This window comes from Limanda limanda, chromosome 16 (genome assembly GCF_963576545.1).
Source record: "Limanda limanda chromosome 16, fLimLim1.1, whole genome shotgun sequence".
In the NCBI taxonomy this organism is placed as follows: Eukaryota; Metazoa; Chordata; class Actinopteri; order Pleuronectiformes; family Pleuronectidae; genus Limanda; species Limanda limanda.
Window position 1 is genome coordinate 12,886,217 of NC_083651.1, and position 58,389 is coordinate 12,944,605.

Sequence of the window (58,389 nt, forward strand, 5' to 3'; positions counted from 1 at the left end):
GCCTCAGTAGGACCAGGTTTTGGTTCACATGAAGCCACCTGGTCCTGACAAGGTCACTGATTACACTGGTAAGGGTTCTATAAAGGTAACACAAATTGACTTACATTCATTGTTTAAAGCGAACCTTATTGACAAAATCAATTCACTAGCCCCTCACCCAAAGCTAAACACTACACACGCACACACACACACACACACACACCACACATACACACACGCACACACACGCACACACACACACACACACACACACACACACACACACACACACACACACACACACACACACACACACACACACACACACACACACACACACACACACACACACACACACACCTCCCCCCTAGCCCCTGCCATCCCAGTGCCTCGTGACGTCACCGTGGTCTTTAAAACATGCTGGGTAGCGGAGCGGAGCGCACTTTACGCAGCGCAGTTCTTCTCGCAGGAGTCGCCATCGTGAGCGCGGATTTACAATTGATCCAAAACTAGCGACCTGGACACGACAGACACCACGAACACAAAGACACCCACAGGGAAAGAGTCGAGTCGTTTGGGATGAATAATGACAGTTTTGTGAGGAGAGGATCTGTTGCGCGCCCCTGAATTTGGGGAGGAGAAGAGACTCGCAGTGCGTAAAGGTAACAGGTGGCACAGTGCGATGTGTTTGTTCGTGTCAGCTTTATAGGAAGAAGTCTGCAGCCACATGCTCTCATCATCACTGGAGGAATGTGCTCATTGAGCGCAGCAGGTCGCGCGTTCCTGAGGGAAACCAGCATGGAGATGGACTTGAGAAAGAAGCTGCCATCCATTAACTTTGCAAGTGAGCGATGTGAGCGACTCTAAAGTGCCCCAGCGGCTCCAGGGTGAGGACAAGCTCCGATGAATGGACCGCAGAATGTTTTCTGGTCAGGCTGGTCTGAATTACAGCTTCAACCTGAGCGATGACCAGGAGCTGGTTGACCCGCCGGCTGCCAGAGGGACCCTCTCCCCGACGGGCTTCGTGGTGCTCTCCGTCGTGCTGGGCTTCATCATGACTTTTGGCTTCCTCAACAACTTCGTTGTGCTGCTCCTGTTCTGCAAATTCAAGAAGCTGCGGACACCGGTGAACATGCTGCTGCTCAACATCAGTATCAGTGACATGCTGGTGTGCTTATTCGGCACCACCCTCAGCTTCGCCTCCAGTATTCGAGGAAAGTGGCTGCTGGGGCGCAGCGGCTGCAGCTGGTACGGCTTCATCAACTCCTGCTTTGGTAGGTTCTTTATATTCCCCCCCACCTCAACCTAAACAAAAAAAACACAGTATCAGCTGATGTGTTCGAGGAGGTAACTGTGAGATGTGAAGTGTGCCACCATAATGTGCATTTTCTGCAAAAAGCACTTTATAGATCAATATGCACAGTGGGATTTTGCAGTTTCGCACAATTGCCCACCTGAGATAATGGAGACAAAGCTGTGGTTGCTCAGTTTAAATAGCATGCAAAGTGTCAACTGTAGTTAAATCTCTGTTGCGTTGTATTTTATCTGGTCCCAGATTCTTAATAGTAACAGTCCCCATCATCATTATCATAAACAAGTCATGAGTTTATCATTATATAAAAGCACTGGATGCTTGTATGTTGAGTCCAGCAGAGGATGGAGGTCTTTATTGCCATTTGTGAAATGACTGTAATCGACACATTTAAGATTCTTGATTGTTGGGCATACACACAACATACACATCATATCGAAAAAACATACACCCACAATACATATGCAACATACAGACATGACATATAGACGCAAAATATGTACATATGCACACTATATGGATACATAACATATACGCACAATATAGGTACACAACATATGCTCGAAGATAAAGACACACAAAATATACACAGAACATATACATGCCATAAAGACACACAACATATAGAAAAAAACACAAAATACACACACAATATACACACACAACATGGATACACTAGACACATACATCATATATATATATATATATATAACACACAACATATAAACACAACAGAAACAAACAGACGTGATATGGGTCCTCTACATGTTTTTGTTTAGATTTATTTTTTAAATAATTTTATGCTCTAAATACACACGAGCAGTATGGTACAGTTGAAAAGCTTGTCACTGCTCTCTGGTGGAGAAACTAAGAAATTGTTATCATTTCACCACCTGGCATATACACCAATGTATCTGAAATAACATTGACTGACATGTCAGCCCAGATGATTTATTGCTCTAGTTCTACTCTGCGCTCTTACCTTTTCCACCTAATGTAAAACAAAACAAAGAACAGGGACTAGGGTCTAGTTCAGTGTAGAATCATTACACTGTCTGTGAGCTCTGTTATTGAATGGTCTGGTCAAATGTACCTTTATATACCTTGTGTGAATGAATCGATATTTGCAAGGGCTGCCTGCACAACTGAAACTCCGAGTGATTTAGAATTTGTCACACAAAGATGCATGACTTCAGTCAGTCCAGAAAGAGGATTTTCAGTGGTTTTCCATGGTTTTCCCTTAAAAATGACTGTATAAGTATATGTGCAAGCAGTTTATTATGTCGTGTAGTAAGATTGAGTTGTCAAGTAGCCTCTAGTGGCTGTATTGATTACAAAATCTGCCCTTGGAGGAGGTTGGGGTGGATGGATTATTTGACAAATCGTTTTCATGGAGACCGGTTCTATCCCTGTGTCAGCTATAGTCCCACATGTTCCATTTAACGACCATTCCACAACTTCAACCATGTGTTTATTACTGTTACCATGACAGAGTTCCTCTAGTCGTACTGTAACAAAGTAACAACCAAAAACTTCTCCTAACCCTTAACTCAAGCAAACCAGGGCTGATCCATTAGCATTGACGTCAAGATGAAGACATGACAAACGATTTGTTAGACGTGCAGAGAGCTTATGCCTTCATCTAAAGGGTTTCCATTCATTGTTGCTGAGTTGGGTTGGCGTGGTCTTGAATGCCGGAGTTGATGCACATTAGGGCTGTACGATTGCGGGAAAACATGCGATATGCGTTAACGTTGTTTAATATCTCGATTACCATATGACTTGCAATAAATAAAGAGAGAGAGAGAGAGAGAGAGAGAGAGAGAGACAAACACTATGTATAAGCGCTGTTACTTTTCCCTCAGGTTCTATGATCATAAACAATCTTCTCAATTCTTTCATATAATCAACCACAAATCTTGATGTATCTCACATAGGGAATATGTGATCACTAGAAGTTTCCAATGTAGAGTTTCATTGGAGGATATCTATTTTAAAATTCTCTGTTTTCTTTCTATTCTCTTCATCTGACAATGAATCATTGACAGAAAAAACAGTCAATGATCTGAATGTCTTTAATCTATCATCTAGGGCAGCATGGCTCCTTCTGATTGGCCACATATACCGACATGCAGAGCGTTAATGTGTGGTGCACAAAACACCATTTATTACGCCTACAACATCCTGCTCGCCCTCCACGATAGTTCTGCCTGAAACACTCGCTACTAGCCTGGGTGTCAGACGAACTTAGCCCCGCCCACAACATTTGAGTTCGGGAAGTTCGGTCTGGCATTGCTCCGTTGGGGAGAAACTATGATCGAACCAAAGCGGTTCAGACCAATCAAATTGTCAGGGCGGACTTTATACGATGATGGACAGATGATCAACAGTGACGTAATCAACCACGTCACCAAAGAGCGCTGCCTGCCGCTGAAGAGCTGAGATGTGTCGATGCTGCCATTGAGTCTGTTTCAGCAGACATCGACAGCGCATTCATTTTGAAAGAGGAACAGAGGAACACGATCAAGGCATTTGTAGATCGAAAAGATGTTTTTGCCGTCCTCCTACGGGATTCGGAAAAAGTCCAATTTATCAGCTGGCCCCGATGCTGCAGCCACACAATCAGTCATATAAATAAAAAGAGAGTGTGGGGGGGGGGGCACTACGCTCCTCAGCACATATGAGACAAAAAAGACACATGTTGGGACGCTGTTGCGGTTAATGTTGGAGCAACAAGGAAGTGTATGCTTGAATAAAACGATTAACTGCCGTTTTGACTCCTCGCTGGCTCCTGCAGAGCCATGACAGCGGAGCTCTGGAAGCGCAGCGTGCGGATCAGCAGCTCCGTGGATTTCTGGTAGCGACAGATCTCTCTCAGAGCCTCGCTACCGGCCGGTAACAGTCCCGGGCCGGTAGCGGTTCCGGGCCGGTAACGGTCATGGGCCGGTAGCGATGAGGCTTCTTAACGCTGCCGGCGACAGGGGCTCTCACAAGCAGCCCTGCTCTCCAGCTGCTTCCTGGGGGCTTTGCTTCCGGTGGATTAAGGAGCGGCATTTGCAGCATTTCAATTGATTTATTTAGAGAGTGAATAAACTCGTAAAATAGACAACTGACAACAACTATGCGTCGCTTGACATACGTCACATACTACGTTGCTCTGATTGGTTGTAGGTCTATGCAATTGAGCAAAGAGGCATTTTGTTTCCTGGTTCGGTTGAAACACGCCCCATAATCACAGCCCAATGGAGCAGTATCAGACTCATATTCTGACTAGAATAATGAGTATGACAACATCAGGCTAACTCGCTACTACAGGGGACCCGGTTTCAACCTCATGATCAAGCTCCTGAGGGGAGCATTTGCCATTTAGTGTCCAGAGAAATCAAGCTTTCAGGCTCCTCTTGTTTGGCCCCTGTCTTGGCCACAGGCATACTGTTCAATCTCTGGAGAGCACATACTTGCTTGTGCCCCTTCCAGAGAGGTTCTGCCTTTGCCCCTGCTTGTGCTGATACTCTCCGGAGCCCCGCTGACACACTCTGTGGGCGGCTGTGGCTGAGGGGTAGAGTGGTCGTCCTCCAACCTGAAGGTCGGTGGTTCGATCCCCAGTCTGAACCATCTGCATGCCGAAGTGTAAGCTGCAAGTAGATGCACTGTATGAATGTGTGAGTGAATGGGTGAATGTGAAACTGTACTGTAAAGCGCTTTGAGTGGTCTTCATCAGACTAGAAAAGCGCTATATAAATACAAATCCATTTACCATTTCTGTAGCGTCCTTGCCTGTAATTCTTCCTTAGCCACTCTTCTAAGTAGAACTGAAACTCAATGCCCTGTGTTCGCTTACATGTTTTCACTTTCTTTGTTTTGCACTGCCTCACTGGTTAAATAAAGATACTTTTTATGTGGAGGGATTTCTATTGATTTAAAACACTTTAGTCAGTGGATTTTATTGACTTTTCCCCTCAGGCCTGTCATTCTGTTGGAGAAGTGCATACTTGGTAATGATCAGTCCTATAGCCAATAGCTTAAATACAATGAGTATACACCTGCAGACACCATACGCACACACACACACACACACACACATTCTCCATATTTGCACTTCTATTCCTTTTTCAATGTGATTTATATTGTTTAAGTCTGTGACATTTTACATGTTCACAGTCTGAATCCAGCACATTCACATTGTTCAGTACATCATGTCCTTCCCAGCTGTGACCTTGTTAATTGAACATAACAAATTTCACTTTCCATAATGCATGCTTGTGCTTTAATTTGTATGAAAATTACAAACTGCTTTGGTTAAATATGACTGATATGATTGATATGACTGTCGGACTTATCCACCGCTATTTGTTTCTTCTATAAATATTCCTGCTACCGTCTCCATCCCATTGATTCCTTCAAATGAGATGGCAGAGGGACAGCTTCTATACGTCCTTGCTGGAGCACAAACTCACACATCACATGTATGACCATGATTGATCACCAGTTGCTCTCGTGCTGCAGTACAGGGCCGAGTTTCCAACAAGGATCAATTTAGAAAAAAAACACTTGGAATGAATGACATTTACATTGGAGACTGCAGCAACATAAGACGTCCCACTGGGTCCTCTAAATGTCCAATTTACCACCTCAGTGTCATATTCTCTGCACACAACCTTTTCTGTCAATCCGCCTTTGGTTTTCTATAGAAAAGTGATGATCCAGGCGTTTTTTCTAAAATGAACCTGAAAGGTATTTGACATTCTCTTCAGTCCCTCCTCCAACCATTCAGAAATAATGCCAAAATATCCTGGATATGAACGGTGCCATCTGGCACATTTGGAGCCAGCGTCTGCAAAGTAGGGGGATTGAGATGTTGTAGCTAGGTCCTAGCAATACACAATGTTTCATCCTGTTTTTATACGCATCAAATAACTATGAAACTAATTGAAACCAAAATTACACCTTTGAGAAAAAATATGTATTTAACGATTTTTTTGACTTAAGTTTGGTCCATGTCCCATCCACCAACAATGGCGGAGGCAGGATTGATGAACCGTATTGCAGCCAGCCACCAGATGGCGATCATTTTCTGTGGCTTCACTTTAAGAGTGGTCATGCTGTCCATCTTTATTTAACAGTCCATGGGAGTGTTCTGAAAGTCAAAATAATGAGTAAGGAGTTAGGAAAGGAGAACCACAGTGCTTTTTTGGATGATCCGTCTGTATGGCCATCTGTCCCATTCTTGTGAACCCGATATCTTAGCAACACCTGAGGGGGGAAATTCTTCAAATTTATAAACATTCAGTTGGACTAAAGGATGAACGGATTATATTTTGGTCTGCAAAGGTCAAAGTCACGGTGGCCTGTGGACTTCTTGGGCACCTTGTTATTTCAAGTCTACCTATAGGGATATTTTTTCATACTTTGACTCAGAGATGAGCTGCTAGATTTCTGTGGCCAAAGGTCCTGTTGACTTCATACGAACTGCACTGGTTGGTGGAGGCATACAACTGCAGGATGGTAATAGTTTTCATCTCAAATTGGTTTATTTACCACAGGCATTATGGGGTTGAATTATAAGAATCCCTAGGAGTCTTAAACCAGGAGGGACATCAGAAATGATTTTAGCTTAGGAGTGTGTCAGAAAAATTCTCCCCGAATTAGATGATTAGTGGAGGAGAAAAATGTTAATCTTCATATTTCTCAAAGGTTAATAGGATGCTCACTAACATCTAGATTAATCGATATTAATTCCAGTTAGACAAACTAATATGATTCATGCTGCCTGCAAATGATGATGATTATCACCCTTGTGTATTATTATTGGCGTTCTGCCTCGTTTTTATCTGGTGGATGATGTGTTAAAGTAGGATTTGCCATTGGGAGCTTGAAACATCACGATAACGAAAATTCTGCATTGGCATTACAAGTGTAAAATCCTATAATCTTAATTTTCTAATGCGAGTCGTAGTGTTCAGTTCTTCACTATGGTAATCCTCAGAGAGTGGTCCACAGAGAGAGACATGGGACTGGGGCTTAAGATTTTTCCCCCGCTGTGGTTTATCTGATCTGTTTCCCTCCAACTCAATGAAACACCCCTTTTTCTTTTGCATCATAGTGTATTTTCTCGTTGCAGAAAGTCGAAACACTTGTTTGCTTTCATGGGAATAGTAGACCATGAAAAATATAGAATATTCAAAATGTATCCTTCTAGGTACTGTTTGGATGACAAAAGGCCCTGATTCCACTCTTCCTTATGGATTTACATGAACATGAAATTAATTGATTATGGCCTCTTCTACACTTTATGTGAGTTCACAATTCTAACTATTTGGATTATTATAATCATGGTTGTATTGATATACAATAAAACATCTATAACTGGACTCAACATATCTGGGTTTGATTTTATCACAGTGAACAAAGGTATTCCCCCCTTTGTTCAGTTTCAGGAACCTCTGTTACAAGGTAACAAGTTGGATCTACAGTATTTTTAAATGAGGAGAGAATGTGGGAAAGGCATGCAGCGAAAAAAAACAGCTGCTTCCTGAAAAGTCAGAGGATCAACAACGCAATTACAAATCTTCCTCTTGTATGTCAAAAGTCAACACTCAAAAAACATACTTAAAGCAACAGTACATTTCTACTTCGATAAACGAACATGAGTTCTTTTTAGAAAAACAAAGGCGGATTGACAGAAAAGATGGTCTGCAGTTTCCCAGAAATAAATACGATTTGGAAGTTGATGTAAATGCAACTAGGAGTTGAAAACCTTTAAGAACAGTAACTCCATGTCAGATATGACATGACAACTGGAAAAGAAGAGTCCACGGTCTCTCTGGCAGCTCGGTGAGGCTGTAATACTAATGAGACAGTGAAGTGTTTATTGGATAAATGTTGAGATCCAATGTCTGTTTTTGAGGCAAAGTAAAGATTGTCCAGCTGGTGGTGTCAGAGCCAAAGTCTTTAGATAGAGATTTTGTGTCGGAGAGTGTTAAAAGGAGGCGGGTCAAGACAAGATTGCATTTTGCATTATTAGTATTTGAATACATGTACTAGATTAAATGGCAATCCATCCAATAGTTATTTTTGTTTTGGTCTGGACCGAAGTGTTGAACCAGCACGGCTAACTGGTCAGATTCATACATGTCTCTTGAATACAAATCAAGTAATTAGTAGATCCATCCAAACCAAGCACAACACTATTTGCTCTGAGGTAGAAATGCTTGTTATTGTGATAAACACAGTGGACAGTCTTCGTAAAAAGGGCAGGGATGTCAGATATGATTTATCAGCCTCATCACATTAGGTTATTCTCCACAGGACCAGCTCTGTCCATGTATGATTACTTTCATCCTTGTTAAAAAAAAACTGAATATGACAGATACACAATGATTTTCATTGAGACCACAAACAGAAATAAAGGGAGATCTGAACTGATCTCATTACACTTCTGCGTGGGGAGAGGCCAAGTCGGCCAAGTCAGCCAACTCAACGCCTCGCTAACACTTTTTGATCTCATGCCAGTAATTCTGGGGGATTTTAAATTTATAATATATATTTGAATGTTTTACATTAAAATGCGAAGAGTTTGATTTCTGCAGGCTCATAGCAACAAGGTTTGAGCAGAAGTTGGAGATTTGACGTTTGGAATTTGCCTGCTTTCTTTGTGCCTTTGTTAGTTTCCTTCATGTGCTGTTCAACCTCAAGGCAGATGGGCTATGTGTTGGCCCACTGTAGGGAATGTATGTTTTATTCATTTCATTACATGAACATGCATTTCTCCATTAGGCATTATATATTAAAATGTGTTTCTGCTCTATAGGAGTTTAATTGTATCTTCCTTCTGTATTAGAAGTTCTGAGCAACAGTAAAAAGAGACTTTCATGCATTTCATTTGTCATGCTTCATGTGGTCTGCCTGCTTTCAAAGTGCCATTTTTTTTCCTCTGCAAGAGATCCAGGATTTTATGGCCCCTACCTCCCCATTCCTTAAATGTCATATGAGGTATTTTGAAGTTGAGGATCATATCACGATCCAAGATGACTGCTCCAGTACAAAGGTTTTGTCATTATTGGCAAACAGATAATGGCACATTTTCCTAGGATCATGGCACTGAAAGAGGAGAAAAAGAAAAATGTAGAGAGATCCAGGGAGGAAGATATATAAAGTGGCACGAGGGTCAGAGGGATGAATTTGACCGGGGCTATTTCAGGGAGCATAAGTCCTCTATGAAATTGATGGTAGCTGCTGTAAACAATCGGTTTGTTGTGTTGTAATAAAGCAGAAACACAATAAAGAGTCTGCATTCTCACATGAGAAGCACCAGTACTAAAACACTGTGGTGTCTGCAGCTTCATCAAAATGCATGTGCAATGTGTGCAACAACTAACATGCTGCATGGTGTAAGCCACACATAATTAGGGATGGGTATCGTTTGGTTTTTATCCGATACCGGTTCCTAACCGATACTTTTAAAACGATACCGGTGCCTAAACGGTGCCTGAACCGATACTTTTTTCAAAAAAGTGCACAAAACGATACTTGACTAAGAAAGGCTTTTTTATTGCCAAATATATTAACTGTATAAAGTAGATTATAAATATGAATAAATACAAAACCCTTTTGAACTTAAAACTATGAATAACATACGAACTGTTAACAAAAGTTTACACTATACTTAAATAAATAAAAATAAATACAAAACACACACACTCTGACTCGTGACTCTGACTTCGGTGCCTGAGCCAAATGAAGACTGAGGGTCGCTTTCCCTCCCTCAGAGACCCCCGTGTCTCCGCGGCTGGGGCTGTCGCAGGGGGGCTTCAGCCTTCGTCCCCCTAAAATGCGGTCGCTTTTATGAAAACATTTCTCGGCGTGGTCTTCGTTCCTCCCGCCCGGAGCCGGTCCCGGAGCCGGTCCCGGAGCCGGTCCCGGAGCCGGTCCCGGAGCACCGCCAAGACGAGCGGAGACCTCAGTCTTCCATTGGCTCAGGCACCGAAATGAGGCACCGAAATCTCCGTTGCATTTCGGTCCGGGTAGGTACCGGTTGTATTGGAACCGGTTCCATATTGGAACCGGTTCTCGGTACCCAACCCTACACATAATGATTGTAAATAAATAATTGAAAATAAGTCATAGATAAGAGGGGGTTAATTTGAATGCATCTTTATATATCTTATTAAAACTAGGATGAACAAAGCTCGAGGTATATTTTTGCCTGAGGAAAACCAGCGTGAGGCCAAACATCGCCTGAAGCCTGCTCTTAGGCAGCTCTAATTTCAATTTTTCAATCTACGTTTACAGTGTGGTGTGACAACTACGTCATCACAGGTTTGAAGTGCTTCCGTTTTTTTAGGATAAGCAGCGATTCTACTGCCTAGATTAGCACATATGTGCTACTGTACCGTGGCAACTTGTGTTTACTACATGTGGCAATGAGAAATCAAACACAGTGTGACATGTTCAGTATGTGCTGAACTGCATGTATTGATGAACAAGATTTTCAGCTTTGCTTTTCAATAGGTTTTATTTAGAATTGTGGCCAAGTGTAATGCTTACATAATTTACTTAATGACCTGAATGTGCATTTCTGGTGAACTCAAGGGTTTTTTCCTCAAGCTTGCAGAGTTGTGTAAGTGCTGAACACGAGTTTGTGGCAGAGACAGTTTAGCCATTTACCCAGTATATGCTTCTCTCTGTGGAGCTTCCAGCGAATGATAATTAAGGCTGCATATGTAGCAATGATGAAAAAAATTAAATAAATTACTCAATGATCAAATATTAAACAAAGAAGCAGTAATGTTTCATGTGAATTAATCAGCTTTGGGTTTAGTGCCGGTTGTTTGTGTAGTCAGCCAGTTTGATAATCCATCAACTTGGATCATTGATCGCAGGTTTTTACTGTAGATCAGACACATTAAGATTCTTTGATTGAAATTCAATGTCACAAACCTCGGTCTACTTCAGTGAGTTTGGGAAGTCTAACAGAAATGTAACATTTTGATCATGCACAATGTTATCATGTTAATTTCCCCTTTGATTGAATAGAATTGATTCTTATACAATGTAACCTTGATCATGCTCTATCTTGTACAACTGAATGAATCTTGGCCTAATTGCCTAAACTAAGGCATATTGTTGCCTTGATGTCCTCAGAAGATCCTCAACTTTGGCTTAGAAACAACCTCAACCAGAGGGGGAGGAAGAAGCCAAATGTATAAAGAGAAAGAACAGCTTCCCATCGGTGTGCATATAACAAACCAACCTTTATCTTGTGCACCATCCTCTGAGCATTAAAGTGTGACAATACTGTGTCACAGTAGAGATGAAATGAATGGCCCCCGAATGCCCTGACTTTGGTGATCCCTCTATTCTTTGTTAAGTACTATGAACCTCATGGTTCGCGATTCAGTCTCAGTCTCCTTTTGTTGAATTTCTCTGGCGTTATCAACAAGTAGAAATTTAATGGGTCAACATTATAACTTATGTATATACATATTTATCAGTATCTTAGCATGAGAGAACCAATTTACAGATTACAGGCATGGGCATTATAAAAAATGTACTTGTGACCCCAAAAATTTGATTCTACCTGACCAGAGTATGAATATCATTTGAAAGATTCTGTCGGAAACCAGCCCAACCGGTTAGTTATGGAGGGGCAGGGTATCCACAGTCTATTGTAAAGATGTTAGCATGCTAATGATAGCATTGATATCAAAGCTTACGAAACTGCTAGTGCTGCTGTTGACTCGATATATTGTACGTAAAGATGAAGGATGCGTCTCCACTTCCTCCCACTACCCAGAAATGAAGCCAACATCCCTGATACGAATGCTGCCATCTTGTGCAGAGTCTGTGCACTAGTGATCATGGTATGGAGCTGTGGTATCAAAGTCCTGCCATCACAAGTTACACGTTAATTAACTAAAACCAAATGTCAGAACTAGATAAGAACTAGTCTGCCTCGAATAACAGAAACCTTCCTTGAGATAAAATGTGTTCTATGGCTTTTTGGTTTGTCCTGTTCACTGACATGTAGGAGGCAGGTGGTGATCGAGACGCTTTGGCTTCTCTTTGGGGAACCTTCACGTCCTCCATCTTTGTGTACAGTCTTTTTTCGGTGCTGCAATTTGGTGTTCGGTGTCTTGTGAGCCAAATAACATTGCTGCCCACTCACACTCCTCCTTTCTGTCTTTCTCAGGTATCGTGTCGCTGATCTCTCTGGTGATACTCTCGTACGACCGCTATAGCACTCTGACAGTTTACAACAAGCGTGGGCCAAACTACCGCAAACCCCTGCTGGCTGTTGTGGGAACTTGGCTTTACTCCTTGTTCTGGACAGTGCCCCCTCTACTGGGCTGGAGCAGCTATGGCATTGAGGGGGCAGGGACAAGCTGCTCTGTGTCCTGGACGTCTCAGACAGTCCAGTCACACGCCTACATCATCTGTCTGTTCACCTTCTGCTTGGGTCTACCTATCCTGGTGATGATCTACTGCTATGGTAGGCTGCTCTGGGCAGTCAAACAGGTAGAGAGACAGTGACAGTGTGTGTACTTGTGTTTATGCCACTTTTCTGTAAATGTATCATGTGCAACATGCAGATGTGCAACAAGGCCAGATGCAATGAAGAGTCTGTAAAGTGTGATTTAACCTGTTATCTTAAACTGAAGTGTCTCTCTGTGAAAATTATAAAAATGCCTGTAGAACGCAGTTGCAGGCTAGTGGGGCTAGGACTACCAAAAACCTCCCGCCATCTCTCCCAAATGCACACACACACACATCGCAAACACACACAACCGTACCAATTAGCTTGCTAAAGCAAAGTTATCTCGGTTCTGCAGGACTCTAAAAGCACACAGCAACAGAAATGTCGCATGAAGTAGTGGCTTCTTGCCTCCGGAGTTTCCTGGTGCCAAATCCCAAATAAATGGCTTTACGCAAATATTGGCTCTGCAAGGTCCGGGATGGTTTCAAACACTGGGTGGCGTTACGAGCCATGTTGAACCGATATAATTTAGGTATTTATTTGATAAATTCAGAAATGAATTTGATTTGTAAACCAATATTAATGTATTTCATCAAAGAACAGCCATAATTTGACGTACCAGTATGGTGAACAAATTGGAAGTCAGTAAAGCAGAGGTATCTAATAGTCAAAGGCAAATGGGTAAAAAACTTGCAAGGAAACACCAAGAAACCACTGGAACACTGAAAAAGAAACTGACGAGGCAAACTGAACCTGAACCAAGAGAGTTAACAAGACACAGGGGGAACTAATGGAGGCGGGGCAGGCCATCGACAAAATAGGGTAACAAGACAAAGATGAGGGAAGTAAAGTTAGAGGGAGGAACTTTCAAAATAAAACAGGTAATAATGGGGAAAAGAAATAAATCCAATAACCAAGCAAGGAAAGCATTACGGTCAAAGACTATAAACACAATGAGTCAAAAATAAACACATCAGTCGTTCAAAAAAGTTTGTCCTGCCTATTTCTCCTGGACACAACTGAACTCAATATTGTGAGATAATAACACAATTTATGCCATTTTCTCATACTTTAATAATACTTCAAAATTCAACTTGTTTTCAAAATCTAAATGATCCATAAATAGGCGGCCTGCATAGATCACTGCAGTCTCTGAATTCCAGTGCCTTGTGAGGTACAGGGTAGTGGCCTTTTAGTGCTACACTTGTGTCCATAGAAGCAGAATTATGAAACGCAATCATCAATGTATTACACTTTCACAAAGGTCTATGAGTTGAGAAAAGGAAGCCTGATGCCTGAATGCCTCATTTGGGAGGAGAACTCTACACACCAGATGCTGGTCTGAGGGGTGATGTATACAGATCTCTACCAGTGTTAGCCTCCTCACAGAGTCTTTGCATGCCCTCAGGAAATTGCAAGAGCATGATCCAGGTTTTCGTGAATGTGGCAGCCCCTCCCATCTCGCCCTGCTTTTATAAAGTACAGGCTGAGGAGGAATTTCAAGAAAGCTTTGGTCTTCTTTGGGACTAGGAAATATCCAGAAAATAGGCACAGCATTCCTGTCCTCTGCCAGGCCCACAGAAATAGCTCCTTTCTTCACAAGCTCATGTGTCTTTGCCGGAGGGAGTGTCCGCCCACTCCTGGGAGGAAATGTATGTCTCTCACACGACACAGTGAAGGAAGCTGATGCAACTGCAGTGGTGCATGCAACTAGCTGAAATAGCTTCAAGCTAGAATATAGACACCTATACGCCATTTGGCCCATTATATGCCACATGGGAAAAGTTATTCGGAGCTTGTCGATCATAGTTAAATTTTGGGACACTTCAGACACCATCTCCCACACAGATGTGAGAGAAGCTGACAGGTGACATGATGTGATGACGCCACATCATTGATATTTTCAGCACAGTTATAATGAAGTGTGATTGCCAGGCCAAACACATCAGCAGCAAATGTCAGGTTTGGTTGACAGACTATGAATCAAGGAGCTATCCATCACAGAAAAGTTAGACCTGCCATTCATCCACTCAGTGATTAGACTTGAATGCAGAGCAGCCAAAATAAGTTCACAGACATATGATGTCTCTATAGCCATGATTAAAATCTTGGGAAAAGACAAATTTTCTGGAGCAATATCTTCAAATTCCTATAATATTTATGATAATGTGGTGCTGAAGAGCCAAATTACTTTTTTAACTATTAAGTTAAACAAAAGTAAAGCTTCACAATCCTTATTTTAATACATGCAATAGACTGATCCTTTGTTATCCCCCCTCTAAATGAAAAGCAGACTTTATTCCGGTAATATGAAGACTTTACTTTTTGAAATTTTCGATTTTTTGCCTACTCTGTTAGTAATATTTCTTGATGACGTCTCTACAGAAGCTGGATAAGGGATGTGTTATTCGACCTGTTAGATTGCCCGAGCCGTTGAGGCGTCCAGAGAAGAAAAAACACACGATACAGGTTCAGTTCAGGCTTAAAGCTATTTTATTCACCCTTGTGCACAGATGATACAGCATTGTGCCACATCCTCAGACTGGCTGCCTCATATACAGATGGCTGTCAATTAATTCAGCCAACACATACCATCTCCAAGAATCCCACACATAACCCCCAGTATAAATATACATTAATTCTTTACATAAAACCATTACCAAAATATACATTTACAGTGAAGAAATATTTATCCACCAAACCATCCCGAAATAAATACCAATAAATATCATAAAACAATAGTTTGGATCTACTTCCCCCTTGCCCACTCAATTGGTCTAACCCTCCCGGAATTATTGAAAAGGTATTCGTGCCCCCCTGGGGAAGTCTTTTGCCCGAACACCCTGGGAGAAAGGAGAGCAAACAGAGGTAAGTTAACAGCATACTACACATCTCAATTTTCCAATACTTGTCACTTTATAAAAAGTCTCCTTTACTGAGCAATTCCCCAACATTTCAAAGATTGAATACATAATCAATGTGCGCTCTGTGTATTTTACAGGCGAGCGACCCCGTGCCACGACCACCGCCCCCCCGCGACCTGCAGCACGCAACCAAATCATCAAACAAACTATAAATAAATATTGTTTCACCAAATTTCTGTGTGTGTTAAAGTACTGTTCACCAATGTATGTATGATATTGTGTCTGTCCCAAATATGCACATCAAAAGAAATGTCTTAATGAAGGTTAACAAATAAACAAGTATTTAGTAACGTCGAGCCCTTTGTTACATAATCCTTTTTGATATTTTTTGTTAGCTATATTACGAAATAGCATGAAAGAGTGTTGCAGCTGTGGCTGTTCCTGCACAGACTGCTCAGCTGCGGAGCATGTTGGTTGGTTGGATGTCGCTGCTCTTATTAGCTTAAGGGAGATTCCGGAGGCAGATGGACCATATGATGGTAACTGAGGCACAAAATATCTTAAAAACCCAAAATGAATGCAGAGGCATGCATCAGTTCCCCACATAATAACCCAAGACTGACCTGGACACAGCAGAATGATTTTTTTATAGGTGGATCCAGCTCAGTGGGCAGCAAGAGATTATAGAACTGGACTTTTAGACATCCTCTCGCCAAACTCTGTCACATACATTTAGAGTAGGCATGGTGATAGTGTTTTGAGTTTTAAGTAATGAAGTTGCTTGCGTTAAGAAAGCGAAATCCTCTGCACTCATGTGACTTAGGTTGTTTAATCCTTAAAGCCGAGAGGGTTAGCAGGGCAGGGGATTATCACAGCTTTCCATAAACAAGGCACATAAACCCCTCAAAGATCCTCTTGTTTCTTTGTCATTTTAATCCAGTGCTTCTTTTTTAAACCCCAGTTTTAAGGTGTTATACAAATTGAAGATTATTAGAACATGACACAAACACAGCGTAAAAAATAACGTTTGCAAATTATAAGAAAGAAGAGGAAATATTGCCGGACACTTGCAGCTTGTACCCACTGGAATTAGTAAGAAGCTTTTCTGAAAATGAACTAATTCACATTAGCTGAATTAGTTCATTTTCATTACCTGAGTAAAACAAATCCAACACTACCCCCCTCCTTTGTCAGAAGTATATTTTGGAATCTAATTAGATGATATCATGATAGATGAGACAATCAGTAACCTAAAATTGCATGATTATTCTCATAGAGCAAAGGAATAAATCAAAAGCTGAAAGGGGCCGGGTGAGAAATGAATGCGTGTCTCACATCATTGCTCTCAACAGACTGTGAATGAATCAGTTGTTTGAGAAAATGATTTCATTTTCTGATTGCTTTATGAAACAGCCACATTTAAAGTATCCGCCCATTCAAACTGGATAGACCTGATCAACAAACAAACAAGACAGAAAGCAATTTCTTTAGATGTTAAGATAAAGTATATCTCAATATGTCAAAGTCTCTTTAATCACCAGGCCCAGATGATTAAAGTGATTCAGTATATGCCCAAACAGCATGTTTAATACTACAAAGCATTCCCGTCACAGCCGCCATTTATTGCCCATTCATCCATCCATTATCTTTACTGCTTATCCTTTACGGGTCGCAGGGGGCTGTACTATACATTCCTGCAGAAATATCAAACGAATGTTATCGAGCCTTGGTCCCCAGCTATATTCATTTATGTACATTATATTTTTTATTTTTAAAGGTCAGATTCACATTATTTCAAGGATTACATTCACTTCCAAATGTATACTGACACTGGGTTTTTGTTTGGCCAGAACATTTTCAGGCCCTTTTTTGTACACAAAAACATGTTCACATTCTACCAACACTAATTTAAAAGGCTTCACTTGTTGGAGTTACACAAATCAAGTGTATTTCAAATTTGCCAATTGACTCATAACGACAGTGTGTGACAGATTCAAGAAGTAACACAATGGTGGAGAATATTGAAAAGGTGTGTCCATTTCTATATTGAGTGGTTGAAAAATGTTGTGTCAATGTCTCCATGTTAGTGAATGGAACATGGACCAAAATAGTCAAAGTGATCAATAAATACATTTTTCTCATGGATGGTTTCTGTCATTTCACGTAGTTCTTATCACACTCTTTGTTCAAGTGTGTATATTACCTGTAAGTTTGGATTCAATTAGTTAGTCGATGATGACGGTGTGAAATGTTATGTCATGATTTTTTATTCAGTGAAGTTCTTATCGAAACTTTAACTTCCCCATAGCATAGAAAAGTCATTTTTATGGGTGACATCACCCCGATGTAAAGCCTGTGAGCTGATGGGGCCAAAATTAGAAACACTAATGTTCAGCTGGCCAACGATGTGGAAGCAAACTCAGAAGATGGAGAAATATTTGGCTTATGTTCTGAGAAAGCAAATTTCATTCATGTCACCGAGGGCCATTTCGAAATCCAGTATCCAGGTCACATAATGTGATGCACATAGTAAATATCACACAACCATCTTTTTCAGTAGATCAGTATTCCTAAACAACAAATCCAGTCTCGCACCCTAACTGAAGATTTTTGGTTCAAACATTTACTTGTCTATGTGCATTTTAACATGAAATAATATGAATGTGAATAAGGTAGCAGTGTATGGATATGAATTTGCTGATAAAGAAAACTCTCACGCTCTCGTCCACAGGTGGGTAAGGTCCGTAAGACAGCGGCCCGGAGGCGAGAGTACCACATACTGTTTATGGTTCTGACCACTGCCGCCTGCTACATGCTGTGCTGGATGCCTTACGGTGTCGTGGCCATGATGGCGACGTTCGGCCCACCCAACATCATCAGTCCCGTGGCCAGCGTGGTGCCCTCGCTCCTGGCAAAGAGCAGCACGGTCATCAACCCTCTCATTTATATACTCATGAATAAACAGGTGAGTCGACAGCAGAGCTGTGATTTTAGAAAATCAAGGACAGTTTGACATGAACAGCTTTATTTACACTGTAAAAAAAGACAAATTACAACAGCTGAAATCATACAAATGGTCTATTTAAATATTAATTCAAGTGTAATTAGAAGAGAATTCACTGACAAATCAAAGTCAAGAAGAACACCCTAAGGCTTTTGGGAGTGAAACACAACCTTCACTCTTACCATGTTCGGATATGGATGCTTCTTTTTTTGTTTTTCTCTTCTTCATTTTAGGAATACCGCAGAAAGCCAAAGCAGGGAAATGTAGAAAATAAAAAAATTGAGATGTAGAACAATCCTGCAGAGGAAGTGTGTGGTGCAGCGGTTCCCACAATACTGAATAATAACAACACATGAAAAATAGGCCTCAAGGGTAAAGAGCGGCGAGACGGAGGCTGAGAAAGAGAAAAAGAGATAGAGAGAGAGAGAAATGTAATACAGTGTCTCCGAATGCGTTTTCTCATCTCGCCGCTTCCCCATTTGTCAAAGTTAATGTCATGTCCTGTATTAAATACTAGCAATAACATAGTTGCATTGACGAGGATCAAAATTCAATTACGCGCCATCTTAAGCGTCCCAGAGAAGCGGAAGCACCTCAGAGGGGCTGCGCTTTCCCCAACGCCTCATTCTGAGTTCAACTTGCTCAGCTGAAACATAATTAATAAAAGGAATTTGGCACCTTATCAGGATGTGATGAAGTTGCCAGGAGGCATCGCACTCACAACTGCTTCAAAGGAACTAGTTCTACCTACAGCTGGATGTGATTCCACCTCCACGTTGCCAGATTTACCATAATTTGACTGTGCAATGCATGATCAATACTTTCCATAATGAACACAATTCAATTTTTTTGTGACAGTGGTAGGAGTTATTATAATCCTTGTAGTAAAAAGGCTTTTGATCCTACGTCTGTATTTACACTTGTTGTGATTATGTCTGGGAATATGAATCATGCGTCTGATTTAACGTGTTGTCATCTCAAGTGACGTCTTTCCAGCTAATATTTGCTCATTCATGAAATGATCACTTATTTATAATCAACGTGGTTATTGTTTAGGTATCGTAATTGTTTTCTTGTACAATAATCTGATCCTTTTACGCCTCTGATGGGAAACGTTGAACTTCAACGTTTCCCATCTGGCAACGCCTTCCCCCCTTTTCCAAAAGCATGCACTGAAATATGTAAAACACCACTTAAGAGAAAAAAAATGTTATAGTACAACCTCCTCTCACGACATTAATGACAATGGTGTCTACTCGCAGCACAGTACAGCACAGACAGTTTAAGACTCTTAAGCCCTGATCTCGGCGTGCATGCTCTGTGCATCGGAAAGTGATCAAAGTTATTAAGAAAAACACATGTACAATATGTTCAGGGTTTATGCACCTTCAGTGTGTTACAATCACAAGCACTAAAACATCTGGATACTTATCTCAGAACCTACAGCCGAGCTGAGACTCTGCATGGTTGTGAATGAAGACTGAAATCTTTCATAAACCGTTTCTACTTTTTAGACCTCTGTTACAGTTGCTGACTTTACACTGGCCCCTTTTTTCTTCTGAGAACATGCCTATATAATTAACATGAAAATGGGGCTGGGTATCAAACCTTTGTACTTATTGCACTCTGAACACAATGAGCCAACGCATCAATCAGAAAAGTGGGCCAGGGTTATATAACCCTGAATGCGTTATAATGATATACACTTTATTTATACCCTCTATAGCGTATATACTCTGCCAACTGTATTTCTGCACGATTTCTACTGAGGCAGCTTCATCTTTGATCATTAACATTATTATCGAAGATGCTGCAAATCAATGAGAACAGCTTTCTTGGCAATATTTGATCGACAGAATTTTGCATCAATGTGATGAAGAACTTGAGCCATGTATGTAATTCACGGAATTATTCAATATTGTCCGATTGTTTCATATACACATAGTTTCTCAATTAAATTTCCAAAGAAAATTACTAGATCGCGACACACAGAATATCAGTGTTTCAATAGTCACCCTGAAAGTTACTTATTAAAAGTTAGCAACAAATATTTGGGCAACTTTCTGTTTCTTTTCTTTAATCAGGTTTGACTCGACTTGTAAAACAGTTTAAGTATCAGCACAATGCGTTTGTACTGATACTGTCAGATTTTGGATGATACCAACCCCAGAATCATCTACATGCTACAACACATACCTACCTTCTTCAACAGTCATAAAACTATTCAAAGCAACATTTCTGTGACAAGTTTTCACATCTTTCACCAAATCACAACCAATGGCACGAGCACATTTTGTAAGATAATACACTTAGTAGTAAAAATCTCTTGTATTAGGCAAGATTTTTGACCGATCGACTGCATATTTGCAGTCAAAAACACCACCAAGCCTCTTTTCCACACCGAACTAATATCTCTGGAGCTCGTCGCAGATGTGGCACTGCCTCACTGTAAAAAACAACTCCTCCTAGTCGGAGACAAAGCAAATCTGGTGATATTACTGGTTCAAATTCCTCTTTTATACTCATCTCCGCTATGAGCTGTGGATGGGTTCAGACCAATATTAGAGGATTAAGAAAATATGAGACATTTATAGTTGTAGGAAATGAGCTTCATGCTGTTACATGACAAAGAAATATCCCTGCAGCGAGCTGCACACAGAGACCGTACTGCAGTGGTGATCTCCACCCAGGGTTTGGCCACACAGTGGTAAAATTACATTCAATAAAAGAGTGAACCGACGATGAGAAAACAGGGGCTGGTGGTGATTGCTGAGGCAGAGCTGAGACCCCTGATACAGGTCAATTCAGCAATATCGACTGCTCCGCACATCTCATGGCAACCAGTCTCCACGGTACCGGTGTCCTGCCACGGTGTGTACTGTCTGTATACGATCCAGCCACGAGGCAACCCGAGGGAAGTGTTCAGTTAAGCACTAGGCACAAGTGTACGGCGGGTCTGAGCACCTGTTTGTTCCGCAGATCCATTTCAGCCCTGTATACATTGATTCAAATACGCCGTCAGAGAAAGGAAAATATGTAACGATAGGTAGAATGAATAGAAAAAGAAGAACAGCGCCTTCCAGTAAGCTTTTAACTGGCAGAAAGGCTATTGAAGAATCGTCCGAAACACTTGAGGTGAAGTGACAACCTGACGATTGTGAGTTAACATGCATGGGAAAGTGGTTTAGTTATTAAGCCTAACCATGTCAGTAGTGTGAAATTAACCCCTCAGGACGACGTACAACTTCTGATTGCACAAGACGATACCAGAGGAATGTCAAACAGGAACAGCTGCTACAGAGCAATGTACAGTACCATGACTGATGTGACAGCATGACTGTCTCTTCAGAGACGCGTTGTTCTGCATGTGCTGCTGCGGTGTGTGTTTGTGTGTTAAAAACAATGCTGCATTTGTGACATTCAGCGTGGATGACGTCCTTTGCTTATTCACAACCCTTTGGACCAGTAGAAGAAGAAGAATCACAAGTATCCACCATTATAAACAGTGGCATTACCTTTAAGTGGAGAACCACCCGAACTATTTAAAAAACACACATTTTACACCATTGAAACACACACAGTTATTGAAAACTCACGTGTCTATCTAAAAACACTGATCTGTTGCTACCCTAGTCAGCTCCACAGCTAACGTGGCTCAGCTAAAGCAGAGAGAAATTTTCATATCCACATCTTGGAGACTCTTCCTGGAAGTCTCTGGTCTAGTAAACCATCTTGATGAAGACAAGTTCTTTCTGAAGCCTCCGCATTGATCCCTCCCTGGAGTGGTATGGCTTATGTTCTTCGTGGGTCTAATTTGAATCTTGTAAGCTTCAGCCTCCATGTCTCCAGTGGTTTTATTGCACCTCTCCCTTAGTCAGCCAGAAAAGGCCAGAGTGTGTGTGTGTGTAGGACAAAGAGGTTCAGGTTTCATATTTCAGATGTCACAGTTGAAGGTGCTGAAGCCTGGGAGAGTGACCCGTCCCTTCCTGCGGAGGTCACTCTCGGGGCCCGTGTTGATCCGCTGGATCAGGTTCTTTTCATATAGAAGGGGATGGTAGGCACCCAGTGTACACGCAGCATCATAATATCGCTCGTGGTAGTGGCACAGGTCCGTCTGCCTCATGGAGGGAATGTACTCGTACAAATGCACCTGCTCGCAGAGTGACATCATCAGGAGGATTCCTGCAATGTGAAGACAGAAGTTCACATTTAATTACATAATTTCATGATTTACATTAAAACTCATTGATGGCTGAATCCATCAGCCTCTGAATTCCATTTCTTAACTTTCACTTTAATCCACCTGAGTTCATCAGAGCAGTATCCTGTTTTAAATCAACATTATGTAACTTTTACTGAGCAACAGCGCCCTCATTGATTCTGTTGGGCTCGGTGTCTGAACATCTTAGGGTTTTTTATGTAGAGAAAAAAAACTAGAGTCCAGCCCACTTAATTGAAACACAACTAAACAGTGGATATAACCCCATTATCCCCGGCTTCCTGAACCTGAAGAGCTGCTGATGTAACAAATCCACCAAACCCTGTTCATAAGTCCTCACATTTCCTCTCTGATTATTGGAGATAAAAGCTGTTTTTTAATGACTTCTAGGTATTTTTAACTGATCTACAGTGCAGCTACCCTCCTCAACTTGCTGGTCCTGATTCTGGCATTCATTCAGTTCCACTCTTCTCACAAATATTGAAGCTGCTATTATAAAAAGGTAAAAAAGTTAGAGTGTTACTTTAAGAGTAAACTGAAAGCTCACATTCACACCTGGATGCTTCCCAGAACAACCACAGTCTGATCTGCTGTGGCTCTACTGGAGTAGCTGGGAGTTACAGGAATTTTTCAACAATTTCGCAAATATTCTTATTGAGTTCTTGCCCAGGATTCACATTTAATAGTTTTTCTCAGCATCTGCTACAGGTAATCCTCTGAAAAAAGAATTCTCCACAAAATCTCCAGTGGATCAGTACAATGTCCAAGTCAAGGACGGCAGTAAGACCAGGATTTCGCAGGCACACATGCGAATAGAAGTGCTACTGTTCAACTGTGCTGAAAAACCACAGAGCTTGCATGTTGAGAAATACCTCTTTTAGATAAGGATAAAAACAGAAGTGAATACATAATGTATGAAGTCAGTGTGTTATGCTGCCTCAGCAGGTGCAGCCTGGTATCTTTCATGCCCGCTGATAGTATGCAGCCAGCACAAATAGATGTTAAGGCTCCAACATACATTTCCTATCCTTTGTTGTGCTTCATTCCTCCTTTATTTGTTCTTTGCAGAGGATTTCTGTTTATCTGTTTCTCTGGTGATTGTTATTCTGCTCACAACCCTCCTCCCCCTTCTTTGTTATAACATGCAGGGCAAAACACCAAGCAAAATGCTTCTTGCACAATGTGCACGTTAGTCACGTAAGCATGTGTTGTTAGTCGCTTCTCCATGTTCTGTTTCCTTGAAGATATTAATAATTTTGTCTTTTCTAAAACTCAACCAGAATGGCCATTGGAGAGTGTATGTAGCACAGAGTGGCCATTTAACATGTTGCATATACATGTAAATAGATACACCATGTAGACAGAATCTATTAACAGCTAACAATTTCCTCTTTTCACAACCTCTACACGTCATCGTTATAATTGTACAAATTTTTTCATATAAAGATCTCTGCATTATTTGTTGAGAAATTCCCCAAAATGTAAAAAAAAACCTTAACCCCCTCACAATACTGTAATCTGATCTGTAGTTGTTTGCATAATCCTGCTTAGTAACAAACGCAGATAACCTCATTAACTGAGGTAACAAATGATTGATTGTTAAAAAATAAATCAGCTAGTCTTTACAACACGGACACATTAAACCAGTGGAATTGAAAATGTGTTTTAAACATTTGTACTTTGGAATATTCTTTTTGAAGGGTTTGCATTACTCGGTCAAGGAGGTTGTTTTCATCTTCATTTGTTAGCTGGGTGATGCAAAACGATTGCCATGAATTTTTTTCGGGTGACTGGCACGATCCAAGGAAGAACCTTATCAATTTATGAGCTGATGTCAATAAACACGCGGCTCCAGGATTATTTTTTTTATTCCCTTTCCTGAAGATGGTATTAAGATAGGTGTTTGGCACATGTAGATAAGCCACCACAACAACACAGCAGCACTCAAGTAATGTAAGTGACTGCGAAACAGAGGCGCCCATACAAAACTCAACTCTAGTCGTCAGTGATGAAAAGGTCCCACCCGTTGTACGAATGACCTCTGATGCAACACAAATTAAAAATAAATGACATCGTGACTCATTCCCTTACATCCACACAAACACAAGAGCCGCCATCAGGCCTTTCCAGCTAATGTGTTCAATAATGAAACCGTAAAGGCCACTTTCTCAACTCAGCCAGTGCAACAGGCCATTAGGGGACGAACCTCTCTGCAAAATCCTCACTACCTGTTGACTGAGGACATGGGAGTGCACTAAGAGAGGATTTCTGCATGAAATAACTCTGCACAGACCTGTATCAGCACCAGTCTCTCTAGCACGGTGAAACATAGGCCAATACTTCCCTGAGGACGTTAACAAGAATGCTCAGTTTGGTTGGGCAGCACATTATGCTCACGTTATCCTTCTTTCCCTCTCTCTCTCAGTTCTACAGATGTTTCCTGATTCTATTTCACTGTAAACACTGGTCAACGGAGAACGGCAACATCTCTGTTCCCTCCAAGACCACGGTGATCCAGCTTAACCGCAGGGTCTACAGCAACACGGTGGCCTGCACGGTGCAGATCTCCACCGACGCCATCAACCAGGGCTGCAGCACGACTGCTACCAAGCAGACCACACCCCCCGGGGTTACGACCTGATCCCGGATATCCTCTGTACAACAGGACAACAAACACTGTCACCATGAAGCACGAAAAACTGCACTTACAGAGTGAAACAAAGTGAAATGTGAATGCATTTAGCCAGTAAATGTACTTTGTGTGAGCTTGTGTTGTACAGTACAGAATCTTTTTCCGTTTGAGTTTTTATACACATGAAGTTTTCATAATTTTTATGAAATTGCCTGTAAATTTTCTTTAGTATCCGCTGAGCACATTTACTGTATATAGTAGAAACAGGGTACAAAAAAGTGTTTCTACAAACATGTCAAAGTTTTTATGGTTCATACATTTTTTTTTTAGGATTAATCCTGTTGCACCACATTAGATGGAAGATTTCAAATAATTTGTTTTTATTTCTTTCAAACCTGAACGTTTTTATAATTTCTATGATTTCAAATATATATTTTACGGTAGCTAAATTCTTTTCTTATAATCCAGGCTGCGTTTTGTTTTCAATTCATTCTTTCCACAGAGCAAAAACCCTATGTTTATTCTCTGTAGCTGTTCAGTCAATTCGTCAATGTGATGCTGTAAATGCCAAGGCTAGTCAATCATAGATTTGTGCTGCAATCAGTGTTTAAGTGGATTGATGTATTTGTCGTGAAATGTCCGTCTTTTCTGCCTCTTCTTGAACCTCTGTACCGCTCTGACTGTAAATACCCAGAAGCTCTCCCATAAAGACCTGCGGTTGTCTTTAAGTCTGTGTATCTTACTGTGAAGGTAATCATTCTGCATGTAGCCAGTAATTTGTTTTATTTCTATTTGTGTGTTTGTTACCAGTCTTTTGCTAAGGTTACTTTGTGTTGCATGTTTGAAATGTTTTCGTAAATTCATTTTTAGGCTACATCAGATTTCGTGGCGAGAGAGAGACATTTACTTTAAAGAGCTCTACCCTCTGTAGCAGGGACTGGTCACATCTTCAGTGTCCCTGGGAAGAGGAAGAACTGTGGCCGACAGACTGGAGGCCATGGGCGGGCTTCCATTATGGAGCTTTAGTTCCATGAGACGACTCTGACCACGATGCCCATGACAGCTTAAGGGAAGAGTCTCACATGAAAGGGGGCGGTGCCAATTGACTCTGTTATCATCTGCTTTGAGTTTCTCTTATCACAGGAGAAGAGAGATCAGTTGGGTGAAACCTATGGGTGTCAATAGCTACAGCTCCAAATGGTTTATAGCCTCGTCATCTGTCATTCCTGTCATTCATTACAGCTCTTGTTGTTGATCAAAAACTATTTTTGGATCCTATGTGTGTCAAGATGCGGAGACTCTTGACAGATTAGTCGTTGCACACACGGCCAACTGTGAGAACGACACGCTGTCTTTCATGACGCACGACTCGTGCGGGAGATGCAGCTGCAAAAAAGGGCAAAGAAGAAGAGGAAACGCAAACAGAGCGGTTTTGGCACTAGCTTGTTTCCTCCAGGGGGCACCGCTTCAGACTTGTTCACCCTTTTTTTGTCCTCCTTGACAGGGTGGTCACAGATGTTTTTCCATTGTTTCCTGCGGTTTTTCCATGTCTTGTCTTTTCCTATAGTCTCTGCAAACACCCTCCAGGAGCCATCTGGGAATCTCTATGATCCCCCAATAATGACAGTTCATAGAGATGTCTGCAGAGATGGACCTTTTCACATGACACGCCACTAAACGAGAGCTGCATGCAGTTTTTCTGGCATGTGTCGCCTTGCCCAAGGACAGGAGCAGCGAACAGGAACTTGGCTTCATTCAAGCAGAAAATCCACTTCACAGTACAATGGCATTGTGGGTAGTAAAGAGAGAAAGAAAAGCACATGGTTATTTGTCTTTGTTGGCAATTGGTGGCAGCTATTAAGCCAATTCACTGAGGTAGTAGGTGGGAAAAAAGAGGCCCATTAAGGACGAAAAAGGATGAAGGCTGTGAGGCAGAGTCGAGGAGGAGTTTGAGGATGTTTGTAACATGGGAGAGTAGCAAAAATAAAAAAAAATAAAAAAAATGGATTCTCTCCGGATTAATAAGGTGCACTATATATGCAGAGGACAATGATGAAGTGATCGAGAGAGCCTGTGTGATCTCCGCAGTGGAATGAAAATGTTACATCCAGAACCGCCCGGCACCTGAATCCTCTGGAGGATTTGCTGCTTTGAATGCGAATGAGCGGAGAATCTCCCTCTGCGTTGTGCATGCGTGGAAGAACACCTCAGGAGAAAGTCCGGACCCTATTCTCCTGAGGTCCTCTAGAGCACATGTCACTATACAAGTATCCATCAGTAAGACGGATTCCAAGGTACAGCGGTGTGCAAAGGAGGAGTCAGACCAGCCACGTTATTGGACACAATTTAGAGAGCGGGAGAGAAATGGGGAGAACGTAGAAGAGAAATAAGAGCACAGCAGGAAAGGGGGGGAGGTTAGATGATGTTGTGGAAGATGGATGTCATCAGAGCACAGAAGCCACTGATTACGCTGCAGTAATTCACAAGCAACCATAGATTTGCATCTGCTGCTACAATGAATCCTGGCATGAAGCTGTCACTGTGTGACATTGGATGTAACTGTCAGACCAGACAGAATCTCCAACAGTGATGAACATTAAGGTTTACATTTGTAGAATTTGATATCACTTGTTCAGGTCGAGGTATAAATAAAATGTAAATGATCATCAGGTCATATTTTAATTCGAGATTTTGTTCGATTTTTAACGGCAGACTCGGATTACGCTTGTTTTATGACCAGGAATGGAGAGAGCAGAGGAGGTGAGGAGAGCAACAGACAGATGCAAGTGTAGAGCTTGAGAGGTGAAGAGGAGGAGAGTATCGTACACGACGGAGCAGTTTGTCATAGTTCATTGCGCGATATGCGCATCGCAAAAGGCTGCTTGAACTGCGATAAATGGTGCCATGCATTAACGCTCTGCATGTGAATATATTTGGCAAATCAGATGGAGCCCTGTTGCCCTAGATAATAAATTAAAGATATTCAGATCACTGACGGCCTTGTTGCCATGTCACCCTAACATAAGCAGTAATTGACGACCTGTGCTTCCCCATTCATTTCCTGTGGAAAACGGGTCTTGGCTCTTGTTCATACACTGTAAAAATCATTTATTTGGTTTTACTAAATTGTATTATGTCAAGTGGTTGCAAAAAATAAATGTATCCAAATCAAGACTTAGATATATTGATTGTGATTATTTTTTCAGTAACTTAAAATGAATGTAGAAAATACATTAAGGGTTCAATAACACATTCAAATAAACCAGATGAAACATGCAACATTTATAAGAGGTCAGAATCCATTTTTTAAGGAGGCTGGATGCACAACGCTGCTCTGAACCCAGGCATTTCCACATGAATGAGTACAGGAATGTGTGTTTGGCTTCTCTGCGAGCCTTTGTGCGACAACAATACGTCGCATTCCAAAGAAACTAATTATTTTTGAGAGTGTTTACAATTTCGCAAAAAGAGAAGCTCTCGAGAGATGGGGGGTTCCTGTCTAATTATAGCTTGAACCCCTGATACAGCAGACCCAAAATAATTTAGAGATACATTGTGTAATCGGAGTTGGGTTAGGGTTCTAATTTACAGTAAATTTAGCTTAACACGTAGGTAACATAACAAGATTATACACAAAAGGCTCAAGCTGGGAACATTATTAATGAGTATGTAGGCGGTGAAGCCTTACCACTCAATAGGATTTAAATTTAATTCAAACCCCTCACGCTTTTCATGCATGACATCTACTCAATGACATGTATATGCCTGTGAAGCAGAGAGTTGTCATCCAGGATCAGTTACAACGATCAGTAACAGAGAATCAGCCGCAAGGTTGGACAATGGACAAAAACCAACGGGCACTGCACTGGTTAACTAAAAGGAAAGACGTCTGCATGTAGGCTGCAACTCTCATTTGTTACACATCTTCAAATGTGTTGTCGTCTTGTAAACTAATTGCAACAGGCCGAGACATCAGCTGCCCCATTAATGCTCATCAGCAGCAGAGGAAGGAGGATGGAAGAGATGGCCGATGGAGACTGATGTTTGTGTTTTCACAGTTTTCATGTCAGGAATATAGTTTAATTGGACATTTTTTGATTTTAATGAGTTCACGTGCTGCAGAGACTTTGCTGCTTATTTCATTTTTTTATTTCTGTTGTGACCCTGTTCGTTGAAAAACAAATTATAATATGAGTAAGAACCAGTAAGATCATCAATAAATAACGTGATATGGCTGACTGCATTAATAAAATAAGATACACCCTGACCCTCTACACTGCGTTGCCTATCAACATAAGCTCTCCAGAGCCTGAGGGGAAAACCTGCATAGTTGAGGTATATCAGATGAATGAATGTACCATGTAGTCACATACTTTGACCAATCAGATAAACCCACTCGCTGTCACCTTCCCTCAGATGAATAGGGGTAAATGTGGTGGTGACTGTGATGGCTGAGGAGCACATTTATATGCTCACTTCAATATCTGCACATTTATTGCAAGTCATATCGTCATCTCAATACTGAACAATGTTATTGCACATTGCATTTTTTTCTCTTATCGTGCAGGTCTAGAACAAATTATCTGAACCTCAGAGACCATTAGTCAAAAAAATTATAAATCTAGTCTAATGTTAAGGTTTTGTTCTGCTATAAAACGGAAATGGCTGCTATAGAATTAGTAAGTTCTTGCTGAATTTCAGAGCCTTAAAATAAGCAGTTTCTGGGTAATTGTACAGCAATGTCGCTACAGCTTTTTATTTAAAAACAAATCACCTAGAAAACAAACAATTACACTTGAGACCATCTATTTTAAGTATAGTAGGTTGTTTGTTTTGTACAAAAAACACTGATAAGTTTGTTCAAAATTAGAAAATTCTCCAGAGGAACTGTATATGTGACACAAATGTCAGAGTCAGAGCTTCTCCTGCCAGCCTCCAAATGAAAACTATGATCGAGTAAGCATCGGGTCTGAAAATATAAATATGTCGATCAATTATGATATTAACTGTCCACTTGTTGGAGGCAAGACTGTTGCCATAATTGGATGCTTTCTGTTATGTGCCTGTTTCATGGGTAAAAGATATTGAAATGACTGAAAATCAAAGTCGATATTGATATGCTGTAGAGTTTCTAAGACTGGTGCTATTTCCACCACCCCCTGCATGGACGGTCTGCTTTGGAGTGCATTGCAAAGCCAGGCTGAATGCTAATAATGCCCCTATGCACACTGAAGATAAAAATGTCATCATGTCTTAGCATGTGTGTGTGTGTGTGTGTGTGTGTGTGTGTGTGTGTGTGTGTGTGTGTGTGTGTGTGTGTGTGTGTGTGTGTGTGTGTGTGTGTGTGTGTGTGTGTGTGTGTGTGTGTGTGTGTGTGTGTGTGTGTGTGTGTGTGTGTGTGTGTGTGTGTGTGTGTGTGTGTGTGTGTGTGTGTGTGCATCTATATCTGTTCCTGGAGCAGGCAAGAAAATGATAAGACTCCAGAGGCTGGAGAACAGAACAGTTGCACACAGCATGCATACAGACTGTATATTAATGCATGTACTGACCTATGAAGCCAGATGAGGGAGGATTGGGCTGGATGTTCTCCTGAGTGTTGCCCTGAATCACATCCCAGAGTTGCCACACGTAGCTTGGGTGAAGGATGTAGAAAGCCTTGCCAGGATGGAGCTTGCGGTGCTCCACGTACGGACCAAACAGGTTGTAGTCTGGACTGGTGTACCACTGACAAGGAGGAGACAGGGAATAAGATTTAAAATTAAATTGTAAGGTGAAATTGAAACACAGCCCTAGAGTCATTGGAAGAAGTTGGTCCCCTTTAACTCAAAAAAGTATTTTCCTCACTGATACTTGATTTGAAGGTTTGAGCATCACTGTTCAGAATGATGTACAGAACTGTGCAAAACCTTACAGGCTCTTATGTTTGCCCCTGCCTGTTGGTTTGTTTGTCAATCAGCAGGATTATGCAGGTAGGAACTTTGAGTGTGCAGCGGAACCAGGAAATTCTTAACATGATGAAAGTCGTATTTTGACATTTTGGCCAATTCCCAAGGGAATAATTAATGCATCTAGATGAGTAACAAAGCATATTAATGGAACTTATATATCTATGAGTCTGTGAAATTAGAGTCTGATACAAATAAAGATTCCAAATAAACATCTGGATTTACAAACTTTAGATATGGTTTCATAAGGGGATAGTTTTTTTTTCAACCGATGTATGGTAACAAAGTCTGTTTATACGCAGACACTGAGACATCCCGAGTCCACAGAGGAACTGAGGCAACTTGCCAAGGTGCTGAGATCAAACCAACCAACTACCTTGAAAAAAATGTGTGTAACAGCAAAAAATGTACTGAGGCAGCTGTAACGCAAAGTGAGTCATCCACTAATCCGTCGGTTGGCGGTTTGATTCTTGTCTCCCCCCTTTCTAATGTCCAAGTGTCCTTGGTAGTAACCCCAAATAGCCCCTGACAGCTGAACCGGTGGTGAATGATTGATGTTTGTTAGAGAAAGTGCTAAATTGGATGGCAAAACTCGAGACCAGAAAAAAACACGAAATAAACACACAACATATATATTCTTAGATAGGTGCTCTGTCAACCAGGCAATCAAATTGATTGTGGGGTGGCAAGGTGATGTGAAAATGCACTGCGAGAAGCGAGGAAGAAGTGAACACAACAAAAAGATAAAAACTGATCAGTCATATGTTTATCTATTCTTCTGGTTCTAAAAACATTTTATTCATCTTTCTGATGAACTTCAGATCTTTTATCAGACCTGAAGGAGAAAGTTTGCTTTGTCTAAAACAAAGCTCTTATACAGGTCTTATTTTTACCTAACATATCCACATTGTGTTTCATTTGTCAGCAGTTGGTCCTTTTCAGAACCTCAAGGATTTAAAACAAATAGAGACGCACAATGATGCTCCAGTATGAACAAATCCAGGAGAGGCAGTTTCATAACTCCTCTTCAAAGAGAACAATATTTCGTTGTGCTGAGTGGTTGCACAGTCGCTGTGGCTCTGCATTTCATTCGTATTCATGTTACACAGTTAAACCGTAGCCTGATGTTTTATTCACATATATTTTTAGTAGTAACTCTTATATGATAAAGATAAATAAATGATGTATGACGTACTGACCTGATGTAGCTGATCCTGTCACATTGTTTTAAATCTAATTCAATTCTACTTGGTTTATGGAAATCATCTCTCGCCCACATTTGGGAGCTGCTGCTTTATACCAACAGCAGAATAAAGTGATTTATGAGACACACCCATTACTGTTGAGGTCATTACAGAAGTGTACCATTTGGTAAAGCCCTGATGTAGAAGATATCTGGCTAGGCTATGTCGCTGCCCTCAGGGCTTTCAGATGTGAACACAGAAGCGTTTGAAGCCGGCTCCTCCTCCTCCTTTAGTCATACGCAGAGTTATCAGTGCAATCTTAAAAGAGCAGTAAACCCCAACAGATTTTAACAGATAGAGCCTCGGCTCAATTTGATGAAAAGGTGTTGTCAAAGCCTCTTCCCAACAGACTTAATAAAATAATCACCACACTGATCCAATCTGATAAGGTCGGCTTTTTCCCCAACAGATTCAAGAGAAATTCTTTTATTATCCTACCAGAACATCTTTGTGTTTAATGGCTCAGTTTGGTTTGATAAAAAGAAGCAGCTAAGATTTGTCAACAGTAACTAAACTGTCTTACAAAACTGTATAGATCCTCTTAACAACAATGTTGCACACAGAAAATCTCTGTTTATGCCTGACAACACTCAACACCTCTGTTCTATGAAGGGGCCTTCTGGTGGCCCCTTTTCTGTGTTTCTCTTTCATTTTCCCGTATGACCTCTTTGTGCATGTAAAAAAGAGACAAAGGCCATGGTCTGTGTCTCTTTTTCAGCCGAAAACATTTTTCCTAAACAGTCCAGCTGGAATTCCCGTCTTTTTTTCCACAAAGCATCGACATCACCAATCAAAATGTAACATAACTGCCTGCTGGCATATAGCAGAACAGATGCTTTTGCTTCCATGGCCACAGGGACATTTACAGCTAATCATCAGCTCAAAATCAGTAAATTGCCAAATTTCTTTTTGGGAAGAATTAGTTTTTACTTTGTTGAGTTTACTGGTTGAGCAAAGCTGACTTGATTGTATTCTATAAAACTCATTTTTGCTCAAAGTTAGATAGTCATATGGAAACGGACTGAACATTCTGTCCATATGTATTTGCGAACATCTTCTGAAAGGTTCAAGATAAGGATGTAACGGAGCAGTGCCACCAGAAATTGTAGGGGGCGGTGTAGCGAATAGCTCAAGAGAGATGACCAAATCACAAGAGGTAGAAATGTCAACAATTGTGGTAAGAAACTACAGACTTCTATATAATGTCACTTTTTATGAGGCACATTATCACAACCTCCCCCGGGTCGCCACGTTCTCTGTTGTCAAACTCCACTCTGCACTGCCCTCTATTGGATGTATTGCTTAACAACCACAACTTAACACACATCTTAATGTAAAACACAAATTAGAGTTATGTGGGCAGTGACGGTTATATCGTTTAAAACTGACGTTATCTCTTTTTGTAAACGCAGCATAAATTAGCCTTAATCCTGCTGTTTACCCTCCGACATGTTGTATAAACATATATGATCCTGCGCAATGAATCAAACCCTAATTGATGTAATTAGTGTGTTGTGTATTGATAAAAATGTTAGTTATTACAGTTCCAAGCCCATCTTGTATTTTATCTTTCTTATACAATAACACTGTTGTTAACTGTATTATATCACCTCTATTGCAACAGTAGAGATGGAGGAGATGCACAGATGCATACAATTATGTTTATGTTTCCATAGATACCATCAAATGAAGTTCCAATAACAGTATATACAAAAAAATGTATTGTATTTTAGTATGGTAATTATTTTACAAAATTAAACTAAATACACAAATTATATTTAATTGGAACTAGATTAGTGTGTGGTTAAAGGTTAACCCTATATTTATAATATACTTTGATTGTTCTCCATTTTGATAGCAATATGTTTCATTTGATTTTATTCTCATCTTGTTTTTTATAAGTATTAGGTATCACTTAATATGCAAACACGCCTACTAAATAAGATTAAATGAGAGCTTTTAGTCCTTAAGACAGACTGACCCCCAAAAAGAATATAAAACTAACCCATCACCCGGAAACAACATCCTATCCTGAGCTTTGTCATCGAAGCTTTGTTAAGCTTCAGGTTCCCTCCCATTAATTACCTTTACTGTTGCGACCCCCCACAGTCTAATTAGTCCCACCACAGTTTCACAATGAACCGTCAATACTCTAATTAGCCGTTTTGTCGAACTCTTTTCTTTAGTTGGCTGTACAATATGTGGCATATAAGGGCTTCACCTGCTTCTGACAAAGCTGTATTGTGCGATGATGCTGGAAATCTTTAGAAAAATGAGATAACAAGCTAAAGGCATCCGGATCTCAGGGAAACTCAAGGTTGCAGTCCTGCTGATTTAAAGGAACTATTCAGAAAATGGAGGTTATAAAGAAAAGACAGAGTTTTGTCAGTTTTAATATTCCAATACTTTTTCCAGATGATTCAAATCATTAAGAGAGCAGACCACCTGCACCATGCAAATCAATTTTAATTGCAACATGCAGTTTTTAATTAATTAACCTGATCACGTGGATCATGAATAGTGGCAGCAAATCATCCCCTGAATAACAATTGTAAGGAGGAAAAAATTTAAGCGGATGCAGCAGAGAGATAAAAAAAAAAAAGCTTTGTATATACAGTCTATGGTGGAGACACGTGCAATCATGTGTCACAGGCATTTGGAGGGCAGGAGGAGGAAGAGATAGATACGAGCAGACAGTGAGAATGACAAAGAGGGGGCAGCTGGAGGATAAGGGTCAACTCTAGTGGTGGTAAGTATTGATAGTATGTTTGTGTTGGAATGACCACTGTGCTCCTGTGGTGCAGCGGCAAACTAATGGAAACACTCCACACATTAAATAAACATTAATAGAACACTTCCCATCCTCTCACCATGACCTTGGTTTCACATCAACCTACCTTGTGTAAGTTGACAGTGTAAGGTGCAGGGTCCCAGGCCACCAGCGTCACGTTCTTGTAGATGGAGCTTGTGTTGAATCGATGCTTCGGATTGGCCAAGATCTGTAAAGGGATATATGACGTGAACAGTTTCAATTGAAACCAGCGTCACAGCCAGAATCTCCTCACAGCAAACAATCTGGGAGGAGTCACGGGAGCCAATTAGCACAGCTTAGCATAAGGACTAGTAACCAGAGGTTTCCATTTGTCAACAAGTCACTTTTTTTTTCATCATTCACCATCAGATCCATATTCAACCAGTGTTTCATTGGGCCGGCATTCATTAATGACTCATCATTATGCATCACACAAGGTTAGACTCCCACTCACCTGCGAGTTGATGATGCGGATGGTGGTTTTGTTCCCCACATCTCTCTCGTATCCGTCTGTAGGTGCAGCATTGAATCGTAACACTGCATCGTGACGGTCTGAAAGGCAAAACACAGACCACAGCTCTTGGAACAGGTAATGAACTGACCTTGAGTTAGACATGCTATTATAACAGCATACAGGAAATATGAATACATTTGTCACTCTTAACATGTCAGTATATGTTTAAGAGTTCTGAGGTTTGGCATCAGTCCTTGTGTTGTTTGGATATGTGCAGCCCAGTCAAACCTTGTATTTGTAAATCAAATGTTCCGCAGCAGCCAGAGTTCGTCAAGGTCCTGGTAACACCCTCTTTTATAGGTGCAGCTTAGTCTGATCCTTTACAAGGCAACGTCATATTCACAAAAGGTTCACTCTCAAATCTGCCCACGGTTTGTTTGCACACATGCACACACACACACACACACACACACGGTATCCACGCCCCAAAGCATACTTTATAATCTGGTACACAGATTTATAAAATTCCCTTCACGTTGTATCGAAGAAGAATTCAAACTGGAGATGGAGACCATAACCTCTGTATGAAAATGTTTAGTGACCGAACAAATCAAGTAGGAGTCATTTTCTCATCGTCTTCTTAGAAACTGACTTCATTTTGAAAACAATGGAGTCGACCTTTACTGGTCCTTCAAGAGAATACAAGTCCCTTCCGTATTGGCTTCACTATCCAGACCGTAGATCGTGTATCAAAGATGGACGACCTGTCAGCTCCCCAAATATAAAACCATAGCTTCTCGATAGTCTCCTGGTGGTTGGCTGCAATGAAGGTCATAAAGCCCACCTCCTCCAAATTAGTGGACGGGACATGGACCACACAAAAAAGTCAAAGTGACAGCTGAGACTGACTCGTGCAGCTCCATCCACTAATCGCCACTGCACATGAAGGAGGTGCTTAAATGCCGAAATTAAATATTCAAGTCTACGTTTTTACAAAGTAACCTTGTATTTTACATCCACGTGTTGTTTGTGTTGTTCTTACAAAGGTTCTTCACAGTTCGAACTTGTCGGCTTGACGGATGGTTGTAGTAATAATTAGGAACTTGTCATTTCTGCCAGTGTGTTGGTCAATCCTTCAGCTCCATTGACCCCACGTCCTCATTGATCTGATACCAGAATAGATGATGCTCCACCTCCTGATCTGATTCTCCTTCATCACTGACATCACTCGACTGTTACAGGATCATTTGACATTCACTACAACACTGTGGACTGACGACACTCAGGAAACATGCGCTCCTGAGCTTGTCATTGAGTTTGCCCTCCATGGTTCCAGGGTGAAGCAGTAAAAATGTCTGCTGCCCGACGACCACTTCAATGGATTTTCAAATTTCCTCAAAAGCAAAGCTTGTTTATGAACATGCAGCATGCATTATTCATTTGATGTTTACATTTGTGTGTTTTTTCTTTTTTTAGATGTTTCAGGTATTCTATTTTATTTCATCTTTGCATTTATTCATGATCATTATCTTTTCATTTAACTATTGTCACAATCTATTAATTTCTCTTTTGCATATATTTTTAATATTGTTTTTATTGATGTGTGCATTGATTAGTATGGATGGTCTGGAGATGAGTCTGTTTTGCACACATAACTACAATTGCTAAGACAAACACGCTGCTTAATAAAAGATCCTCACATGATTATTAATCAGCAAAGCCTGCAGACATGTTTAATATGAACTGCTTCATCTTGTAAAACAATATTTTGTGTTATTGAACGAGTTTATGTGGTGAATAAATAATTTGTCAGACTCCAGTTTAACTGCTTAGCTGTTAAAGCTTGTTTATGAACATGCGGCATGCATTATTCATTTGATGTTTACATTTGTGTGTTTTTTTTTTTAGATGTTTCAGGTATTCTATTTTATTTCATCTTTGCATTTATTCATGATCATTATCTTTTCATTTAACTATTGTCACAATCTATTAATTTCTCTTTTGCATATATTTTTAATATTGTTTTTATTTATGTGTGCATTGATTAGTATGGATGGTCTGGAGACGAGTCTGTTTTGCACACATAACTACAATTGCTAAGACAAACACGCTGCTTAGTAAAAGATCCTCACATGATTATTAATCAGCGGAGCCTGCAGACATGTTTAATATGAACTGCTTCATCTTGTAAAACAATATTTTGTGTTATTGAACGAGTTTATGTGGTGAATAAATAATTTGTCAGACTCCAGTTTAACTGCTTAGTTCACATCAGGCAATAACATCCAGCCTTTCAGACGTGTTCATGCCAAAATATTTCTATGAATATTTGTTAGTTATTTGAAGACACGTCTGCCTTTAACCCTGAAAAATAAAGTGATGCTTCACTTTAGATAACATTTTTCAGGTAGTGGGCTAGCAAACAAATTTGTTGTATTTTCTTTTTATTTCGTCTAAGATGAGCCCTCCAGGTTTGAACCTGCCAAGTGCTGCAGCTCAAAGAGAAATGTTAAAAATACAACCCAGGTATAAATAGTGAAAAGTGAGATATAAACTCATCATAACAGAATAAAATTGTCTGACTCAAAGCCTTGAAACTGGTCTGAAGTCTTTAATTTTTCAGAAAATTGGGTTACAAATAAAACGGTAAAAAGGTTTTATTTCATTATTTTATCATTTCAAAGCTTTTATTTTCTATCGCCAGTTGAATCCTGCAAAAAAGTGAAGAACGTTGAACGCTCAAAAATGAGGAAATAAAAATTGCCTATAAAAAAGTTTTTACAAAAAACTATTAGTTTTCTTGCATCTAGTGGTAATTTCACATTATGATTTATTGATTTATTGTGCTGGCTGTGGCTCAGGAGGTAGAGAGGGTCATCCACTGACAAGAAGGTCAGTGGTTCGATCTCTGGTCTGCATTTTGTAGTATCCTTTGGCAACTGATTGAACCGTGAATTGCCTCTGGCTATGCTGACAGTGTATGAATGGTTAATGTGAGTAGAAGAGCTCTGTGAACGCTGTATGAATGTGTGAATGTGATTTGCGACATCTCTATATAAATCCAGTCCACTTACTGCTCACAAAGTTTAACTGAACAATCCATTAAAATCAAACTGCAGAAAAACACATTTCAGAAGCTTAATAAGACAGTCACAGTTTCTGACATTAAAGTATTCACAAAGCTCATATCAGCATCATCCAATCAAGAATTGAGCTGATCTCCGGTCAGGAGCTCACTTCTCTCATCTTTAGTATTTATGACGGGCACCGGTTCGGATTTTCTGCTGACTTTGCATTTACATCAGCGTGTTTGAAAAGCCGCAAGTAAACAGCGGCTTTCTCCAGCTGTAAGTGGCCCATGTGAGGGAACTCATTAACACAAGCATTATTCATACTCTGACAGGATGATGTATTAAGGGGATGCAAAGGGTCCGTCTATCAGGGTCACTCAGATTAAACCTGCATGAGCCCACTGCTGCTCTGCTGATGTTGAGGTACATGTACAAACATTATAAATTCATTTTACAGTTATCGTGACTGAGATACAGAACGCTCTGGGACTCGAAAAAGACGTGAAAAATCAAATAAGGCAATGTTGATTGTTTGATCTCTTATACAGTTGCTAGTTTTGCTTTCAACTCAATAAAACTGTCACGGATTAGATGTTGCTAGTTTCACTTACTCCCAAGCAGTGGTAGAGGAAGCGCTTAAACATTTTACTTAAAAAAATGTAGTGATGGAAAAGTACCTAAACAAAATATCACATTCACTTTGCTAGATTAAAAGTAAAAGTACTTGCAGAGTGTAGCCGGTTCCCTTCTACTACATCAACTGTGCTGACTGTATATTTGGTTTTATACAATAATAGTCGAAAACTGTCTTATTAATAAAGAACCCTGCAGATGAAGCTACTGAAATCTTGTTGCCATAATTATTAATGGCTTGAAGAATCCATTGTCTCAGAAGTGCTGTGCTCTCGTTGAGTATTAACTACTTTTAGAAATGTAAAACATAACGTGAACATGTAATGCAATGTAATGTAGTGCAGTAGAAAGTACATATAATTGCGGATACATGAAAATGTACTTAAGTACAGTATTTATGTGAAAGTACTTCGTCATGTCCCAGCATTGCTTCAAAGTTAGGGAACTTTTTATGTCTAAAAACCGTCAGAGGACAACAAAGTGCAGTCGATGTCTGTCGTGATGAATGTTGTCCGGTCATGTTTCGTCTAAGTCAGAAAGATCTTTCTAAAATTAAAATCCTTTTGTCACCTGCTAATAAATTTGGTTTGACCTTGACTATAATATAATTCACTGCACTGGTATCAATCATGACTCCCGTTATTACTGTATCAGATCTCTTACACGTCCTCCTTTCACCGGCTTCATGTTGGGTTATAAATTCCCATGATGTTAGGTTATAAATTCCCATGATGCACTCACACTGAAGGTTTTAAATGGCCTTGGTCCCATAACATTGCTGACCCGTTAACCTGTTCTGTGCCGGAGAGTCACCACCATCCACAGATGAAGCCTCGATGGGAATATAACTTGTAAATGCTGAAGAGATTTGAGAGTTTCAGCTTTACATATGGAATTAGGCACACGGCAAGTTTTATATATAACTTGTGTTGAAAATTTGTGCATAAGTCCTGGTTTTATACTTTTATCTTTTCCATTGTATCTTATTTTTCTAATATTTCATTTTTGTTTTATATTTTAATTGTCTACAGCATCTAAATGTTCCCTTTAACCTCGTTAAAGTACTGCTCTGTAAACAGATTATCATCCCTGAGAAATCAAATCAATTAAAAACTAATAAATTAAACTCATAACGGAACGTTGATAGCGGAGTAATTATTATGAGGTCATTCCTATGTAGCTAATTCAAACCCTCAGGTTTCATTCTCTCAAATGTTGGATTTCTACAGACATTATATAACTGTAAATTAAATGTCATATATTGGATTTTATTTCTTTGCAGACTTTATATCATCATACAAATAAAAATCTCTAGTTTTTTAGATTATGGTTTGAACGTTGAAAACAATTTCAATTTACTGCACTTTCAGGTTTTGGCCTATTACACATTAAAATAAGTCAAAACTAGTTTGTTTATTAAATTAAGTAGTTAGTAGAAGTTCTAGCAGAAAGTTCTGTGAGGAGACGACCATACCTGAGAAAGACTTGTATGCTTTTGTTTATACATTACTTTTTTTCTCTGCCTGAAGGTTGAACAATTGGATGCCACAGTGACAAACTAATACAAAATTAGAAAAAAATAATGAAAGACTATTTATGTGATTATAGTTTTGCTCAAATTAATTAATTGGTGCAGTAAAGTTTAACTTATTAATTTCTGTGTCCCAGTCAAATCCACACTGTCATTTTTAATATTTCCACTGGAGGGCACTATATCAACAGACACAATATGGTTGTATTCAGTTCTACCATCGGCCATAATGAGCATAACGTTTACAGAAAACACAAACTAAGACAAGAGTCAGGGGCTTCACTCAGGGATTCTAACTCATCACAAACCAGGATTTCACACTCCCAGAAATAATAATCAAAGATTAAATATTTACTTTAGCATTAATACCATCACTAATATTTGTTGGAGAACATTCAACACAATCATATATCATATTTCTCCATCGCCTGTTGTGTTGAGTATGCTGATCAGTCTCCTCACCACATGATGGCAGCCACACGCCATCACACATCCAGAAATCAAACCGTTTGCTCGGTTCCACACGGTAAACCCGGAGCTGCAGCTGCTGAGAAACCCTGTAATCTAAATGTCAGCCAACCTGCGACTGGCAGGGAAAAGAGGGGGTATGAATCTCTCCCTGGCACATGGAGGTGAATTTGTGGCCTCTACACAGCTGCATCACGTGGGTCTGGGTTGTGTTGCAGTATGAGGGGAAGGACAGCGGTGTGTAGACAGATCAATGCACTTTGATTTCCTGTTTAAGCCGAGACTGAGAATTAATGTGACAAAGTCGAGCTTCCCCCCCCCCTCGACGCCCTGAGGCTCCATAATGATTAAATCCACTTTGTTAAATTTGTCTCATTCATCAAGCTGCTAAGTTTCTAAAGTGTCCTCAAGAAAAATCTTTGTTAAGGACCGAACAGCACGAGGACACTGACCCAACAACACCCTGCTTCTGTTTGACTTACAGACATACGTGACCCAGGAGAGGGTAGTAATTAAATAATATTTCTTTGTTCTCATATGGACTCTGAAGCCTCTTTCTTGTCTGTGGTTTACGGAATATGTGTGTCAGAAAATGTATGAAAATGTGACGCAGACATTCACTTCCTGTGTTTATGAGCCCGCTGGTCATACAAATGGACAGAAACCAAAAACAGAGATGGAGGAAGATGATACACCAGCACAGTTTAAACACAAGGTCTGGTTTCCAAAACCGAAGCCTCTTCCCTCCTTTGGAGGAGTTTATGTTGTGTGCATTTCTTCTTCGACATATCCATTGATTTCTCATTAATAATTCATGGTTCTTGATGAAAAAAGTCAGGCATGTTTGGGAGACTAATATTTATGAGTGTGGGCAATTTGGTGCAGATCCAAACAAAGATCTGTGGTTTCATAAGGGGACTGTTGGGCCTTGCATAGGTTTACACCTACTGTGCATACCTATGTGCCACTCTGGTTTCTTTCTGTGATTCTGAGACAAATGTCCTTTTTACTCCGGTGCTAAAAATATAACTACAAATACCCAAATGATAAACTGAGTAAGTCAAACAACACAGTCTCCTGGTGGGCATGTATGTGACTTTGCAGAAAACTGAGCATTATACAGTCAGATTTACATTTGTCTTCACGAAAGCAGAACATTTCTTGCAGCGAGGGCACGCATCAGTTGTTTGCTGATGTTTTCATTGACACGGCACCAGGTGTTTTTTCCACTGTGACCAGGTGTGGACATTATTCAGTTACTCTTGTCACTATTACTGTTTCTTTAGCACTTTCTGGCGTATTTTTGAAATCAAGTAGTTTCACTCCTTAATATTTCTAGCTCAAGTGTATTAATTCACTACATTTAAAGTTTAAATGGTGACGAAGTAAAAATATATAAAAAAATATATATAAAAAGAGAAACAATGCTGCAGGTTAGTCCCAAATCCAACACCCGCCGTGTTAGGTGACGAACAGGTGCATGCTGGGTATGGCTAAAAACTAAATATTTAATATAAATTAATACTCAAATACAGAGGAGGATTCCTTCAGCTGGAAAATCTAAGTTCACTTCCATCATCAGTGAAATGTGCAACAGCTTTCTGCTGTTTTTAATAACCCCTGATCTACCCAAGAGTCCATTAATAGTGAAGATGCATATTTGCAAGGATCTGCATTTAATTCAGTAGTTTCATCAGGTATCATTTATTAACCTTTCTCATCTTAAACGTAGCACAGCAAAGGTTACTCATTTTAACTGTCCACTATACTACTTCTAATAGTCTACAGTTATCTTATTTCTACTTAAGAAGGAGTACCTTGACTTAAATACAATTTCCCAGGACTGACTGTGACAAAGGATCAAGTGATGGTTTACCCGATTTTCTGTGTCAGGCCTCTCTTTCTAGGGAAATACAAAATGTCGCTATTTAGACATTTTAAAAAGGAATAAACCGTCCTAATTAGTTCTAATGTATGTTCAGAGCATCTGAATTCATAAGCAAATCCAAGGCAGCTATATGAGATGTGAAGACGCTTGATCGCCTACCAGAGGGGTTTCTGCTTTCTTCTAGTGAGCCATCTGTCACCGAGTTCACACTCTCACTGCTAACCGGAGAGCTGCCAAAGTCTCGAAACCAAGCACAAGCACACATCTGAACGCAAAGACATACAGCCCACTAGGCACACACTCAACCCAGCTTACACTCTGCGTGACAAGTTAATCAGCAAACGCCATGACAAAAAAAAGAAAAGCAAAAGCAGTGGAATACAAATCACTTCAGGTGCAGGGAGAAATTTGTTCAACTTTAAAATCCACTGTGCTCGAAGCTTTATAGACCAAGACTACATTTTTAAAGCTGGAGCAAAATGAACTAGCTGATCCATATTTACGGCTGACTTTGATATTCCTCCTAAAATAACATGCATTTTTATCTTTATTCTCAAACATTGTCTCGTTAATTTTGCCTTTTTTGTAAATATACTTTTTCCTCATAATACTATGATGTTAGTATGACAAACCTTATTGCACCTTAGTACCGCAGTGCCCAAATAACTTATTGTTCTATTTCGTAAAAAAAAAAACATTGGGGACTTCCGGTGGCCCGGCAACTAGAATGGCAGCATAGAAAGGAGCTCCTGCATCGACATAAATAATACCCCGTAATTCAAATTCTTAACACGGCTAAAGTGAGTTAAACTCAAAGAATGATGGATGGGGGTAAAAAGAAAAAGGAGGGAGCCAGGTATCAGAATCGAACTGACCGAGAAACCCGAAACAACGGCAATGCTAGCAGTAGCGAAACTCGCAGTGAAAATGGCGACGACACGGAGGATGGGACTGCACCTGCCACACTCAGCTCCCTGAGGAGAGTGGTGAGTGAGGTGGTAGCCGCCGGAATGCAGGATCTTAAATCAGAAATGAAAAAAGAACTGTCGCAAGTAAGAACAAGTCTTAAAGAAGACATGAAAATGCAACTGGACGAGCTGACCACCGAAATCAACCAACAAGTGAGTGCCGCTACTGGCAAAATAGAGGAGGTGGCGGAACGACTGGGAGAAATTGAGAAGAACTTGACAGGGAAGGAGAAATGGGACATTGGCGTTAAAGACACTCTTATCCAACTGCTTGACAATCAAAAGTCTCTCCAGGAGAAGATAACGGACTTGGAAGGGCGCTCACGGCGTAACAACATAAGGATTTATGGCATCCCCGAAAACGCAGAGGGCTCTTCTATGCTACGGTATGTGGAACATATGATTCTGACTGAACTGGGGGACAACGTGGGCCTCCGCGGAGAGGGGAGTCTGGGAATCGAGAGAGCGCACAGGTCGCTCGGCCCACAGCCACCTGCGGGCGCGCCCCCGCGCTCTACAGTGCTACGGTTCCTACAGTTTAATATTAAGGAGAAAATCCTCCATGCTGCGTGGAAGAAACCCATCTGTGTTCAAGAAAAGCGAGTGTACTTTGACCACGATTACGCCGAGAATGTACAGCAGAGGAGGAAAGAGTACACTCCCATCAAAAAAGCGCTCAAAGAAAAAAGGATCCGCTTCCAAACTCCGCTGACGAGGATGCGCGTGCACTTCGATTCAGGCACGGTGACGTACAGCAACGCCGAGGATGCCGCGGAGGATTTAAAGAGACGTGGATTCACAGTGGGTCCGCTATCGTTAAGAAGATCCAAAGACATCACCGTGGAGTCCATCAACAAACTTCTACCGTGGAGTACAGCAGGGACTCAGCGAGCAGGGGACGCGCATAACCGTCAGGAGAGCGCACGCGAGAAGTTGAAGGTGTTTCGGAGGCCAGCCAGCCAGGATGCCATAATAATGGATGAGTAACTTTCTCCGCCCCTCCCTCATAGAGATATGTTAATCTATCTCCACCTGTAAGTTAATGGTTCTTAAGCAATCGATACCTTCATTTAATGTTACAATAAGCTAAAGAAGCTATAAACATAAAGCCACAGTAAAGACTCATGTGGAACCTGTGACCTCCCTTAAATATAAGTTAGTATAGCAATGGTTCGATGCAGCTGACCTTCATAATAGGCCACCACTTTTTTTTCAGTGTTTCTATTTTCTCATATTTTATTTCCTAAGTACTGCTGAGGGGCCCCACTTAGTGGCATTCCCCCCTCAGGTTTCAAGAGAACCTCCGAACTGGAAGACCTGTTCTGTAAGTTTATCACATGTTCAGTGAATGTTATATCTTGTGTTGTTTGTGTTGTGAGGGCTTTGACTGAATTCCTAAAGGTACAAGAAAATATATTTATGGTGACTAATGTGAATGCAGTATTATAATATACAGTCTTGGAATGTGAATGGCATAAACAATCCCATCAAAAGGAGCAAAATAGTTGCAAAGTTGAAACGAGAAAAAATTAATATAGTTTTTCTGCAGGAAACGCATCTCTCTGCTATAGAACATGAGAAATTTAAGAAAATTGGATATAGAAATACCTTTTTCTCCTCACACAGGACAGGAAAGAAAAGGGGAGTAGCAATTCTTATTCCAAATTCTGTTTGTTTTGAATTGATCGCAGAACATAAAGACAAAGAGGGTAGATTTGTCCTAGTCAAGGGAAAAATAGAGCAGGAAGAAGTTACTTTGTGTAACGTGTATGCACCCCCTGGTAGCAACATCTCTTTCTTCAGGGAGGTATTTAACCTCATTGCTGCAGAAACATGTGGCACATGTATATGTGCAGGGGACTTTAATTTACTTCTTAATCCTAAATTGGACACAACAAATCGAGTGAGAAGAAAGAATCTCTTAGAAAAACAAATAAATAAAATTCTTCAAGATCTTGGACTAATCGATATTTGGAGACATTTACACAAACACGATAGTGATTTTACCTTTTACTCTGCAAGGCATAATATATACTCTAGAATCAATTATATCTTCATGTTTAGCAGAGATTTCCATAAGGTGAAATATTGCACAATTGGACAGAGAGATATTTCTGATCACTCAGGCTTAACTTTGAAACTTACTTTAGATAGAAATCCTAAAACTACTTTATGGAGGCTGAATTCTGGTTTATTAAATAGTAATTCATTTAAAACCGAAATGGCCAAGGAAGTAGAAACTTATTTAGAATATAATGATAATGGAGAAGTCAGTCCTGCAATTCTATGGGATGCAGCAAAAGCATTTCTTAGAGGAAAAATCATAGCTAAGTGTGCTAGGCTAAAAAAGATCAGAGATAAAAAGCTGTCAGACTTGCAGAAGAAATTAAAAAATCTTGAGCTACTTCATACTACTAACAACGACCCCTCTTTACGTGAGCAAATGAGGCCTGTTAAGCAGGAGATAGACAAAATTCTTAGTGAGGAAATTGAAAAAAAAATGAAATTCCTAAGACAGCGATATTATGAGGCAGGGCCTAAAGCGTCTAAAATACTTGCATGGAGAATTAGAAAACAGCAAGCAGAAAACTCAATTCACAAAATTAGGGATCCTATCACAAGTAAGGTAGCTACTAAATTAGAGGAAATTCAGAGTGCATTCGAAAAATATTACAGATTACTATATACACAGCCAGACAAATCAGACAGACCTACAATTCAAACATTTCTCTCTTCTTTAGATCTCCCCTCAATAGGTAAAAATCAAAACGAGGAGTTAATTCGTGAAATCTCAACCGAGGAAATAGATAATGGAATCTCAAATCTTAGAGCCAATAAATCACCAGGCTGTGACGGATTTCCTCCGGAATGGTATAAGTGCATGAAAGAATTCTTGGTTCCTTTATTGAAGGCTTCCTTCAACTACACTCTCAGGGGTGGGGCTCTCCCGCCATCATGGAGCGAGGCATTTATTTCAGTAATACCAAAGGAGGGAAAAGACAAAATGGACTGCAAAGGGTATAGACCAATAAGTGTCTTAAACATAGACTATAAATTGTATGCAGCTATATTGGCTAAAAGATTAAACACAATAATGCCTTCCTTGATAGATGAGGACCAAACAGGTTTTATAAGTAATAGGCAAACACACGATAATATTAGAAGAGCCATAAACATTATTAATCAAATTTCAAAAGGAACATCAAGCGCAGTCCTTCTCAGCCTAGACGCCGAGAAGGCATTTGATTCGGTAGGATGGGATTTCTTATTTCAAGTTATGGAAAGATTTGGTTTTAGTGATTCATTTATACAATGCATAAGAATGCTGTACTCCTCCCCAACAGCGAGGATAAAAATTAATGGGAGCCTTTCGAATCAAATAATGCTACAACGAGGATGTAGGCAAGGTTGCCCATTAAGTCCACTACTTTTTAATTTTTTTATCGAGCCCCTTGCCCAGGTTATCAGAGAGGAGACCGCTCTGGTGGGTATAGATGTGGGAAGTGTAGAGAACAAAATTTTTCTATATGCGGACGACGTCCTTGTCACAATTAAAAATCCTGAATCTGGTATCCCATTGCTTATGAACATCCTGGGAACGTATGGGCAATACTCTGGTTATACACTGAACGTACAAAAAACCCAAGTCTTGACCTTCCGTTTTACGCCCTCAAAGCAATTGATGGGCAGGCACCAATTTAATTGGCACCAATCACAACTTAAATATCTTGGTGTCTCATTGACAAAAGACCTTTCACAACTATATGATGTTAATTATAGACAGATAAATAAGAAAATATATGATGATCTGGGCAGGTGGAGCTTGCTCCCCCTCGACCTCGGCAGTAGGATTCGGACAATCAAAATGAATATTCTCCCAAGACTATTATACTTATTTTCAGCACTTCCAATAGAGGTTCCTGCAAAACAATTCAGAGAGTGGGATAAACATTTTTCAAGATTTATTTGGAACAACAAATGACCAAGGGTGAGATACTCAACTTTACAACAGCCGGGGGAGAGGGGTGGCATGGCCCTCCCTTGTCTTAAAGATTACTATCTGTCAGCTCAGCTGAGGTATCTTGTATGTTGGTGTAACCCATCTTATGAGGCTAGGTGGAAAGATATTGAGCTATCTTTAATTGAAATACCTATCCAGTCAGTTCTGGGTTGCCCTGGCAGGTTTAAGGATGTTCACCAGCTACATAATCATTGTACTAGTTTCTCTCTGAAGATGTGGTCAGATGTAGTAAAGAGATATCAGCTCTGTAGAGAGATTGGAGTGTTGAGCTGGCCTGCGTTCCATCCACACTTCCCTCCAGATTTACAGGACCATAGGTACAAACAATGGACTAAGCGAGGAATCACCTCCTTCTGTAGGATAATAAAGAACGGAAACCTAAAATCTTTTGAGGATTTGCGTAAATCTTATGAGTTGGGTGGAGAAGATTTTTATCGTTACTTACAGATCCGCCACTTTTTTCTGGAAACAATAAAGACCCCTAATTTAACTGAACCCTCGAAAATAATTCAAATTTTTATAGATGCTTATGATTCCAAAAGTATTAAAGGTATCACTGGAAAACTATACAAAAGCTTTACTTTATTGAATAAAAACTCAACAGATTATATTAGACAACGCTGGGAAAAAGAAGCTAATATAGTAATTCCAGAAGAAATGTGGCTTCAAATTTGGAAAAATCAATCCACTTCCACAAACTCTTATTTCTGGCGAGATTTCTGTTGGAAGAATTTGATGAGATTTTTTATTACCCCTAACCAGACATCAAAATTTAGCGGTACGCAGGTCTCTTGCTGGAGGGAGTGTGGTGGGATTTCTGCAGATTGTGTTCATGTCTTTTGGTCTTGTCCTTGTATTCTGCCTTTTTGGAGGGGAGTGAGAGAGTTAATTGTGGAAACTCTGGACATAATATTTGACTTTTCTTTTAGCTGTTTATATCTTGGAGAACTCCCTGAAGGTCTCAGTAAAGGAGACACATACCTAATGAAGATTTTCATGGTTGCAAGTAAAAAAGCAATTACTAAATGCTGGCTCCAGAAGAATCCTCCTACCATGAGACTCTTAACAAACATTATAAACTCCATCCAGGCGATGGAGAATTTGACTTTTGTGCTGCGGCTTCAAAAGGATAAAGGAGAGGAATACTGGAAAAAATGGGATCGCTACAAACATAAAGACTCCTGATTCTATCTCACTCCATTCCAATCAAAAGCGAGAAATATCTGTATTTTGTACTGCACCTATGCTTAACTTCTTTATACCTGCTTCCAAATGTGTGTACTGTCGTGTCCTAGCCCTCTTTTGTTTACTTGTTTGTTTTTTTATGCTCATATGTAAAACGAAAAATAAAGTATAAAAAAAAAAAAAACATTGATCTCTTATTTTAAATTTTCGCCATTTGTTAATATTTGCTCTTTTGCAAATTTTCTGTTAATGCTTTGTTTATACTTATATATGTTGTTGTTTTATGTCCTATGCACCAACCACACCATTATATAACAAATATTTTATCCAAAATTTACGGATAATTCTTTAATTTATTTTTCCTTTTAGTGGTCCTAACATTCCGTCTGTTGGTGGCCTTATCACTGTCTATAGGGAGCTTTGTAAATGTAATGCTTTCTGTAATCTACCACCCCCATAGACCAGCTGGCTCTTTTTTGAGTTGAATTGTTATCCCCTTCAGAAAATACACTGCAATATTTCTGATGTGAAATCCATAGTTGGCCTGAGGAACACGTCTAATCTGAGGAAACAGCAGCCGCATGTTAACTTCAGCAACCCTGCACCCAGTGCTGGAGGAGTTAAACCCTTTGCCCTACACAGTGTTGGATGACATTAGCTTTGCATTTTTACTATCATCAGCCAGCACTCAGCCACTCCCTGCATCCTTAATTTCTTATCAAATGCCATTCTACATCCCTGTAAAGTCAACAGACCTTCGTAAGCTCGCTCTCCACACGATTGCCTGGCTGTTTCAAAAAGTAGGAAGTTTGCACATTATCATCTGCTCATCTCTAATAGAACGGAAATCTTTTTTGTATTATTGGTTTCCTGCTTATCAGCACAAGTGGAACATTTCACAATATATTTAGCAAAGAAACCACTTGACAGTTTTAAATTCAAGTGTCACTTATAGACCAAACAGTCCAATTCTAAACAAGAAATATCTACATCTAACCAACAGCAATTGCTTTATAATTATTTTTTTCTCATAAGACAAATATTCAGATATCAACCCGATTAAGACAATAATCAGAATAAGACGAACTTAACCCAATAAGATCATTTGTTGCATTATGTAGACATGTTTACATCTTTATCTTATTACAACGTCCAATTGGAGTTTTCACAGCATTTTGCGACATCGACATACAACAATTACCAACTGCTCGACGACACATGGGTTAGAGTGTAAACGAGTAACATGACCTAATTTTGACACGAGTCATGATCTGAAATGTAAAAGTTTTATTTTAATTTTATCTCTGGTGTAGTATCTTCCTTGTTAAGCAATTTGTAACATTTTTAAGAAAGGTGCTGTATAAATAAAGTTGTAATTTCTATTATTTAATGTTCTTGAGAAAAATGTCATGTGTAAAATCTTTGTTTTTCAGACACCAAGTTTTCTACTTATCTACATAACAGCTGTACATGGCTGATATATCATCATTAAACAGGCAGATTGTCAAGAAATCTGCTAATTCATGCTCCTCTATTAAAATCATAGACCACATGGTCTTTTTTTTTTTAGAAGAACATTCAGGACATTCAGCAAAAATTATATTTTAAAGTCGGTATAACGTGAGAGAACATTTCCACCTCAAGGGGAAGAGTAACTTCTGTAGAAGGGCTTTTAATTTTTAATGAAGTCCAAGGTCTGTGTGCAGCCTTTCAACTTCTATCTTTTTTTAAGTCTTCCGTCTTGTCTGTCATTACACATCTCTTCATCTGTCGACTGTAGGGCTGTGTAGTCTGGATGATGCTTGAGTCTCAGTCAGGTTACAAAAAACATATCTTTCTTACTTTGAAGAATATAAAACGTGTTCTACTTCAAACCCCCTTTTATGGATTTCACCAGAGAGGCCAGACTTCTCAATTGTTAAATTCTGCCGATACACAAGTGGAATTTTGCATAGATAAAATAAAAATAATAAATGACGAAAGAAAAAGAAAATGATGAAATGCATGAATGAAATCAGAAATGCTTTCTCTCTACAGAGCCTTAAATGTTGGGCTGACTCAGTCTTAGGGTTGCAAAATTCCAGGAATATTCAAAGTTGGAAACTTTCCATGGGAATAAACGGGAATATACGGGAATTAACAGGAATAAACTGGAAATGTTGTGGGTAATTTATACTAACTTTATTTACCTTGTCATATACAGACATAAATATAAACATTTTGTTGTGTCATAGGCTGATTTGAGCCCTGAAGAAACTTCGGGCACTTGACTATATGCTTCTGCATCTTTGTGTCATTCTTAACATAGGTCTTTGCACAGTATTTGCAAATGTACACAGCCTTTCCTTCTACATTGGATGGGGTGAAATGTCTCCACACATGAGATAGTGCAAGTGGCATTGTTCTGTAGAATAAGACGAGAAAAAAGCTTGTAAAAAAACACTAACGCAATGCCAGAGATATAAATAATTAGCCAAACAATTGGATTCGTCTGTAAAAATATTTTACAATTGATGGATAAATTAATAGAAATAGGCTAGATGAACAATCCTCAATCAGCATGCTAATATATTTTCCCCAGTTATATCAAAAAAATGCACAGTGGAGGATTGAAATTCATCGTGCAGCGTGTCCTGCATTCCATACATCTTTAAAATAGAGTTTTGAAAGATGTTTTAATTGTTCAGCGTTTAATTTGCGTAATTGTTATTTTTTTTAAAAATTCCCCAAATTCCCGAGCTTAACTTTCCATGATAAGTTTCCGTAAATGTTACGCCCCTTTGCAACCCTTACTCAGACTCTTTGAGTTGTCCACTCACCGATCTCTTTGCCCAGGCCAGAGCGCAGGATGGCACCAGCCGATGTGACCACGGCGCAGGTCTTGAAGCTGCTCTGCTCCTGCTGCTTGTAGAGTTGTTCCAGCGGAAGGGACGGCACCAGACGAGCCCAGCCGAGCGAGGAGAAGGGCTGCTCCGACCCGTCCACCGTCCTCAGCCGGGCCTGGGCTTTCATTTGACACAGCAGCTCCTTGGCACTCTGGGCAGCCATGCGCTGGCCCTGGTAGGAAACGTGGTGTTTGTTGGCGCTCACGTAGTCTTTCATGGCTCGCTGTAGCCGAGGACTCAGCATGCCGGAGGAGACACGGCCTTGCCACAGCCGCTGCACCACAGATGCCGATTTGGAGAAATAATATTCTTCCAAATCCGTTGAGTCGCCACCGGCCCGTCTGTGTGGTCTCTCGCTAATTCTGTTTCCCATCTCTTCATCTTCATTTTCCCTCGCATCTTCCTCCTCTTCCTCCTCCTCACCACCATCACGGTGGCGTTTGGCTCTTATATGGTTCTGATACTCTTTGAGCTGAGATGTTCTCTCACGACTCGGTACTGCAGGGTCTGAGTGAGAGCCCACATTCTCCGTACCAAAGGAGGACCAGGCAGCCAGGCTCTGTGGGTCCAGGTAATCCTGGCGGCTGGCTTCCTGGCTGCCATAGACGGCATAGGGAGCACTGTTGGGGCTGCGGCTCGCCTCCAGGCTGGACTCTGGGGTCATGGAGCTGGCCGACGGCTCTGGCTCGTCTCCGGGATAGGTTGTAGTTAACGGCAAAGCCTGCTCAGGTCGGGAGCCCATGATGGCGTGATGGTGATGGGAGGCTTGTATGGAGGCCAGGCGACGTGTGTCGGGGTGCTGGGAGAGTAAGGAGCCAGCAGAGGTCAGGGGCTCATCCACACGAGCATCCAGGAAGTAAGAGAGGAGGGCGAGGAAGAGGAGAACCCAGGCCAGCATCCCAACCAGCACTAGCCTCCGCCACTGCCTCATACTGGACTTCATTGCCTCTCACTCACATACACGCCTGTTCAGCTGGCCAACCACCAACCAAGCCCCACAGCCAGGGCTTAACCCAGAAGTCAGCCGGAGGGCCTGGAATACAAAAAAAGGAATGTGACAGCTCAAGGGATGAAGAAGAAAATGTGGATTCTTGTAGCAGAGGTTTGAAACACTCACCTGAACTGATGCTTTTATTACTTCATGTCCATCTGTCCACCAGGATATAACAGGACCCTGAGAAGTGGAGTGTTACAAATTAGTGAGGTCAAGAGTGCAGACGGACGAATTAAGCTGTGCGAGCATGAAAACACACTTCCCACATAGACACACAACAGGAAAACACATCTGCAGGGTAGAATTTGGCTGCTTTCAACTGCATAACAGAATAGGAGAGGGGTTTTAATAACTCCTACAGTATTAATTTTTCAGTTTTTTTAATCTTTGCATGAAGATAAGTGACATGTAAAAGTATTATTGTAACAATAACTTTTTTTTTCGTCCGGTCATGTTACATGTGTGTACCGAATTTCGTAAAGCTCTGTTAAACCAGACGGAATTGCTGCGTTTTAGGGAGGACTTTTGAGCCATTTTGCAACGCCCTATGCGAATGCACTCCAGAATAAGTACATTTTTATCAGGCCTGAAGCGCCTGCAAAGTTTGGAGAGTTTTGGAGTTTGTTCAAGCTGTCAAAAATGTGATTTATTTGCCTGAATAATCAAACTAAAAGCAATTGGGCCCCAATAAATAAAAAAATAAGAAGTACATAAATAGTCTTTCATTTAATCAGGTATTCAAGTATGTATTTCGTTATTTGTTTCAAATTTTCTAATCTCCAGTTCTACATATCCGTCACCACAACAACAACCACTGCTCCACTGAGACGCACCGAGTAGCTTAGTCGAGCTATTGCTGTGCCACAATAATTAAGGACAACACTTAAACACCATCAAATCATTATCAGCCCGACTTGTTTTTTTCCTGCAGCTTTGATAATAATCCAGTGCTCAACAAGTCAGGTTCACTGACATCTTCCAGTGAGAAATGCACAGCAATCGAGGTGAATAAATGAAGCATTAAATAGCCTCACATTAGAGGAATAAAACCCTCTCATCCACGTGTAATTATGAATTTTTGGCTCTTAATGTGGAGGATTTTCTCTTGAGAGAAAAAAAATCGATGCAGAGTGTTAAGCCTCTTCTAGTCCTTATTACAGCTTCCTGTGTGTGTAGCTGCCGAGTCCTGCAGGGAACAGCCGAGATGATCTCAGACGCCCTCCACTTTCCCCCCTGTCTCCATGAAAACTTAAAAAAACACCCAGGCCTCTCGATCCCCCAGGCCACACAGGAGGCCAAAGCTCATCCACTGACCCTGGTCAAGCAGGAGGAGAACAGCAGGGGGCAACTGGGCCAGAGGGAGAAGAGACAGTGTGGGAAAAAAACACGCTCACACATCTGCACAAACACACATCTGATTACTTTCGGTAAACTTGTGGCTGTTCTTGCCTCCGGGCTGAGAGGTGGGATGGGTGATGGACAGTAATCCCCAGGAAGCAGTTTCGACATGTCTACAACACTGAGGTTGAACGTTACTTTGTGGAAAATATGCCATTTACCACCTGGAAATAACAACAACATGTCTGACACACACACACACACACACACACAAGCACAAGCACACACACCATCCAAGAAAATGAGCAGGAAAACACAGCGTTTTTAAAAAGCAAATGTCATCTATATGCACCACTACTCCACAGAAGCCCACTGCAGTGTCACACACACACCCCACAGCATGTGTGTGTGTGCCCTGAGGGGTGGCGTGCGTGCGTGCATGTGCATGCGTGTGTGTGTGTGTGTGTGTGTGCGCGCGTGTGCGTGTGTGTGTGTGTGTTAGCTTGCCTCACCTGGCAGCAATCAGGATGTGTGCTTCAGTAACTGCAATGAAACAACATAAATGTGTGGCACAGATGGAGAGGCGGGGGTGGAGGACAGAGCCAGGCTTGTGAGGTTCTACACACACAATGAAAACGGTATAAAAAAGGAAACATAGAAACGTTGCGCCTGCCAGACAGCGAAGGACGACTAAACGACTTAGTGGGAGAGAGCAGGAGGCGGTGATGAACAAAAAGGAGCCTGACTGAATGAAAAGCACCTGTCTTTTTAAAGACCAAAGAAAGAATAACTAAATCCAAGTCAATATTGGATAGTGAAACAATGTTTATGTTCCATTATTTAAAAACTTAGAAAATAAATGTTGCTAGAGGGAATATTTGAAATTTTTGCTGTAAAAATACGTTGATGAGCCATACTGATCAATCAACATTTAATTCTGGTGACCATAAAAAACAACATTTGTAGTGTTTACAACTTCGGTTTACATTGATTGATCGGTTTCTGAGTAGCAGCAGCAAAATCCCCTGCAGCTCACAGCAAGATCAGTGAGAGGATGTGAAAGTAATGATTTTAATCACAATAATGCACAGTTTAGTTTTAGTTAAGACAAAGATCTACACTTTTCTGTTCCTAAAGCGACGTCTACACTGGAGGAGTAGGGATGGGAGTGGCGTTTTGTTCCAGGCTACATGCGGTCGTGCCAAATACCTGGTACAAGGCATGATGCCTGTAATTTCACTCTAAACTTGACTCAACTCTTGTGATTTGGCAAGTACAATAAGTGTAGACCAATTCAGGCAAAGGGTTCAGAGCTTGATTATCTTTGACAGATTATACACCAGGAAACAGATACATAAAACTGACTTGGGTTGAGATTATGAGATTTGGGCTCGTTCTCTGGTCCACTTACAGTCTAGCAAAATTGAATCTGTGTTCTCCAGACTCCCTGACTGAACATGTTTATATAGACATCAATAATCCATATCAACCCAAATGAAACAATAGTCCAAATAAGACACTGCCCTGTTTATATGTAGGAAATGGTGAGTTTCTCAGCAGGAGGTGCATGTTTGAACACAAATGTCCAAGCGAAAGCCTCCGGATTATCTGCAGACTTTCTACGCCTGCCCCCTAGTATAAAGTCCGTAAAAAGGCAGGAGAATCCGATGTGTGAACACCGCAGAAGTTCCCCCGCTGGAATCGCATCAAGCGAGTGGGGGGGTTGATGCGTCTAACATTGGACAGAAAAAACTTCTTCAAAAAACTTAAAGAATACATGTCTCCAGGTGAAAAACTGATACACCTAACCCTAACTCTAATTACATCTATTGTTCCTTTTCTACATCTACATTTAGACTACCTGTGCCAATATAAAGTAGGTGGACAACGATAGAATACCCCAGTGTATTGCACTAGGGAGTATTTGCGATACTTAGTGAAAGAAATCTGAGATTTCGCGAACTAAGTCACACGTTTACAATAAAAGAGTAATCATTTTAAGAGAATATAGTGGAACATTTATTAAGCAGCCTGTCGTTGGCTATCAATGTTTTATCATTAAGTCTATTAATCTTAAGTATAGAGTCCAGGAAATTACAACAACCTCTGATTCAGTTTTTTCAGTGAACATATACCGAGTGCAGATAAAGATGTATTTCCTTCAAGATTTCTTTCTTGAAACAAAAGGAACTTGATGATAACAACACTGGATCTAAGCCAACCCAAACCAGAAAAGAGGAAGGGTGCAACAGCAACAGAAGCAACCTGCAGATATTTGTCTGTGTACGAAAGTACATGTGATCACAAACAATGACTTTGGGGGATTTCCACTTTGAACACCCGTCCTTACTGTGTAACCTCTGCAGAGCTTACTATTAAAAACTCAAAAAGGCAACTCCGGTCTGAGATGCTCTTTATTTCACATCTCGAGATAAATTTCCACCACAGTATATTTATAGATATTTTCCTTTTTGAAAAACCACATTCTTTGAGACCCAGCATGCCCTGCTGCTCCCTGCTGTAAGATTCTCATTGTGTCTATAGTACAGGCATTGCCGGAGGTGACTCTACTGAACTCTCACTATTTTACTGCCAGGTAAATACTGCCAGCCGTCACGAGAGTACAGCTGCAAAGCATCACACTGAAAATGGTTTATTCCACTTTACCTGAGAGTGCTGAGGAACCAGGGTTAAAAAATATTCAAAAATATTCTCAAATAAGCAAACAGAAGGATTCTGTCGGAAATAAAGATTCTGGCTTTGGTATTGGAAAGTGATAGCAAGAGTTATGCAGAACTTAAATGTAGAAGTTCGCTCACTGGAACATGTTCGCCATACTTGCCTCTATTTAAGCAGAAAATAGACATCAATTACAATAAGTGGGCAGAGTCTGGTTATGCTAATAGAGATTAAAGGGAACCGTTTGTGACGATTTCCAGCTCTTTAATTTGATTCTGGGGCTCCACTCGAGTCACTTTGCATGATTAACAGCTTCTATTTGTCTCACACTGCCTGTTAAACAACCTCGCCGTTGAGCTTCGGACTGAAACAGGTCACGTAAGAACCCATGTCCTTCAGTCTGCACATAACAATGGTACAGTGGCAACCAAATTAACCAAATCAAGCAGTTTGTTCATTTTCTTCATTCAAAGATTGGTACCAATCGAATTGCCAACAAGGCGACATCAGACACACGCCTGTCTTCAACCAATCCACATCAAGCATATGTTAACACAGACTTTCAGGTTTGAAAATGCACTCAGTAACTAAACATATACTTCATGACAAAGGGCAACTACTCAAATCATAGATGTCTGGGGGTCAATATGAGAATTGACAGGAAAAACATCTACAAACAAAGAATACAACAAATATTGCCTTCATTACTGGCTTATTGTGTGCAGAATTGTATCGTAAACATGCCTGGTCAACATGTATAAGAAAACGCAGATGTCTTTGCTGATGT

At 40.5% G+C, this 58,389-nt stretch overlaps 2 protein-coding genes across 2 annotated transcripts; one reads left to right on the top strand and one right to left on the bottom strand.

The window, feature by feature from the left end:
- The first annotated feature begins 886 nt into the window (after positions 1-886).
- On the top strand, positions 887-25,495 carry tmtops2b (teleost multiple tissue opsin 2b). The gene is made up of 4 exons (XM_061088551.1): positions 887-1,253; positions 12,483-12,808; positions 18,363-18,596; positions 25,280-25,495. The coding sequence occupies exons 1-4, from the start codon at positions 887-889 to the stop codon at positions 25,493-25,495; spliced, it is 1,143 nt and encodes a 380-aa protein (XP_060944534.1).
- On the bottom strand, positions 22,217-53,555 carry st6gal2a (ST6 beta-galactosamide alpha-2,6-sialyltranferase 2a). The gene is made up of 5 exons (XM_061088542.1): positions 52,526-53,555; positions 35,942-36,039; positions 35,573-35,674; positions 31,036-31,210; positions 22,217-22,817 (listed from the first exon to the last, which is right to left on the bottom strand). Exons 1-5 carry the CDS (start codon positions 53,532-53,534, stop codon positions 22,570-22,572), a joined length of 1,632 nt encoding a protein of 543 aa, XP_060944525.1. The 5' UTR covers positions 53,535-53,555; the 3' UTR covers positions 22,217-22,569.
- Between the last annotated feature and the right edge of the window lie 4,834 nt (positions 53,556-58,389).

Bases quoted from the DNA above. Each gene is read 5' to 3' on its own strand.
- st6gal2a (XM_061088542.1), bottom strand. From the start codon at position 53,534: ATGAAGTCCAGTATGAGGCAGTGGCGGAGGCTAGTGCTGGTTGGGATG. The intron at 36,040-52,525 runs GTGAGTGGACAA...TTTGCCTTTCAG, and splicing joins TGGCCTGGGCAAAGAGATCG to ACCGTCACGATGCAGTGTTA. The intron at 35,675-35,941 runs GTGAGTGGGAGT...ATCCCTTTACAG, and splicing joins TCCGCATCATCAACTCGCAG to ATCTTGGCCAATCCGAAGCA.
- tmtops2b (XM_061088551.1), top strand. From the start codon at position 887: ATGGACCGCAGAATGTTTTCTGGTCAGGCTGGTCTGAATTACAGCTTC. The intron at 1,254-12,482 runs GTAGGTTCTTTA...TGTCTTTCTCAG, and splicing joins CTTCATCAACTCCTGCTTTG to GTATCGTGTCGCTGATCTCT. The intron at 12,809-18,362 runs GTAGAGAGACAG...TCTCGTCCACAG, and splicing joins TGCTCTGGGCAGTCAAACAG to GTGGGTAAGGTCCGTAAGAC.